Genomic DNA, 72,089 nt, shown 5'->3' on the forward strand with positions numbered 1-72,089 from the left:
CCAGCAGGCGACCCAACATCAGACAGAGCGGTCTTCTGGTCAGGCTCCGTAGACAGAGGAGATCCAGCAACTCTTAGAGGACAGTGGATCGGATCCCAGCAGGCGACCCAACATCAGACAGAGCGGTCTTCTGGTCAGGCTCCGTAGACAGAGGAGATCCAGCAACTCTGAGAGGACAGTGGATCGGATCCCAGCAGGCGACCCAACATCAGACAGAGCGGTCTTCTGGTCAGGCTCCGTAGACAGAGGAGATCCAGCAACTCTTAGAGGACAGTGGATCGGATCCCAGCAGGCGACCCAACATCAGACAGAGCGGTCTTCTGGTCAGGCTCCGTAGACAGAGGAGATCCAGCAACTCTTAGAGGACAGTGGATCGGATCCCAGCAGGCGACCCAACATCAGACAGAGCGGTCTTCTGGTCAGGCTCCGTAGACAGAGGAGATCCAGCAACTCTTAGAGGACAGTGGATCGGATCCCAGCAGGCGACCCAACATCAGACAGAGCGGTCTTCTGGTCAGGCTCCGTAGACAGAGGAGATCCAGCAACTCTTAGAGGACAGTGGATCGGATCCCAGCAGGCGACCCAACATCAGACAGAGCGGTCTTCTGGTCAGGCTCCGTAGACGGAGGAGATCCAGCAACTCTTAGAGGACAGTGGATCGGATCCCAGCAGGCGACCCAACATCAGACAGAGCGGTCTTCTGGTCAGGCTCCGTAGACAGAGGAGATCCAGCAACTCTTAGAGGACAGTGGATCGGATCCCAGCAGGCGACCCAACATCAGACAGAGCGGTCTTCTGGTCAGGCTCCGTAGACAGAGGAGATCCAGCAACTCTTAGAGGACAGTGGATCGGATCCCAGCAGGCGACCCAACATCAGACAGAGCGGTCTTCTGGTCAGGCTCCGTGAGACAGAGGAGATCCAGCAACTCTTAGAGGACAGTGGATCGGATCCCAGCAGGTGACCCAACATCAGACAGAGCGGTCTTCTGGTCAGGCTCCGTAGACAGAGGAGATCCAGCAACTCTTAGAGGACAATGGATCGGATCCCAGCAGGCGACCCAACATCAGACGGAGCAGATGGAGCGGTCTTCTGGTCCGTAGACAGAGGAGATCCAGCAACTCTTAGAGGACAATGGATCGGATCCCAGCAGGCGACCCAACATCAGACAGAGCGGTCTTCTGGTCAGGCTCCGTAGACAGAGGAGATCCAGCAACTCTTAGAGGACAGTGGATCGGATCCCAGCAGGCGACCCAACATCAGACAGAGCGGTCTTCTGGTCAGGCTCCGTAGACAGAGGAGATCCAGCAACTCTTAGAGGGCAGTGGATCGGATCCCAGCAGGCGACCCAACATCAGACAGAGCGGTCTTCTGGTCAGGCTCCGTAGACAGAGGAGATCCAGCAACTCTTAGAGGACAGTGGATCGGATCCCAGCAGGCGACCCAACATCAGACAGAGCGGTCTTCTGGTCAGGCTCCGTAGACAGAGGAGATCCAGCAACTCTTAGAGGACAGTGGATCGGATCCCAGCAGGCGACCCAACATCAGACAGAGCGGTCTTCTGGTCAGGCTCCGTAGACAGAGGAGATCCAGCAACTCTTAGAGGACAATGGATCGGATCCCAGCAGGCGACCCAACATCAGACAGAGCGGTCTTCTGGTCAGGCTCCGTAGACAGAGGAGATCCAGCAACTCTTAGAGGACAGTGGATCGGATCCCAGCAGGCGACCCAACATCAGACAGAGCGGTCTTCTGGTCAGGCTCCGTAGACAGAGGAGATCCAGCAACTCTTAGAGGACAGTGGATCGGATCCCAGCAGGCGACCCAACATCAGACAGAGCGGTCTTCTGGTCAGGCTCCGTAGACAGAGGAGATCCAGCAACTCTTAGAGGACAGTGGATCGGATCCCAGCAGGCGACCCAACATCAGACAGAGCGGTCTTCTGGTCAGGCTCCGTAGACAGAGGAGATCCAGCAACTCTTAGAGGACAGTGGATCGGATCCCAGCAGGCGACCCAACATCAGACAGAGCGGTCTTCTGGTCAGGCTCCGTAGACAGAGGAGATCCAGCAACTCTTAGAGGACAGTGGATCGGATCCCAGCAGGCGACCCAACATCAGACAGAGCGGTCTTCTGGTCAGGCTCCGTAGACAGAGGAGATCCAGCAACTCTTAGAGGACAGTGGATCGGATCCCAGCAGGCGACCCAACATCAGACAGAGCGGTCTTCTGGTCAGGCTCCGTAGACAGAGGAGATCCAGCAACTCTTAGAGGACAGTGGATCGGATCCCAGCAGGCGACCCAACATCAGACAGAGCGGTCTTCTGGTCAGGCTCCGTAGACGGAGGAGATCCAGCAACTCTTAGAGGACAGTGGATCGGATCCCAGCAGGCGACCCAACATCAGACAGAGCGGTCTTCTGGTCAGGCTCCGTAGACAGAGGAGATCCAGCAACTCTTAGAGGACAGTGGATCGGATCCCAGCAGGCGACCCAACATCAGACAGAGCGGTCTTCTGGTCAGGCTCCGTAGACAGAGGAGATCCAGCAACTCTTAGAGGACAGTGGATCGGATCCCAGCAGGCGACCCAACATCAGACAGAGCGGTCAGCGCCAGTTTGCGCTGTTCTGTGAAGGGAGTAGTATACAGTGTAGTACGAAATCTTCAGTTTCTTGGCAACTTCTCACATGGAATAGTCTTCATTTCTCAGAACAAGAATAGACTGACGAGTTTCAGAAGAAAGTTATTTGTTTCTGGCCATTTTGAGCCTGTAATCAAACCCACACATGCTGGTGCTCCAGATACTCATCTAGTCTAAAGAAGGCCAGTTTTATTGCTTCTTTAATCAGGACAACAGTTTTCAGCTGTGCTAACATAATTGCAAAAGGGTTTTCTAATGATCAATTAGCATTTTAAAATTATAATGGGTTAGGTAACACAACGTGCCATTGGAACACAGGAGTGATGGTTGCTGATAATGGGCCTCTTTACACCTATGTAGATATTCCATTAAAAATCAGCCGTTTCCAGCAACAATAGTCATTTGTAACATTAACAATGTCTACACTGTATTTCTGATCAATTTGATGATATTTTAACGGACACTTTAAAAAATATATATATTTCATAAACAAGGACATTTCTAAGTGACCACAAACTTTTGAATGGTAGTGTGTATATATATATATATATATATATATATATATATATATATATATATATATACACACACACACACACATTTTTTTTCACTGGTGGCCACAATGCAACTTTAGCTGATACTAAATGCACATGGGGAAACACTGGTGCTAGTACTAACGCTGTCACCCTGAGATGACTTCGTAGATAGACTGGATTCCTCTGGCCAATGGCAACCTTATCCCATTAGCTAGTACCCTGGGACAGACCAGGAAGGGCCTGCAGTGGTCCAGACCAGAGGGGCCTAGAAAGGACTTATGAGGGATGAGGTAGGTTGGGGGAGCAGATAGGCAGGCAGACGGACAGGCCCTCCCAGCCGACAGTATCCCATTAGGCTGTGTGACTGAAAAGCCTGGAGGGGCCAAGCCTCCCCTTGCTTTCACCTCTCATCCCCCGGGGTCATCTAAAGGTCAGGCAGGGAGCCAGCCAGTCCAGGGGAGCTCAACTGAAGCTGTTAAATATCAAAGCAAAACCTTTTAGACAGGCAAAGCTAGGAGAAACATTTTAGACAGGCAAAGCTAGGCAAGGAGAAACCTTTTAGACAGGGAAAGCTAGGCAAGGAGAAACATTTTAGACAGGCAAAGCAAGGAGAACCCTTTTAGACAGGCAAAGCAAGGAGAAACATTTTAGACAGGCAAAGCAAGGAGAACCCTTTTAGACAGGCAAAGCAAGGAGAAACATTTTAGACAGGCAAAGCAAGGAGAACCCTTTTAGACAGGCAAAGCTAGGAGAAACCTTTTAGACAGGCAAAGCTAGGAGAAACCTTTTAGACAGGCAAAGCAAGGAGAAACCTTTTAGACAGGCTAAGCCAGGCAAAACCTTTGAGACAGGCAAAACCTTTGAGACAGGCAAAACCATTTAGACAGGCAAAACCTTTGAGACAGGCAAAACCATTTAGACAGGCAAAACCTTTGAGACAGGCAAAACCATTTAGACAGGCAAAACCTTTGAGACAGGCAAAACCATTTAGACAGGCAAAACCTTTGAGACAGGCAAAACCATTTAGACAGGCAAAACCTTTGAGACAGGCAAAACCAGGCAAAACCTTTAAAACAGGCAAACGCCAGGCAAAGCAAGCTCATACACATCACCCACACCAGGTTCCTTTCCTTAGGGCACACCAGGTTCCTTTCCTTAGGGCACACCAGGTTCCTTTCCTTAGGGCACACCAGGTTCCTTTCCTTAGGGCACACCAGGTTCCTTTCCTTAGGGCACACCAGGTTCCTTTCCTTAGGGCACACCAGGTTCCTTTCCTTAGGGCACACCAGGTTCCTTTCCTTAGGGCACACCGGGTTCCTTTCCTTAGGGCACACCAGGTTCCTTTCCTTAGGGCACACCAGGTTCCTTTCCTTAGGGCACACCAGGTTCCTTTCCTTAGGGCACACCAGGTTCCTTTCCTTAGGGCACACCGGGTTCCTTTCCTTAGGGCACACCAGGTTCCTTTCCTTAGGGCACACCAGGTTCCTTTCCTTAGGGCACACCAGGTTCCTTTCCTTAGGGCACACCAGGTTCCTTTCCTTAGGGCACACCAGGTACCTTTCCTTAGGGCACACCAGGTTCCTTTCCTTAGCGCACACCAGGTTCCTTTCCTTAGGGCACACCAGGTTCCTTTCCTTAGGGCACACCAGGTTCCTTTCCTTAGGGAATACCAGGTTCCTTTCCTTAGGGCACACCAGGTTCCTTTCCTTAGGGCACACCAGGTTCCTTTCCTTAGGGCACACCAGGTTCCTTTCCTTAGGGCACACCGGGTTCCTTTCCTTAGGGCACACCAGGTTCCTTTCCTTAGGGCACACCAGGTTCCTTTCCTTAGGGCACACCAGGTTCCTTTCCTTAGGGCACACCAGGTTCCTTTCCTTAGGGCACACCAGGTTCCTTTCCTTAGGGCACACCAGGTTCCTTTCCTTAGGGCACACCAGGTTCCTTTCCTTAGGGCACACCAGGTTCCTTTCCTTAGGGCACACCAGGTTCCTTTCCTTAGGGCACACCAGGTTCCTTTCCTTAGGGCACACCAGGTTCCTTTCCTTAGGGCACACCAGGTTCCTTTCCTTTGGGCACACCAGGTTCCTTTCCTTAGGGCACACCGGGTTCCTTTCCTTAGGGCACACCAGGTTCCTTTCCTTTGGGCACACCAGGTTCCTTTCCTTAGGGCACACCGGGTTCCTTTCCTTAGGGCACACCAGGTTCCTTTCCTTTGGGCACACCAGGTTCCTTTCCTTAGGGCACACCAGGTTCCTTTCCTTAGGGCACACCAGGTTCCTTTCCTTTGGGCACACCAGGTTCCTTTCCTTAGGGCACACCAGGTTCCTTTCCTTAGGGCACACCAGGTTCCTTTCCTTTGGGCACACCAGGTTCCTTTCCTTAGGGCACACCGGGTTCCTTTCCTTAGGGCACACCGGGTTCCTTTCCTTAGGGCACACCAGGTTCCTTTCCTTAGGGCACACCGGGTTCCTTTCCTTAGGGCACACCAGGTTCCTTTCCTTAGGGCACACCAGGTTCCTTTCCTTAGGGCACACCAGGTTCCTTTCCTTAGGGCACACTGTAGCAAAATGTTTCGCAACGGAATAGGAAACATTGAGTTTCCACATGTTCCACATTCCACATGTTCAGTTCCTTTTTTCAGTCCGTTTTGTTCCATTTGGTGCCTGATTAAAATACAAGCCGTCTCTCCACTGACTTACACAGCCAGGTACTCTGTCCTAGAGGTATATTGACCAGGCCCAGCATGACAGGCCAGCCATACAAACTGGCTAGATGGAAAAGGAAAAATATTGAATCATATACATTTCATGTCAAAGGTCATTGACAATGTATAATCACAGTGTTTGTTTGGTCTGAAGGTTTATTTCTGAATGGTAAACAGCAGATTGTAGTCCTCAGTAAAAGCTGAGTTTAGTTTAGAGACGGGGAGAGACTGCCCCTTTAGGGGGACTAAAATGGAACTGAGGGGTTTTAAAAGGGGCAATCTGGGATTCAACAATAAAGCAGTAACCCTGCCACTTTTTTTTTCTATAAAGGGCTGATGGAATGTAACCATAGATGGAGCTTTGGATGCAAGGACTTGTACCAATCCCAGATTGTCTCTTTAAAAGAGTCAGATACACCGAGAATGGAGCATAATAAATTAATCGGTTTAAGCTTAGAGAGATCTGTTTCCTTGTTCGGGCTGCGTCTCAATCCACCACATCCTACTATGTCTCCTTTCCATCTCTTGCGGGGGAAAGTGGCCGAGCTACAGCGTCGTTTTGTCAGACCAGGAGACATCCTTGAAAATCAAGTCTTCTCATGAAAACGTCTGTAGCAATACGAACGGTTTTGGCCTAAACACTAGTTTGAAAAGGTGAGACTCACGAACACGATGGTGTTCTTCGTTTTGCCCCACAAGCCCCACCGGACTAAAAGTTACTATAAAAATAACCCATATAAATGAATGGAAGTAATGAGGTCGTTTGGTGCCAACAAAAACAAGGTGTTAAATATGCGTAAAAGATATAGATATATATTTCCTGAGCTTTCTTATATATAGCATTGATATAGGACTGACTCTTCACGTCAACCCGAACTCTAATCCTTATGATTAATTTTTTTGTCTGGCTTTTTTTTGTTGCCATTTATGAATGTGTTATATTTTATCAAATGATACCTGAAGGGGTCCTAAAATTCACAATCAAATAGCTAAATGATCCATAGTATGACCTTCTTAAAACAATTCCAGATGTCAGCTTAGACTTTTAAGAATGACATCACAATGGATTGGTTTTTAATAAAGATGAAGACTATGAAAATATGTGAAGACTAGGAAAAAATATATTATGCAGTTTTATTGTTTTAGTTAAAACAATTGTGATGAAAAGGGGGTGATTACACCAGGAGAAGAGGGTGATTAAACCAGGAGAAGAGGGTGATTATACCAGGAGAAGAGGGTGATTACACCAGGAGAAGAGGGTGATTACACCAGGAGAAGAGGGTGATTACACCAGGAGAAGAGGGTGATTACACCAGGAGAAGAGGGTGATTACACCAGGAGAAGAGGGTGATTACACCAGGAGAAGAGGGTGATTACACCAGGAGAAGAGGGTGATTACACCAGGAGAAGAGGGTGATTACACCAGGAGAAGAGGGTGATTACACCAGGAGAAGAGGGTGATTACACCAGGAGAAGAGGGTGATTACACCAGGAGAAGAGGGTGATTACACCAGGAGAAGAGGGTGATTACACCAGGAGAAGAGGGTGATTACACCAGGAGAAGAGGGTGATTACACCAGGAGAAGAGGGTGATTACACCAGGAGAAGAGGGTGATTACACCAGGAGAAGGGGGTGATTACACCAGGAGAAGAGGGTGATTACACCAGGAGAAGGGGGTGATTACACCAGGAGAAGGGGGTGATTACACCAGGAGAAGAGGGTGATTACACCAGGAGAAGGGGGTGATTACACCAGGAGAAGAGGGTGATTACACCAGGAGAAGAGGGTGATTATACCAGGAGAAGGGGGTGATTACACCAGGAGAAGGGGGTGATTACACCAGGAGAAGAGGGTGATTCCACCAGGAGAAGAGGGTGATTTCACCAGGAGAAGAGGGTGATTAGACCAGGAGAAGGGGGTGATTACACCAGGAGAAGAGGGTGATTACACCAGGAGAAGAGGGTATTTACACCAGGAGAAGAGGGTGATTACACCAGGAGAAGAGGGTGATTACACCAGGAGAAGAGAGTGATTACACCAGGAGAAGAGGGTGATTATACCAGGAGAAGGGGTGATTACACCAGGAGAAGGGGGTGATTACACCAGGAGAAGAGGGTGATTACACCAGGAGAAGGGGGTGATTTCACCAGGAGAAGAGGGTGATTAGACCAGGAGAAGGGGGTGATTACACCAGGAGAAGGGGGTGATTACACCAGGAGAAGAGGGTGATTACACCAGGAGAAGAGGGTGATTATGCCAGGAGAAGGGGTGATTACACCAGGAGAAGGGGTGATTACACCAGGAGAAGGGGGTGATTACACCAGGAGAAGAGAGGGTGATTACACCAGCAGGAGGGGGTGATTACACCAGGAGAAGAGGGTGATTATACCAGGTGAAGAGGGTGATTACACCAGGAGAAGAGGGTGATTATACCAGGAGAAGGGGTGATTACACCAGGAGAAGAGAGGGTGATTACACCAGGAGAAGAGGGTGATTACACCAGGAGAAGAGGGTGATTACACCAGGAGAAGAGGGTGATTATACCAGGTGAAGAGGGTGATTATACCAGGAGAAGGGGGTGATTACACCAGGAGAAGAGGGTGATTACATCAGGAGAAGGTCCCTCTTTTTCCCTTTTCCTCATCACTCCTGTTGTCTCCCACATGTGGAGGTTTGTGCAGTCAGAGTGCCATGCTAAAACCATGGTTAATTACCAAGGCCGCAGGTTGTCGGAGACTTGATATGTGTATTAATGACAGATTGGCACTGTTTTATACTGCCCATGTGGTCAATGTGGGTGGCAGCGCCAGCGTGTTAAAACCTGTTACTTGCTTTACGTGTGTGCCAACGGCCTGTCATTGCAGTGAACGGCAACTGCTGCCTATAACGGGTTCAGCCGCTGTCTCGGCCTCATGGACGCAAGCAATGATTTTCCCAATCACAACTTTTCATCATTTGTTTCCCCCCCCCTCCTCTCATAACTTGGTGCTCTGCTAATGTCAAATGATGACTCCGGCAGTTTAAATGCAGCGTGATGATTCTCTCTCTAGAAGTCAGAGCTCAGTAGAAAACTGCTGAGTGTGAAAATAAAAATTTTAAAAAAGGTTAGAGGTGGTCTTCCTGGTCACCTTTGACCTATTTCATTCCTCTCTCACACACACACACACACACACACACACACACACACACACACACACACACACACACACACACACACACACACACACACACACACACACACACACACACACACACACACACACACACACACACACACACACAGATGCACGCACGCACACGCACGCACGCGAGCCAGTGGGCTCTCAGTTTAGATAGCCAGTAGTATGGACGTCGTTAGAGTTGTTTACTCAGTTGTCAGGAGACGCCGGGGCTGAGGGATGTTTTGACCCAGCCAACAGCGTTATCCTTTGGACATCAAAAAACACCTCGGGCTCCAGCTGCCTGATGTGTCTGGATCTGAGCGCCTGTCTAGGTTTTGGTCTGGGAAATGGCTCCAGCTGCCTGATGTGTCTGGATCTGAGTGCCTGTCTAGGTTTTGGTCTGGGAAATGGCTCCAGCTGCCTGATGGATCTGAGCGCCTGTCTAGGTTTTGGTCTGGGAAATGGCTCCAGCTGCCTGATGGATCTGAGCGCCTGTCTAGGTTTTGGTCTGGGAAATGGCTCCAGCTGCCTGATGTGTCTGGATCTGAGCGCCTGTCTAGGTTTTGGTCTGGGAAATGGCTCCAGCTGCCTGATGGATCTGAGCGCCTGTCTAGGTTTTGGTCTGGGAAATGGCTCCAGCTGCCTGATGTGTCTGGATCTGAGCGCCTGTCTAGGTTTTGGTCTGGGAAATGGCTCCAGCTGCCTGATGTGTCTGGATCTGAGCGCCTGTCTAGGTTTTGGTCTGGGAAATGGCTCCAGCTGCCTGATGTGTCTGGATCTGAGCGCCTGTCTAGGTTTTGGTCTGGGAAATGGCTCCAGCTGCCTGATGTGTCTGGATCTGAGCGCCTGTCTAGGTTTTGGTCTGGGAAATGGCTCCAGCTGCCTGATGTGTCTGGATCTGAGCGCCTGTCTAGGTTTTGGTCTGGGAAATGGCTCCAGCTGCCTGATGTGTCTGGATCTGAGCGCCTGTCTAGGTTTTGGTCTGGGAAATGGCTCCAGCTGCCTGATGTGTCTGGATCTGAGCGCCTGTCTAGGTTTTGGTCTGGGAAATGGCTCCAGCTGCCTGATGTGTCTGGATCTGAGCGCCTGTCTAGGTTTTGGTCTGGGAGCAGTGAGAGAATGAGCCACAAAAAAAAAATGGAATCTATACCCATGGACATACATCGTGTTCGTTCATTTGCCTCGGTCTGACGAGCTGTTTTTCCATTTTAGTAATTATATTTCTAGGGTTTAACAGCATAAATACCTGACTCAACTACCCAGTACTGTGAAGCCAGTGTCCGACCTGGCTGGTGATACACTACCCAGTACTGTGAAGCCAGTGTCCGACCTGGCTGGTGATACACTACCCAGTACTGTGAAGCCAGTGTCCGACCTGGCTGGTGATACACTACCCAGTACTGTGAAGCCAGTGTCCGACCTGGCTGGTGATACACTACCCAGTACTGTGAAGCCAGTGTCCGACCTGGCTGGTGATACACTACCCAGTACTGTGAAGCCAGTGTCCGACCTGGCTGGTGATACACTACCCAGTACTGTGAAGCCAGTGTCCGACCTGGCTGGTGATACACTACCCAGTACTGTGAAGCCAGTGTCCGACCTGGCTGGTGATACACTACCCAGTGCTGGGTAGTGTATCATCTGGCTGGTGATACACTACCGTAGAGATAATCATCAAGTTGGACATGCTCCCAGCTCTGCTCTCCACCTCCACTGTAAATAAACAAAAAATTAAAGTTTCTTAAAAATGGTTCTTCACCTTTAGAACTCTGGCCCGCTAAAGAACCTTTGAGTGAAGTGTGGGGTTCTTGTCGCGGCATCTACGGTTCTGTAGAATTCTCTAAGGTTCCTGACGTGTATGGAAGCCGACAGATGTGTCCATTCCTTAGCACACTGACCAGTGTTGTTGTTGCCCCCCCCCCCCAGTGTAATATTTCTACTGTTGATTCAAGAGTTAAATTCACACTGTGAAAAGAAAACCCAGCCAATAAGATGTAGAAGCATGGGTAGCTAGGGGGGAAAAAATGTCCCTAGGTAGAATCCTACAGGCCAGTCCTCTTCTGGCTGTGCTGGGTGGAGATTAAAGAGTAGGTGAACATTAAGGCCAGATCCTTCTTCAAGGTGTTCATAGTTCGTAGATGTCAGTTGGCTTTTCGTCACCAAGTATACAGAGGTTTAGACAGCAGGTGCGGTTGAGAGAGAGAGAGAGGCAGAGAGAGAGAGCGAGAGAGAGGAGGAGAGAGAGAGAGAGAGAGAGAGGAGGGAGAGAGAGAGAGAGAGAGAGAGAGAGAGAGAGAGGAGGAGAGAGAGAGAGAGAGAGTAGGGGAGGAGAGAGAGAGAGAGAGAGAGAGAGAGAGAGAGAGAGAGAGAGAGAGAGAGAGAGAGAGAGGGAGGAGAGAGAAAGAGAGAGAGAGAGAAAGAGAGAGGAGGAGAGAGAGAGAGAGAGAGGAGGAGAAAGAGAGACAGAGAGAGAGAGAGAAAGAGAGAGAGGAGAGAGAGAGAGGGGAGAAAGAGAGACAGAGAGAGAGAGGAGGAGAAAGAGAGAGGGATAAGATTTTTTTTTTGTAAATGTACTATTCCAATCTGTCGCCCGCCACTGAAATGGTTGTTCCAATGTAGATGTTTAAGGTAATCTCTTACCTTAGTCTTCCCAACCCTGGCAGTCATTCTGAATGGAGTTTGAAAGGAAATAGAAATTCCAAATGTTGGATATCCTCTCTCTGGCTGGACTCCAATAGGAATAACACAGCACTTTGCAAGCCAGCATAATGTGATTTCAGGCCTGACGCGACCTGTAAACAACGAGTTTCAGGCCAGTCTATTACCAGTCTATTAGGGTAAAACTAGGCCCCCAAAGAAGGCTTACATGTATAGTATTATCTTAAATAATTACATTTTAATGATGACATATTTAATTAGGATCTCACTTGGTGGAAGGACACAGGACTGAAAATGAAGAATGCATAAACCATGTCTCTTATCACTATCAAACACAGTCATGGGTGGTACTGGTAACTCTACAATTCACTCGAGAAAGGCACCCTGGGAAATATGCAAATCAAGTTTAAAACCTTATTTAAAACCTTATCATGGATTTTTGTATGGTTCTTCAGAGACCATAACATGGCATCGCTCTCAAGAGCCTTATTTGGTTCCAACTTGCACTTTGATGTTTAAGAGTGTATTCGGACAAGCTCGTCTGTAGCTGGCCTTTCCACCTACTATAGCTGGCCAAGTTAAAAGGTGCAATATGCAATATGTACTCATTTTCGTTGGTAGTTTCAGTGAATAACCCTTTGGCTGAGAAGTGAAGGATTGTGTCTTACATTGCCAGCTGGCTGCAGTGATTATGGTCTGACTGTGTGTGGAATACCAAGCTATGAAGGATGACAGTACACATAAACAGCTGCACTGGCGTGTAGGATGAACACACACACACACACCAACACACACACGCATACACACACACACCAACACACACACACATACACACACAAGCATACACACACACCAGCACACACACACACCAACACACACACGCACATATACACACACACACACACCAACACACACACACACGCATACAAACCCACACACACACCAGCACACACACGCGCATACACACACACACACACACACACACACACCAATGCACACACACACACACACACACACACACACACACACACACACACACACACACACACACACACACACACACACACACACACACACAGTGCCTGGCGTTTATTTATTTAGTTACTGTGTAATGTTTTGGGAACTGCTACTCAGCCCCGGTTACCATTGGTAATATATATATTGCTGCGCTGTATGGAAAGGAACTATATTTAAGGCTTACCATATGTTATATTAATTGGTAGGAAGGATTGGTGACGACGGCTGCGTTTTTAGGGAACAGGTAGCAGAGTGACTGGTTGGGGAACACGTAGCAGAGTGACTGGTTAGGGAACAGGTAGCAGAGTGACTGGTTGGGGAACACGTAGCAGAGTGACTGGTTAGGGAACACGTAGCAGAGTGACTGGTTAGGGAACAGGTAGCAGAGTGACTGGTTAGGGAACACGTAGCAGAGTGACTGGTTAGGGAACACGTAGCAGAGTGACTGGTTAGGGAACACGTAGCAGAGTGACTGGTTAGGGAACACATAGCAGAGTGACTGGTTAGGGAACACGTAGCAGAGTGACTGGTTAGGGAACACGTAGCAGAGTGACTGGTTAGGGAACAGGTAGCAGAGTGACTGGTTAGGGAACACGTAGCAGAGTGACTGGTTGGGGAACACGTAGCAGAGTGACTGGTTAGGGAACACGTAGCAGAGTGACTGGTTAGGGAACACGTAGCAGAGTGACTGGTTAGGGAACACGTAGCAGAGTGACTGGTTAGGGAACACGTAGCAGAGTGACTGGTTAGGGAACACGTAGCAGAGTGACTGGTTGGGGAACACGTAGCAGAGTGACTGGTTAGGGAACACGTAGCAGAGTGACTGGTTAGGGAACACGTAGCAGAGTGACTGGTTAGGGAACACGTAGCAGAGTGACTGGTTAGGGAACACGTAGCAGAGTGACTGGTTAGGGAACACGTAGCAGAGTGACTGGTTAGGGAACAGGTAGCAGAGTGACTGGTTAGGGAACACGTAGCAGAGTGACTGGTTAGGGAACACGTAGCAGAGTGACTGGTTAGGGAACACATAGCAGAGTGACTGGTTGGGGAACACGTAGCAGAGTGACTGGTTAGGGAACACGTAGCAGAGTGACTGGTTGGGGAACACGTAGCAGAGTGACTGGTTAGGGAACACGTAGCAGAGTGACTGGTTGGGGAACACGTAGCAGAGTGACTGGTTGGGGAACACGTAGCAGAGTGACTGGTTAGGGAACACGTAGCAGAGTGACTGGTTAGGGAACACGTAGCAGAGTGACTGGTTAGGGAACACGTAGCAGAGTGACTGGTTAGGGAACACGTAGCAGAGTGACTGGTTAGGGAACACGTAGCAGAGTGACTGGTTAGGGAACACGTAGCAGAGTGACTGGTTAGGGAACACGTAGCAGAGTGACTGGTTAGGGAACACGTAGCAGAGTGACTGGTTAGGGAACACATAGCAGAGTGACTGGTTGGGGAACACGTAGCAGAGTGACTGGTTAGGGAACACGTAGCAGAGTGACTGGTTGGGGAACACGTAGCAGAGTGACTGGTTAGGGAACACGTAGCAGAGTGACTGGTTGGGGAACACGTAGCAGAGTGACTGGTTAGGGAACACGTAGCAGAGTGACTGGTTAGGGAACACGTAGCAGAGTGACTGGTTGGGGAACACGTAGCAGAGTGACTGGTTAGGGAACACGTAGCAGAGTGACTGGTTAGGGAACACGTAGCAGAGTGACTGGTTAGGGAACACGTAGCAGAGTGACTGGTTGGGGAACACGTAGCAGAGTGACTGGTTAGGGAACACGTAGCAGAGTGACTGGTTGGGGAACACGTAGCAGAGTGACTGGTTAGGGAACACGTAGCAGAGTGACTGGTTGGGGAACACGTAGCAGAGTGACTGGTTGGGGAACACGTAGCAGAGTGACTGGTTGGGGAACACGTAGCAGAGTGACTGGTTGGGGAACACGTAGCAGAGTGACTGGTTGGGGAACACGTAGCAGAGTGACTGGTTAGGGAACACGTAGCAGAGTGACTGGTTAGGGAACACATAGCAGAGTGACTGGTTAGGGAACACATAGCAGAGTGACTGGTTAGGGAACACATAGCAGAGTGACTGGTTGGGGAACACGTAGCAGAGTGACTGGTTAGGGAACACATAGCAGAGTGACTTAACTGTGTTGATTCAGGGGACTATAGGGGGATGTTGGAACTTAACTGTGTTGATTCAGGGGACTATAGGGGGATGTTGGAACTTAACTGTGTTGTTTCAGGGGACTATAGGGGGATGTTGGAACTTAACTGTGTTGATTCAGGGGACTATAGGGGGATGTTGGAACTTAACTGTGTTGATTCAGGGGACTATAGGGGGATGTTGGAACTTAACTGTGTTGATTCAGGGGACTATAGGGGGATGTCGGAACTTAACTGTGTTGATTCAGGGGACTATAGGGGGATGTTGGAACTTAACTGTGTTGTTTCAGGGGACTATAGGGGGATGTTGGAACTTAACTGTGTTGTTTCAGGGGACTATAGGGGGATGTTGGAACTTAACTGTGTTGTCTCAGGGGACTATAGGGGGATGTTGGAACTTAACTGTGTTGTTTCAGGGGACTATAGGGGGATGTTGGAACTTAACTGTGTTGTTTCAGGGGACTATAGGGGGATGTTGGAACTTAACTGTGTTGATTCAGGGGACTATAGGGGGATGTTGGAACTTAACTGTGTTGATTCAGGGGACTATAGGGGGATGTCGGAACTTAACTGTGTTGTTTCAGGGGACTATAGGGGGATGTTGGAACTTAACTGTGTTGATTCAGGGGACTATAGCAGGATGTTGGAACTTAACTGTGTTGATTCAGGGGACTATAGGGGGATGTTGGAACTTAACTGTGTTGTTTCAGGGGACTATAGGGGGATGTTGGAACTTAACTGTGTTGTTTCAGGGGACTATAGGGGGATGTTGGAACTTAACTGTGTTGATTCAGGGGACTATAGCAGGATGTTGGAACTTAACTGTGTTGATTCAGGGGACTATAGCAGGATGTTGGAACTTAACTGTGTTGTTTCAGGGGACTATAGGGGGATGTTGGAACTTAACTGTGTTGATTCAGGGGACTATAGGGGGATGTTGGAACTTAACTGTGTTGTTTCAGGGGACTATAGGGGGATGTTGGAACTTAACTGTGTTGTTTCAGGGGACTATAGGGGGATGTTGGAACTTAACTGTGTTGATTCAGGGGACTATAGGGGGATGTTGGAACTTAACTGTGATGTTTCTGGGGACTATAGGGGGATGTTGTAACTTAACTGTGTTGTTTCAGGGGACTATAGCGGGATGTTGTAACTTAACTGTGTTGTTTCAGGGGACTATAGGGGGATGTTGGAACTTAACTGTGTTGTTTCTGGGGACTATAGGGGGATGTTGGAACTTAACTGTGTTGATTCAGGGGACTATAGGGGGATGTTGTAACTTAACTGTGTTGTTTCAGGGGACTATAGGGGGATGTTGGAACTTAACTGTGTTGTTTCAGGGGACTATAGGGGGATGTTGGAACTTAACTGTGTTGTTTCAGGGGACTATAGGGGGATGTTGGAACTTAACTGTGTTGATTCAGGGGACTATAGCAGGATGTTGGAACTTAACTGTGTTGTTTCAGGGGACTATAGGGGGATGTTGGAACTTAACTGTGTTGATTCAGGGGACTATAGGGGGATGTTGGAACTTAACTGTGTTGATTCAGGGGACTATAGGGGGATGTTGGAACTTAACTGTGTTGTTTCAGGGGACTATAGGGGGATGTTGGAACTTAACTGTGTTGTTCTTCACTTGTCACATATTACTTAGGCTGTGGTAGTTAGGGCCTACAGCCCTGTGGTAGTTAGGGCCTACAGCCCTGTGGTAGTTAGGGCCTACAGCCCTGTGGTAGTTAGGGCCTTACAGCACTGTGGTAGTTAGGGCCTACAGCCCTGTGTTAGTTAGGCTGTGGTATTTTTGACCTACAGGCCTGTGGTAGTTAGGGCCTACAGCCCTGTGGTAGTTAGGCTGTGGTATTTTTGACCTACAGGCCTGTGGTAGTTAGGCTCCATGAAAGGCTCTGACTTTGTTGACACACTGCCACGCTACATGGCTTAGTTTGTGAGGACAAGGAGAGACTCCTTCCTTTTGTGACGTGCCGCAACCTGAACCAACAATGCTTCACTTCACCTAGAGAGTGGGGGGAGAAGAAGAAGGAAGGAGAGGGGTGGGGAAGGAGAGAGGAAGAGGAGGGGTGGGAGGAGAGAAGGGGGAGAAGAGGAGAGAAGAAGAGGAGAGGAGAGGAAAGGAGAGCTGGAGAGAGTTGGATCCACTCTGTTTCCTTCTCTTCCTACTTCACTGAAGCTGATCCACTTGTTTCCTTCTCTTCCTACTTCACTGAAACTGATCCACTTGTTTCCTTCTCTTCCTACTTCACTGAAGCTGATCCACTTGTTTCCTTCTCTTCCTACTTCACTGAAACTGATCCACTTGTTTCCTTCTCTTCCTACTTCACTGAAGCTGAGATACTCTCTGTTTCTATAATTTACCAGTGGCCATAGTCCGTTAGTTATTAAAACCCTAAAAAGTGCACATTAAGCTAAAAGCTCCCAGGCAGCGACTGACTCGATGAATCTTTATGTGTTTTTTTTTACTTAATGAGAATCAATATAACCAGAGTAATGGTGAAATAACCTGAGTAATGGTGGAATAACCAGAGTAATGGTGAAATAACCTGAGTAATGGTGAAATAACCAGATTAGTGGTGCAATAACACGAGTAATTGTGAAATAACCAAATTAATGGTGGAATAACCAGAGTAACGGTGAAATAACCAGAGTAATGGTGAAATAACCAGAGTAATTGTGAAATAACCAGATTAATGGTGGAATAACCAGAGTAACGGTGAAATAACCAGAGTAATGGTGAAATAACCAGAGTAATGGTGAAATAACCAGATTAATGGTGAAATAACCAGATTAATGGTGAAATAAACAGATTAACAGTGAAATAACCAGAGTAATTGTGAAATAACCAGATTAATTGTGAAATAACCAGATGTATGGTGAAATATCCAGATTAACGGTGAAATACCCAGAGTAATTGTGAAATAACCAGATTAATTGTGAAATAACCAGATGTATGGTGGAATAACCAGAGTAACGGTGAAATAACCAGAGTAATGGTGAAATAACCAGATTAATTGTGAAATAACCAGATGTATGGTGGAATAACCAGAGTAACGGTGAAATAACCAGAGTAATGGTGAAATAACCAGATTAATGGTGAAATAACCAGATTAATGGTGAAATAACCAGATTACCGGTGAAATAACCAGAGTAATGGTGAAATAACCAGATGTATGGTGGAATAACCAGAGTAACGGTGAAATAACCAGATTAATAGTGAAATAACCAGATTAACGGTGAAATAACCATAGTAATGGTGAAATAACCAGAGTAACGGTGAAATAACCAGATGTATGGTGGAATAACCAGAGTAACGGTGAAATAACCAGAGTAATGGTGAAATAACCAGATTAACGGTGAAATAACCAGATGTATGGTGGAATAACCAGAGTAACGGTGAAATAACCAGATTAATAGTGAAATAACCAGATTAACGGTGAAATAACCATAGTAATGGTGAAATAACCAGAGTAACAGTGAAATAACCAGAGTAATGGTGAAATAACCAGAGTAACGGTGAAATAACCAGAGTAATGGTGAAATAACCAGAGTAACGGTGAAATAACCAGAGTAATGGTGAAATAACCAGAGTAACGGTGAAATAACCAGAGTAATGGTGAAATATCTCTCCTGGTTTGTTGTATTTCACTTGGACTACTCTGTGGGAGCTGAGCTAGATATAGTGTTACAGTGAGTTAGCCGGCGCTGCCATTCCCACGGCTCTGAGAGGGCTGGCTGGCAAGTGTTACCAGGCCTAGTTTGCTTTAGCCTGATCCTGGAGTACCAGGTGGGCAGGGGTTGAACATTCGGGTCTTTACTTTTGTTTCAAGCTCAATCAAGCACAGTTTTAAGGATTTGAAAAGATATAGTATTCGAACCCAGGTCTGGTTGGCTAAGTGGCACGGCCTTGGTCCTGTTGACTCTCTGAAACAGAGAGACTTAAACAGAGACACCTGACCCTAACACGAGAACTGTGGTTTTATTGCAGGTCACTTCCTGGGCAACAACACAGTGATTGATGTGCTGAGGAGTCAAGGCTATGAAGTGGAGCACACTCCTGCAGGGCAGCCCATTAACAGGTAATAATACACCTCTCGCTGTCCTCACCAACACATAACCAATACCCACCCTCCCTCTCTCTCTATCTGACTACCCACAATCCCACCTCCACTCTAAACCTCCCACCACACCCTCTCTGTCTGACTACCCACAATCCCACCTCCACTCTAACCCCCACCCTCTCTATCTGACTACCCACAATCCCACCTCCACTCTAAACCTCCCACCACACCCTCTCTGTCTGACTACCCACAATCCCACCTCCACTCTAACCCCCTACCCCACCCTCTCTATCTGACTACCCACAATCCCACCTCCACTCTAACACCCCCCGCCCTCTCTATCTGACTACCCACAATCCCACCTCCACTCTAACCCCCCACCCTCTCTATCTGACTACCCACAATCCCACCTCCACTCTAACTCCCCGCCCCCACCGCACGCTCTCTATCTGACTACCCACAATCCCACCTCCACTCTAACGCCCTCCCCCACCCTCTCTATCTGACTACCCACAATCCCACCTCCACTCTAACCCCTCCCCCACCCTCTCTATCTGACTACCCACAATCCCACCTCCACTCTAACCCCTCCCCCACCCTCTCTATCTGACTACCCACAATCCCACCTCCACTCTAACCCCTCCCCCCCACCCTCTCTATCTGACTACCCACAATCCCACCTCCACTCTAACCCCCACCGTACCTCTCTATCTGACTACCCACAATCCCACCTCCACTCTAAACCTCCACCGTACCTCTCTATCTGACTACCCACAATCCCACCTCCACTCTAACCCCCCACCGTACCTCTCTATCTGACTACCCACAATCCCACCTCCACTCTAACCCTCCACCACATCCTCTCTATCTGACTACCCACAATCCCACCTCCACTCTAACCCCCCTCCCACCCTCTCTATCTGACTACCCACAATCCCACCTCCACTCTAACCCTCCCACCGTACCCTCTCTATTTGACTACCCACAAACCCACCTCCACTCTAACCCCCCCACCGTACCCCCTCTATTTGACTACCCACAATCCCACCTCCACTCTAACCCCCCCACTGTACCCTCTCTATCTGACTACCCACAATCCCACCTCCACTCTAACCCCCCACCGTACCTCTCTATCTGACTACCCACAATCCCACCTCCACTCTAACCCCCCCACCGTACCCTCTCTATCTGACTACCCACAATCCCACCTCCACTCTAACCCCCCCACCGTACCCTCTCTATCTGACTACCCACAATCCCACCTCCACTCTAACCCCCCCACCGTACCCTCTCTATCTGACTACCCAGAAACCCACCTCCACTCTAACCCCCCCACCGTACCCCCTCTATTTGACTACCCACAATCCCACCTCCACTCTAACCCCCCCACTGTACCCTCTCTATCTGACTACCCACAATCCCACCTCCACTCTAACCCCCCCACCGTACCCTCTCTATCTGACTACCCACAATCCCACCTCCACTCTAACCCCCCCACCGTACCTCTCTATCTGACTACCCACAATCCCACCTCCACTCTAACCCCCCCACCGTACCCTCTCTATCTGACTACCCACAATCCCACCTCCACTCTACCCCCCCCACCGTACCTCTCTATCTGACTACCCACAATCCCACCTCCACTCTAACCCCCCCACCGTACCTCTCTATCTGACTACCCACAATCCCACCTCCACTCTAACCCCCCCACCGTACCCCCTCTATTTGTCTACCCTCCAATGTCTTCTGAAGACTCAATCTCTCCTCAAAGATGAATGTCTACAGATTGTTAATACCATTAATATGCCCTGAAGTAGACTTGTATAGGCATGAGGGGCATTTTGATGTTTGGCGAATTGAAAAATAAACAAACTAGCCCAGTGTGTCAGAGTTAGTGTAGTGTAGGTGGTGTTACTGCGAGGTCAGTGATATTAGCGATGCTCGTAGTATAAATATTAATTTTAATATATATTAATATTAACTATTAATTTTAGTAGTATAAATTGAATGATGTTTTGACCAGCGGCACTTGTCGCGTTCTAAATGTCTACAGACAAATGATAAATCAGCCTTCAGACCTGACTGCTACTATACATTATACACATTATAGATGATAGTATACACATTATACATGTTAGTATACAGCATGGTAGTATACACATTATAGATGATAGTATACACATTATAGATGATAGTATACACATTATAGATGATAGTATACACATTATAGATGATAGTATACACATTATACATGTTAGTATACAGCATGGTAGTATACACATTATAGATGATAGTATACACATTATAGATGATAGTATACACATTATACATGTTAGTATACAGCATGGTAGTATACACATAGATGATAGTATACACATTATACATGGTAGTATACACATTATACATGGTAGTATACACATTATACATGGTAGTATACATTATACATGGCAGTATACACATTATACATGGTAGTATACATTATACATGGCAGTATACACATTATACATGTTAGTATATAGCATGGTAGTATACACATTATACATGGTAGTATACACATTATACATGTTAGTATATAGCATGGTAGTATACACATTATAGATGATAGTATACACATTATACATGTTAGTATACAGCATGGTAGTATACAAATTATACATGATAGTATACACATTATACATGGTAGTATACACATTATACATGGTAGTATACACATTATACATGGTAGTATACACATTGTCATGTTGGTATACACATTATACAAATAGTATAAACATTGTACATGGTAGTATACGCATTATACATGGTAGTAAACATGTTATACATGTTAGAATACACATTATACAAATAGTATAAACATTGTACATGGTAGTATACACATTAAACAAATAGTATACACATTATACATGTTAGTATACACATTGTACATGCTAGTATACACATTATACAAATAGCATACACATAGTACGTGTTATTATTATACACAAGACATAATTGCAGAAACTAAATAGTTACTGCAAATTATACACACTGGAAATATATTATACATATTCAACACATTATAACAAAGGTTTACACTGGTCATTGTAAAATATTTGACCATTTGGACGTTCTGTTGTTTTAGGGCATAAGAATGTCTTCCTGTGGGCGAAGTGACCATAAAGCCCCAATGCCACACAGCCTGAATACAATCTGAGTACATAGAATGAACAGGCCCTATCCCACTATCCACATGATCAGCGACAGAACATCCCAAGGGTTCTTGTAAATTCAAACGTTCACAAGCCGAATGGACTCTTTGTGTTTTCAGAGCAGTAGTCTACTAGGCTACACACAGTTCCTCCACTCCACACATGGAGTTTGAATGTTGATTTGTGCCGCTCTTACTGTAATCGACCACATGTTTTTAGTGGTCTAGGTCCCATGTCAGACTGGTGGTACAGCAGGATACCAGTGTCTGGGGGTACAGCAGGATACCAGTGTCTGGGGGTACAGCAGGATACCAGTGTCTGGGGGTACAGCGGGATACCAGTGTCTGGGGGTACAGCGGGATACCAGTGTCTGGTGATACAGCAGGATACCAGTGTCTGGTGGTACATCAGGATACCAGTGTCTGGTGGTACAGTGTGATACCAGTGTCTGGTGGTACAGTGGGATACCAGTGTCTGGTGGTACAGCATGATACCAGTGTCTGGTGGTACATCAGGATACCAGTGTCTGGTGGTACAGCATGATACCAGTGTCTGGTGGTACATCAGGATACCAGTGTCTGGTGGTACAGTGTGATAACAGTGTCTGGTGGTACAGTGTGATAACAGTGTCTGGTGGTACAGCAGGATAACAGTGTCTGGTGGTACAGTGGGATACCAGTGTCTGGTGGTACAGCAGGATAACAGTGTCTGGTGGTACAGCGGGATACCAGTGTCTGGTGGTACAGCAGGATACCAGTGTCTGGTGGTACAGTGTGATAACAGTGTCTGGTGGTACAGCGGGATACCAGTGTCTGGTGGTACAGCAGGATACCAGTGTCTGGTGGTACAGCATGATACCAGTGTCTGGTGATACAGCAGGATAACAGTGTCTGGTGGTACAGCAGGATACCAGTGTCTGGTGGTACAGCGGGATACCAGTGTCTGGTGGTACAGCAGGATACCAGTGTCTGGTGGTACAGCAGGATACCAGTGTCTGGTGATACCAGTGTCTGGTGGTACAGTGTGATACCAGTGTCTAGTGGTACAGTGCGATACCAGTGTCTGGTGGTACAGCAGGATACCAGTTTCTGGTGATACCAGTGTTTGGTGGTACAGTGTGATACCAGTTTCTGGTGATACCAGTGTTTGGTGGTACAGCAGGATATCAGTGTCTGGTGGTACAGCAGGATACCAGTGTCTGGTGGTACAGTGTAATACCAGTCTCTAGTGGTACCGTGCGATACCAGTGTCTGGTGGTACAGCAGGATACCAGTTTCTGGTGATACCAGTGTTTGGTGGTACAGTGTGATACCAGTGTCTGGTGGTACAGCAGGATACCAGTTTCTGGTGATACCAGTGTTTGGTGGTACCAGTGGGATACCAGTGTCTGGTGATACCAGTGTCTGGTGGTACAGCGGAATAACTGTGTCTGGTGGTACAGCAGGATACCAGTGTCTGGTGGTACAGCAGGATACCAGTGTCTGGTGGTACAGCAGGATACCAGTGTCTGGTGATACCAGTGTCTGGTGGTACAGTGTGATACCAGTGTCTGGTGGTACAGCGGAATAACTGTGTCTGGTGGTACAGCAGGATACCAGTGTCTGGTGGTACAGCAGGATACCAGTGTCTGCTGGTACAGCAGGATACCAGTGTCTGGTGATACCAGTGTCTGGTGGTACAGCGGGATACCAGCGTTCTATGTAACTTAACATAAACACATAATGGAACAATCATGGGTTCCCGAGTGGCACTGCGGTCTGAGGCACTACATCTCAGTGCTAGAGGCGTCACCACAGCCCCTGGTTCGATTCCAGGCTGTTTCACAACCGGCCGTGATTAGGAGTCTTATAGGGCAGCGCACAATTGGCCCGGGGTAGGCTGTGATCGCTATTGGTCTAGGGGTGTGATCGCTATTGGTCTAGGGGTGTGATCGCTTTTGGTCTAGAGGTGTGATCGCTATTGGTCTATGGGTGTGATCGCTATTGGTCTGGGGGTGTGATCGCTATTGGTCTATGGGTGTGATCGCTATTGGTCTGGGGGTGTGATCGCTATTGGTCTATGGGTGTGATCGCTATTGGTCTGGGGGTGTGATCGCTATTGGTCTAGGGGTGTGATCGCTATTGGTCTAGAGGTGTGATCGCTATTGGTCTATGGGTGTGATCGCTATTGGTCTAGGGGTGTGATCGCTATTGGTCTGGGGGTGTGATCACTATTGGTCTAATGGTGTTATCGCTATTGGTCTAGGGGTGTGCTCGCTATTGGTCTAGAGGTGTGATCGCTATTGGTCTATGGGTGTGATCGCTATTGGTCTAGGGGTGTGATCGCTATTGGTCTAGAGGTGTGATCGCTATTGGTCTATGGGTGTGATCGCTATTGGTCTGGGGGTGTGATCGCTATTGGTCTAGGGGTGTGATCGCTATTGGTCTAGGGGTGTGATTGCTATTGGTCTAGGGGTGTGATCGCTATTGGTCTAGGGGTGTGATCGCTATTGGTCTAGGGGTGTGATCGCTATTGGTCTAGGGGTGTGATCGCTATTGGTCTAGGGGTGTGATCGCTATTGGTCTAGGGGTGTGATCGCTCTTGTTCTAATGGTGTTATCGCTATTGGTCTAGGGGTATGATGGCTATTGGTCTAGGGGTGTGATCGCTATTGGTCTAGGGGTGTGATCGTTATTGGTCTAGGGGTGTGATCGCTATTGGTCTAGGGGTGTGATCGCTCTTGGTCTAATGGTGTTATCGCTATTGGTCTAGGGGTGTGATCGCTATTGGTCTAGGGGTGTGATCGCTATTGGTCTAGGGGTGTGATCGCTCTTGGTCTAGAGGTGTGATCGCTATTGGTCTATGGGTGTGATCGCTATTGGTCTGGGGGTGTGATCGCTATTGGTCTGGGGGTGTGATCGCTATTGGTCTAATGGTGTTATCGCTATTGGTCTAGGGGTGTGATCGCTATTGGTCTAGGGGTGTGATCGCTATTGGTCTAGGGGTGTGATCGCTATTGGTCTAGGGGTGTGATCGCTATTGGTCTAGAGGTGTGATCGCTATTGGTCTAGGGGTGTGATCGCTATTGGTCTAGGGGTGTGATCGCTATTGGTCTAGGGGTGTGATCGCTATTGGTCTAGAGGTGTGATCGCTATTGGTCTATGGGTGTGATCGCTATTGGTCTGGGGGTGTGATCGCTATTGGTCTAGGGGTGTGATCGCTATTGGTCTAGGGGTGTGATCGCTATTGGTCTAGGGGTGTGATCGCTATTGGTCTAGGGGTGTGATCGCTATTGGTCTAGAGGTGTGATCGCTATTGGTCTATGGGTGTGATCGCTATTGGTCTGGGGGTGTGATCGCTATTGGTCTAGGGGTGTGATCGCTATTGGTCTAGGGGTGTGATCGCTATTGGTCTAGGGGTGTGATCGCTATTGGTCTAGGGGTGTGATCGCTATTGGTCTAGGGGTGTGATCGCTATTGGTCTAGGGGTGTGATCGCTATTGGTCTAGGGGTGTGATCGCTCTTGGTCTAATGGTGTGATCGCTATTGGTCTATGGGTGTGATCGCTATTGGTCTGGGGGTGTGATCGCTATTGGTCTGGGGGTGTGATCGCTATTGGTCTAATGGTGTTATCGCTATTGGTCTAGGGGTGTGATTGCTATTGGTCTAGGGGTGTGATCGCTATTGGTCTAGAGGTGTGATCGCTATTGGTCTGGGGTGTGATCGCTATTGGTCTAGGGGTGTGATCGCTATTGGTCTAGAGGTGTGATCGCTATTGGTCTGGGGGTGTGATCGCTATTGGTCTAGGGTGTGATCGCTATTGGTCTAGAGGTGTGATCGCTATTGGTCTGGGGGTGTGATCGCTATTGGTCTAGGGGTGTGATTGCTATTGGTCTAGGGGTGTGATCGCTATTGGTCTAGAGGTGTGATCGCTATTGGTCTATGGGTGTGATCGCTATTGGTCTGGGGTGTGATCGATATTGGTCTAGGGGTGTGATCGCTATTGGTCTAGGGGTGTGATTGCTATTGGTCTAGGGGTGTGATCGCTATTGGTCTAGGGGTGTGATCGCTATTGGTCTAGAGGTGTGATCGCTATTGGTCTAGGGGTGTGATCGCTATTGGTCTAGGGGTGTGATCGCTATTGGTCTAGGGGTGTGATCGCTATTGGTCTAGGGGTGTGATCGCTATTGGTCTAGGGGTGTGATCGCTCTTGGTCTAATGGTGTGATCGCTATTGGTCTAGGGGTATGATGGCTATTGGTCTAGGGGTGTGATCGCTATTGGTCTAGGGGTGTGATCGCTATTGGTCTAGGGGTGTGATCGCTATTGGTCTAGGGGTGTGATCGCTATTGGTCTAGGGGTGTGATCGCTATTGGTCTGGGGGTGTGATCGCTATTGGTCTAGGGTGTGATCGCTATTGGTCTAGGGGTGTGATCGCTATTGGTCTGGGGTGTGATCGATATTGGTCTAGGGGTGTGATCGCTATTGGTCTAGGGGTGTGATCGCTCTTGGTCTAATGGTGTTATCGCTATTGGTCTAGGGGTGTGATCGCTATTGGTCTAGGGGTGTGATCGCTATTGGTCTAGGGGTGTGATCGCTATTGGTCTAGGGGTGTGATCGCTATTGGTCTGGGGGTGTGATCGCTATTGGTCTAGGGGTGTGATCGCTATTGGTCTAGGGGTGTGATCGCTATTGGTCTAGGGGTGTGATCGCTATTGGTCTGGGGGTGTGATCGCTATTGGTCTAGGGGTGTGATCGCTATTGGTCTAGGGGTGTGATCGCTATTGGTCTAGGGGTGTGATCGCTATTGGTCTAGGGGTGTGATCGCTATTGGTCTAGGGGTGTGATCGCTATTGGTCTAGGGGTGTGATCGCTATTGGTCTAGGGGTGTGATCGCTATTGGTCTGGGGGTGTGATCGCTATTGGTCTGGGGGTGTGATCGCTATTGGTCTGGGGGTGTGATCGCTATTGGTCTGGGGGTGTGATCGCTATTGGTCTAGGGGTGTGATCGCTATTGGTCTAGGGGTGTGATCGCTATTGGTCTAGGGGTGTGATCGCTATTGGTCTAGGGGTGTGATCGCTATTGGTCTAGGGGTGTGATCGCTATTGGTCTAGAGGTGTGATCGCTATTGGTCTGGGGGTGTGATCGCTATTGGTCTGGGGGTGTGATCGCTATTGGTCTGGGGGTGTGATCGCTATTGGTCTAGGGGTGTGATCGCTATTGGTCTAGGGGTGTGATCGCTATTGGTCTAGAGGTGTGATCGCTATTGGTCTGGGGGTGTGATCGCTATTGGTCTAGGGGTGTGATCGCTATTGGTCTAGGGGTGTGATCGCTATTGGTCTATGGGTGTGATCGCTATTGGTCTAGAGGTGTGATCGCTATTGGTCTGGGGGTGTGATCGCTATTGGTCTGGGGGTGTGATCGCTATTGGTCTGGGGGTGTGATCGCTATTGGTCTGGGGGTGTGATCGCTATTGGTCTGGGGGTGTGATAGAAATAGTTTTGCCATTTTTTACAGCCGGAATTATGAGCGCAAGAGTTGGCGGTGAGGTGAAATGGCTGGGTTCAAAAGAATAAACAACTTGTAGGTATGACGAGAGCGTGGCCACTCACTGACCAATGAACGCATTCTATGGCTAAATACGGCACACGTTTATTCTCAAGACGGTGTTTACGTTGTCATCAACTCCAAGACGGTGTTTACGTTGTCATCAACTCCAAGACGGTGTTTACGTTGTCATCAACTCCAAGACGGTGTTTACGTTGTCATCAACTCCAAGACGGTGTTTACGTTGTCATCAACTCCAAGATGGTGCAGCAGTACGATGTGTTTGTTTTTGTTCCGTGTAAAAAAAATTGTATACATTTCATTATATTTCATTCTCTTTTTTGCCATTTTCAAATTAAATATACCTTCCTGCAACCCGCCTCACCCAATGTGGTACGGATCTAGACCTTATACCTGGAACCGCCATCAGAAGTTAGCCATCAGAAGCTAGCCAGCTAATTAGCTACCAGCTATTTAGTCATTGTTAGCCACTGCTAGCGGCTTTTACTTTTAGCTCAGACTCCAGCCGCTTTATCCCTGATAGCCCGGATAATACCTGCCAGTCTGCACAGCGCGATATCAGCCCTGAGCATATCGGACTGCTTTTTTCCCCCACTTCATCACCGGATTCCTGCCGCAAGCTCTGCACCATTACACCAGATCCTCGCAGCTAGCTAGCTGCTACCGAGCGGCTATTGTCCAGATGCATGCACCAGTTAGCCTCGAGCTAGCCTCGACCTAGGCCCATCTCCCAGCTAGCAAACAAAGTACACCAACTACAATACCTCTCTTGCCAATTGGCCTGGACCCTTTGTCGACGCGGAGCCCCGCCATCACGACTTGTCTGCTGGTCTGCTGTCATAATTTGGCCAATGTGCTCACAACCGGCCTCTGCCGGCGTCGTGGAAGTTGGTGATGATCCGTCTGCAGTAAAAGCCCCATTCGTGGTCTTCTTAAAACAAACTGTTGTTTTTTTGACCGCTTGGAGCACAAAACCACGGAGGAGTTCAGAAGGGTTTAGAACTCTCTCAAACGGTTATTCCATACTGGATTTGTACTATACAGATGTTGCAAGAGAGCATTTTTCACGACTGTCCACTGGTCGCAAAAACAATGATTGATTATGCGGCTAAAAACCGTCTTCAATTCGACCATTACTGGGTTCAAATACACATACTGTATACAAAAACATACGGAATACAACTAATATTGAGTTGCACCCACGTTTGCCCTCAGAACCGCCTCAATTCTACAGGGATTCTGGCCCATGTTGACTCCAATACTTTCCACAGTTGTGTCAAGTTGTCTGGAGGACCATTCATGATTCACACAGGAAACTGTTGAGCGTGAAAAACCCAGCAGCGTTGCAGATCTTGACACTCAAACCGGTGCGCCTGGTATCTACTACCATACCCCGTTCAAAGGCACTTAAATATTTTGTCTTGCCCATTCACCCTCTGAATGACACACATACACAATCCATGTCTCAATTGTCTCAAGGCTTAAAAACCCGTCTTTAACCCCGTCTCCTCCCCTTCATCTACATGTCTCCTCCCCTTCATCTACATGTCTCCTCCCCTTCATCTACACTGATTGAAGTGGATTTAACAAGTGACATCAATAAGGGATCATATCTTTCACCTGGATTCACCTGGTCAGTCTATGTCATGGAAAGAGCAGGTGTTCTTAATGTTTTGTCCACTCAGTGTACAACAGCCATCCACAAAGAACACAATCCGTGAGGCACAAATAGCTAAATGAGAGAACAGCAGATTCACATCAATGCGCTATGTATGTATCAATAATAAATTATATACAGTGGGGAGAACAAGTATTTGATACACAGCCCATTTTGCAGGTTTTCCTACTTAGAAAGCATGTAGAGGTCTGTAATTATTTATCATAGGTACACTTCAACTGTGAGAGACGGAATCTAAAACAAAAATCCAGAAAATCACATTGTATGATTTTTAAGTAATTAATTTGCACGTATCGCCCGTAGACTACACCACTGCTGTCATCCTTACCTCCAAGAGTTGGATCATCTTTGGATGCCGACAGCAGTCGCACCATTGGAAGACAGTAGCCTTCAATTCCTGCTCTTTTCCAGCAATTCATCAAACACATTTGGTCTGTCATCATAGTGGTTGGCCAATGATTGGTGGTCATGTGTTGTGTCATCATAGTGGTTGGTCTCTGATTGGTGGTCATCATTTGTTGTGTCATCATAGTGGTTGGTCTCTGATTGGTGGTCATCATTTGTTGTGTCATCATAGTGGTTGGTCTCTGATTGGTGGTCATCATTTGTTGTGTCATCATAGTGGTTGGTCTCTGATTGGTGGTCATCATTTGTTGTGTCATCATAGTGGTTGGTCTCTGATTGGTGGTCATCATTTGTTGTGTCATCATAATGGTTGGTCTCTGATTGGTGGTCATCATTTGTTGTGTCATCATAGTGGTTGGTCTCTGATTGGTGGTCATCATTTGTTGTGTCATCATAGTGGTTGGTCTCTGATTGGTGGTCATCATTTGTTGTGTCATCATAGTGGTTGGTCTCTGATTGGTGGTCATCATTTGTTGTGTCATCATAGTGGTTGGTCTCTGATTGGTGGTCATCATTTGTTGTGTCATCATAGTGGTTGGTCTCTGATTGGTGGTCATCATTTGTTGTGTCATCATAGTGGTTGGTCTCTGATTGGTGGTCATCATTTGTTGTGTCATCATAATGGTTGGTCAATGATTGGTGGTCATCATTTGTTGTGTCATCATAGTGGTTGGTCTCTGATTGGTGGTCATCATTTGTTGTGTCATAGTGGTTGGTCTCTGATTTGTGGTCATCATTTGTTGTGTCATCATAGTGGTTGGTCTCTGATTGGTGGTCATCATTTGTTGTGTCATCATAGTGGTTGGTCTCTGATTGGTGGTCATCAGTTGGTGTGTCATCATAGTGGTTGGTCTCTGATTGGTGGTCATCAGTTGGTGTGTCATCATAGTGGTCACTTGTGGGCAGGTGTTACCAACCAAATTGAATTTGCTTCTTTTTTTAAATGCTGATTTTGATTATCATTGACAAAACAGAAAGGTGTCCCAAAAATGTTTTTTGCAAACATCCTTACGGAATTTAAAAGTAATTCTAGAAGTAATAATCTACTTTTTCAAAAGTATCTGTAGTCTGATTACAATATCCTTGCTGGTAATTTAACAGTTACAGTTAGTTATAGTTACAGTTTTTTGGGATCTGTTACATCTCATCAGTTTAAATCCAAGGTCTTTTAATAACTGTTCTCTATTTCCAACATTACTCTCTCCATCACCACAGTCGATCGATATCGGCCCCCGACCAGACGGGTCATTCTCTGGGTCAGAACCTGGATGAGTCCCCTGACCTGGAGCCGTTCCTCCACGAACTTCATGATGAGGAGCAACAGCACCCTCTGCAGGACAACCCACTACCCAGCATACCTCGTCACTCCCCCAGTCTGGAGCTGATGGACACGACGGACCGCAAGCTGAAGAAGAAACGACGTAACAAACAGAGGAAACATCAGAGAAACGGACAGTTTAATGACCTCTGGGTTCGCATCGAAGAGAGGTGAGATGGTTGTGTTACTGATCTAGTGAGAAAAGCACTAAAGATTTTAGTACTACAATGATAGAAGTGTACTTCAGTTGGGTCGTAGGTTCAATTCCCACAGAGATCGCTTTGGATAAAAGCATCTGCTAAATGGTATATATTAAATAGCTATGGGTGGTGATTAGCATACCGGCATCTTACTGGGTCGGCAGGTAGCCTAGTGGTTAGAGCATTGGGTCGGTAACCGAAAGGTTGCTAGATCGAATCCCTGAGCTGACAAGGTAAAAATCTGTTGTTCTGCCCCTGGACAAGAAAGTTAACCCACTGTTCCCTGGCTGGTAGGCTGTCATTGTAAATAAGAATTTGTTCTTAACTGACTTGCCTGGTTAAATAAAGGTAAAATAAATAAAAAATATGATGTTACGTGCCTTAGAACGTGACATCACAGGTATTACACTCACCTCATCTAGATGTCATGACAGTTGAGAAGCAGATCTTGTCCCAGGTAGCTATCACTTTACGGCTTAAAGTCTGGCCAGTGTACTTGTCAGTACTGGGTGTTACTGCTCTGTCTAGGGGGATCTAACCTTTAACTGACACTTCCTGTTAGAGACGCAGGCACAACCACCAATCCAATCATATCACATCACACCCACCCCGTGATATAAGTTTCCCCCACAACATACATGTTATTTATACATACATTTATATGTATTTGTCAAGACTGGGTTCTCTACTGGTTCAGTGTTATGGAAAGGAAATACGTCCAGGAAGATTGTAGCTGCAGGCAAGATAACTTTGTGACAAAAACATGATCCTATTTTCAGAAATTTGACTAAGATCACAAAGAGAGCATTGTTAAATTTGCTATGAAGAATAACCACACAATTGTTAACATGGTTGATTCTCTGACTGGTTATATATAAATATAGGGTCAGTTTCCTAAACCCAGGACTGAAAAGCTCAATGGAAAATGTCAATTGAAAGGGAAACCAGCCTTTAGTTTAATATAAAATATCCATGAATTATCATAGACATAAGTCGTGTTATAGCTTAACCGATTTAGCTTTTTAACTGTCAAGGCTGACAAAGGGATGAATGCTCAATTCAAAATAATCCTTTTAGTCATTTTAATTGAACAAGTACATCCAGTTGTCTTCCTCCACGCGGCCAATAGTAGTTGTCAAATCTATCCTGAGGCAATAGGCGAATGAGTGGAAACTGTCTCCAGATTCGAACCGGCCAGCCGTTTGTTGAGCCAGCCGTCTGCTGAGCCAGCCGTTTGTTGAGCCAGCCGTCTGCTGAGCCAGCCGTTTGTTGAGCCAGCCGTTTGTTGAGCCAGCCGTTTGTTGAGCCAGCCGTTTGCTGAGCCAGCCGTTTGCTGAGCCAGCCGTTTGCTGAGCCAGCCGTTTGCTGAGCCAGCCGTTTGCTGAGCCAGCCGTTTGTTCAGCCAACCGTTTGCTGAGCCAGCCGTTTGTTCAGCCAGCCGTTTATCCTCCAGCATGTTGACACAGATGGAGGATATGAATGTTATTTACCATTTCAAACACTGAAACAATTTATCCCAACTTCCATGTCTGTGTTTCTGCCTGCTGAATGTCCAGGATCTGTCAGACGGACGGCTCGCTCCAGTCCTCGAAGGTCTCCTGGCAGCCAGAAACCGCCTGTTTCCAGACTTTATTTATTTATTCTCCTTGGCAAATAAAGCTGAACATTTAGAATGCATTCCAAATGGCACCCTATTCCCTATGGGTGCTGGTCAACAGTAGTGCACCCTATTCCCTATGGGTGATGGTCAACAGTAGTGCACCCTATTCCCTATGGATGCTGGTCAACAGTAGTGCACCCTATTCCCTATGGGTGCTGGTCAACAGTAGTGCACCCTATTCCCTATGGGTGCTGGTCAACAGTAGTGCACCCTATTCCCTATGGGTGCTGGTCAACAGTAGTGCACCCTATTCCCTATGGGTGCTGGTCAACAGTAGTGCACCCTATTCCCTATGGGTGCTGGTCAACAGTAGTGCACCCTATTCCCTATGGGTGCTGGTCAACAGTAGTGCACCCTATTCCCTATGGGTGCTGGTCAACAGTAGTGCACCCTATTCCCTATGGGTGCTGGTCAACAGTAGTGCACCCTATTCCCTATGGGTGCTGGTCAACAGTAGTGCACCCTATTCCCTATGGGTGCTGGTCAACAGTAGTGCACCCTATTCCCTATGGGTGCTGGTCAACAGTAGTGCAGCCTATTCCCTATGGGTGCTGGTCAACAGTAGTGCACCCTATTCCCTATGGGTGCTGGTCAACAGTAGTGCACCCTATTCCCTATGGGTGCTGGTCAACAGTAGTGCACCCTATTCCCTATGGGCGCTGGTCAACAGTAGTGCACCCTATTCCCTATGGGTGCTGGTCAACAGTAGTGCACCCTATTCCCTATGGGTGCTGGTCAACAGTAGTGCACCCTATTCCCTATGGGTGCTGGTCAACAGTAGTGCACCCTATTCCCTATGGGTGCTGGTCAACAATAGTGCACCCTATTCCCTATGGGTGCTGGTCAACAGTAGTGCAGCCTATTCCCTATGGGTGCTGGTCAACAGTAGTGCACCCTATTCCCTATGGGTGCTGGTCAACAGTAGTGCACTATATAGGGAATGGGATTCCATAGGGCTCTGGTCTAAAGTAGTGCACTATATATAGGGAATAGGGTTCCATAGGTCTCTGGTCTAAAGTAGTGCACTATATAGGGAATGGGATTCCATAGGGCTCTGGTCTAAAGTAGTGCACTATATATAGGGAATAGGGTTCCATAGGTCTCTGGTCTAAAGTAGTGTACTATATAGGGAATGGGATTCCATAGGGCTCTGGTCTAAAGTAGTGCACTATATAGGGAATGGGATTCCATAGGGCTCTGGTCTAAAGTAGTGCACTATATAGGGAATAGGGTGCCGTTTGGGATGCACACACCTGCTTAAAGGCTCAGCCAGAACTTCAGGTAATAAAACAGAATAAAATGGATACCTATTGTGAATGTACCTTTCTAAAAGGAACAGGCGTCAGCTATATCCAAGAAAGCTGCTGCCTGCCTGCTGTTGCCAAGGCCCTGTTGCCAAGGCCCTGTTGCCAAGACCAATCAATGAGAAGGAAATAATATTAAGTACAAGCATATGCCAGTGATGAAAAGAGTTCCAGACTGATTTAATATGCTGGGTAATTTGGACCTCTGGTCAGTCCAATGTGAGTCTGAAAAGGCACCCTATTCCCTATTAGACCAGAGCCCTATGGAACCCTATTCCCTATATAGTGCACTACTTTAGACCAGAGCCCTATAGAACCCTATTCCCCATATAGTGCACTACTTTAGACCAGAGCCATATGGAACCCTATTCCCTATATAGTGCACTACTTTAGACCAGAGCCCAATGGAACCCTATTCCCCATATAGTGCACTACTTTAGACCAGAGCCCTATAGAACCCTATTCCCCATATAGTGCACTACTTTAGACCAGAGCCCTATGGAACCCTATTCCCTATATAGTGCACTACTTTAGACCAGAGCCCTATAGAACCCTATTCCCTATATAGTGCACTACTTTAGACCAGAGCCCTATGGAACCCTATTCCCTATATAGTGCACTACTTTAGACCAGAGCCCTATGGAACCCTATTCCCCATATAGTGCACTACTTTAGACCAGAGCCCTATGGAACCCTATTCCCTATATAGTGCACTACTTTAGACCGGAGCCCTATGGAACCCTATTCCCCATATAGTGCACTACTTTAGACCAGAGCCCTATGGAACCCTATTCCCTATATAGTGCACTACTTTAGACCAGAGCCCTATGGAACCCTATTCCCTATATAGTGCACTACTTTAGACCAGAGCCTTATGGGCCCTGATGCACTATTTAGGGAATATGTTTCCGTTTTGAATGCTCCCTAGTCAACACAGGTCTGCTGACCTCTGACCTCCATTATACATTCACCATTTTACCAAGGTTCAGTCCTTTCCTTTCAAGTCGAAATATGTGGCAATTACAACTTCAATTGAACATTGTATAATGAATTTAATTAGATTTTTAGAATTTCTGTATATTTGTATTTTCTTTACTAATGGGAGTTAGTTACTGGGTTGGCTTTTCTCTCAACCAATGACAGCAGGCAGGGAAACCGGTCTGTTTGTTGTGATTGGCTGAGACCCAGTCAGCCCATCCCCAGATCCTGGTTCGAACAGGCTACATTAAACAGGACACAGTCTTTTCAAGCCTTTTCGCCTGGTGGGCGGGTGCTATGGTGGGCGGTGCTATGGTGGGCGGGTGCTATGGTGGGCGGTGCTATGGTGGGCGGGTGCAATGGTGGACGAGTGCTATGGTGGGCGGGTGCTATGGTGGGCGGGTGCTATGGTGGGCGGGTGCTATGGTGGGCGGGTGCTATGGTGGGCGGTGCTATGGTGGGCGGTGCTATGGATTGGCCGTAGATTGTAGCACACATACTGGTGAGTCAGTCAGTGTCGATAACTAGCTGAGTACTCGCTCGTGTCCGGATTGTGTAATCTATTCAACACATCGCTAAACCGTAGAGTACAGACTGGCTAAACCTACGATACTGATTCGTCAGGGAGCCACAAAGATGAAGCGAACCAATGGAATCGCTGAATTCATGTTGTGTTTGCTATTTCATGCGGCCACAGAATAGAAGGAAGGTAAACAAATCAATTTGGGTTCCAATTTCGCATTGTTTAAAGTTGGGGTAGCCTAGTGGTTAGAGTGTAGAGGTGGCAGGGTAGCCTAGTGGTTAGAGTGTAGAGGTGGCAGGGTAGCCTAGTGGTTAGAGTGTAGAGGTGGCAGGTAGCCTAGTGGTTAGAGTGTAGAGGTGGCAGGGTAGCCTAGTGGTTAGAGTGTAGAGGTGGCAGGGTAGCCTAGTGGTTAGAGTGTAGAGGTGGCAGGGTAGCCTAGTGGTTAGAGTGTAGAGGTGGCAGGGTAGCCTAGTGGTTAGAGTGTAGAGGTGGCAGGGTAGCCTAGTGGTTAGAGTGTAGAGGTGGCAGGGTAGCCTAGTGGTTAGAGTGTAGAGGTGGCAGGGTAGCCTAGTGGTTAGAGTGTAGAGGTGGCAGGGTAGCCTAGTGGTTAGAGTGTAGAGGTGGCAGGGTAGCCTAGTGGTTAGAGTGTAGAGATGGCAGGGTAGCCTAGTGGTTAGAGTGTAGAGGTGGCAGGGTAGCCTAGTGGTTAGAGTGTAGAGGTGGCAGGGTAGCCTAGTGGTTAGAGTGTAGAGGTGGCAGGTAGCCTAGTGGTTAGAGTGTAGAGATGGCAGGGTAGCCTAGTGGTTAGAGTGTAGAGGTGGCAGGGTAGCCTAGTGGTTAGAGTGTAGAGGTGGCAGGTAGCCTAGTGGTTAGAGTGTAGAGGTGGCAGGGTAGCCTAGTGGTTAGAGTGTAGAGGTGGCAGGGTAGCCTAGTGGTTAGAGTGTAGAGGTGGCAGGGTAGCCTAGTGGTTAGAGTGTAGAGGTGGCAGGGTAGCCTAGTGGTTAGAGCGGCAGGGTAGCCTAGTGGTTAGAGTGTAGAGGTGGCAGGGTAGCCTATTGGTTAGAGCGTAGAGATGGCAGGGTAGCCTAGTGGTTAGAGTGTAGAGGTGGCAGGGTAGCCTAGTGGTTAGAGTGTAGAGGTGGCAGGTAGCCTAGTGGTTAGAGTGTAGAGGTGGCACGGTAGCCTAGTGGTTAGAGTGTAGAGGTGGCAGGGTAGCCTAGTGGTTAGAGTGTAGAGGTGGCAGGGTAGCCTAGTGGTTAGAGTGTAGAGGTGGCAGGGTAGCCTAGTGGTTAGAGCGGCAGGGTAGCCTAATGGTTAGAGTGTAGAGGTGGCAGGGTAGCCGAGTGGTTAGAGTGTAGAGGTGGCAGGTAGCCTAGTGGTTAGAGTGTAGAGGTGGCAGGTAGCCTAGTGGTTAGAGTGTAGAGGTGGCACGGTAGCCTAGTGGTTAGAGTGTAGAGGTGGCAGGGTAGCCTAGTGGTTAGAGTGTAGAGGTGGCAGGGTAGCCTAGTGGTTAGAGTGTAGAGGTGGTAGGGTAGCCTCGTGGTTAGAGTGTAGAGGTGGCAGGGTAGCATAGTGGTTAGAGTGTAGAGGTGGCAGGTAGCCTAGTGGTTAGAGTGAAGAGGTGGCAGGGTAGCCTAGTGGTTAGAGCGGCAGGGTAGCCTAGTGGTTAGAGTGGTCCTTATGTAGCTCAGTTGGTAGAGCATGGCGCTTGTAACGCCAGGGTAGTGGGTTCGATTCCCGGGACCACCCATACGTAGAATGTATGCACACATGACTGTAAGTCGCTTTGGATAAAAGCGTCTGCTAAATGGCATATATAGAGTGTAGAGGTGGCAGGGTAGCCCAGTGGTTAGAGTGTAGAGGCAGCAGGGTAGCCTAGTGGTTAGAGTGTAGAGGTGGCAGGGTAGCCTAGTGGTTAGAGCGGCAGGGTAGCCTAGTGGTTAGAGTGTAGAGGCGGCAGGTAGCCTAGTGGTTAGAGTGTAGAGGCGGCAGGGTAGCCTAGTGGTTAGAGTGTAGAGGAGGCAGGTAGCCTAGTGGTTAGAGTGTAGAGGAGGCAGGTAGCCTAGTGGTTAGAGTGTAGAGGTGGCAGGGTAGCCTAGTGGTTAGAGTGTAGAGGTGGCAGGGTAGCCTAGTGGTTAGAGTGTAGAGGTGGCAGGGTAGCCTAGTGGTTAGAGTGTAGAGGTGGCAGGTAGCCTAGTGGTTAGAGTGTAGAGGTGGCAGGGTAGCCTAGTGGTTAGAGCGGCAGGGTAGCCTAGTGGTTAGAGTGTAGAGGTGGCAGGGTAGCCTAGTGGTTAGAGCGGCAGGGTAGCCTAGTGGTTAGATTGTAGAGGTGGCAGGGTAGCCTAGTGGTTAGAGTGTAGAGGTGGCAGGGTAGCCTAGTGGTTAGGGTAGCCTAACGGAAACCCATTTCATGAAGCTCCAGACTAACAGTTCTTGTGCTGATGTTGCTTCCAGAGGCAGTTTGGAACTCGGGAGTTATTGTTGCAACCGAGGACAGACGATTTTCACAAGCTACATGGTGATCTTAGGCTTGTGTGCGGCTTCTCCGCCACGGAAACCCATTTCATGAACAGTTCTTGTTCTGATGATGTTGCTTCCAGAGGCAGTTTGGAACTTGGTAGTGAGTGTTGCAACCGAGGACATATGATCTTTACACACTATACGCTTCAACACTCTGCAGTCCTGTTCTGTGAGCTTGTGTGGCCTACCACTTCGTGGCTGAGCCGTTGTTGCTCCTAGACGTTTCCACTTCACAATAACAGCACTTACAGTTGGCCGGGGGGGGCGGCTCTAGCAGGGCAGAAATTTGACCAACTGACTTGTTGGAAAGGTGGAATCCTATGACGGTGCCAAGTTGAAAGTCATTGAGCTCTTCAGTAAGGCCATTCTACCGCCAATGTTTTCCTATGGAGATTGCATGGCTGTGTGCTCGATATTATACACCTGTCAGCAGCGGGTGTGGCTGAAAAAGCTGAATCCATTAATTTGAAGGGGTGTCCACATACTTTTGTATACAGGGTATATCTTATACATTGTTCACTTTGGGGAAAGCTACCAAGTGGCTGGACCAGTTATCTATTGTTCATTTGAACACAGCTAAATTATGTTCTTATAAGAACGATTGTCAACTATAAAGTATAAACCCACGAGAGTTTAATTGACCAATGAGGTCCCAGGCGGAGGGTTCGCAGTTGAACGTGGACGCGCATTGAATCCCACACCGACAGTCCACTACCTGACAACAGTCCACTACCTGACAACAGTCCACTACCTGACAACAGTCCACTACCTGACAACAGTCCACTACCTGACAACAGTCCACTACCTGACAACAGTCCACTACCTGACAGCAGTCCACTACCTGACAACAGTCCACTACCTGACAACAGTCCACTACCTGACAACAGTCCACTACCTGACAACAGTCCACTACCTGACAACAGTCCACTACCTGACAGCAGTCCACTACCTGACAACAGTCCACTACATGACAACAGTCCACCACATGACAACGGTCCACTATCTGACAACAGTCCACCACATGACAACAGTCCACTACCTGACAACAGTCCACTACCTGACAACAGTCCACTACCTGACAACAGTCCACCACATGACAACAGTCCACCACATGACAACGGTCCACCACATGACAACAGTCCACGACCTGACAACAGTCCACTACCTGACAACAGTCCACTACATGACAACAGTCCACTACATGACAACAGTCCACTACATGACAACAGTCCACTACCTGACAACAGTCCACTACATGACAACAGTCCACTACCTGACAACAGTCCACTACATGACAACAGTCCACCACATGACAACGGTCCACTATCTGACAACAGTCCACTACCTGACAACAGTCCACTACCTGACAACAGTCCACTACATGACAACAGTCCACTACCTGACAACAGTCCACCACATGACAACAGTCCACTACATGACAGCAGTCCACTACCTGACAACAGTCCACTACCTGACAACAGTCCACTACCTGACAACAGTCCACTACCTGACAACAGTCCACTACCTGACAACAGTCCACTACCTGACAACAGTCCACTACCTGACAGCAGTCCACTACCTGACAACAGTCCACCACATGACAACGGTCCACTATCTGACAACAGTCCACCACATGACAACGGTCCACTATCTGACAACAGTCCACCACATGACAGCAGTCCACTACCTGACAACAGTCCACTACCTGACAGCAGTCCACTACCTGACAACAGTCCACTACATGACAACAGTCCACTACATGACAACGGTCCACTATCTGACAACAGTCCACCACATGACAACAGTCCACCACATGACAACGGTCCACTACCTGACAACAGTCCACTACCTGACAACAGTCCACCACATGACAACGGTCCACTACCTGACAACAGTCCACTACATGACAACAGTCCACTACATGACAACGGTCCACTATCTGACAACAGTCCACCACATGACAACAGTCCACCACCTGACAACAGTCCACTACATGACAACAGTCCACTACCTGACAACAGTCCACTACATGACAACAGTCCACTACCTGACAACAGTCCACTACATGACAACAGTCCACCACATGACAACGGTCCACTATCTGACAACAGTCCACTACCTGACAACAGTCCACTACATGACAACAGTCCACTACCTGACAACAGTCCACTACATGACAACAGTCCACCACATGACAACGGTCCACTACCTGACAACAGTCCACCACATGACAACAGTCCACCACATGACAACAGTCCACCACATGACAACGGTCCACTACCTGACAACGGTCCACTACCTGACAACAGTCCACCACATGACAACGGTCCACTACCTGACAACAGTCCACCACATGACAACAGTCCACCACATGACAACGGTCCACTACCTGACAACAGTCCACTACATGACAGCAGTCCTGTACCTGACAACAGTCCACTACAGGACAACAGTCCACTACCTGACAACAGTCCACTACCTGACAACAGTCCACTACATGACAACAGTCCACCACATGACAACAGTCCACCACATGACAACGGTCCACTACCTGACAACAGTCCACTACATGACAGCAGTCCTCTACCTGACAACAGTCCACTACAGGACAACAGTCCACTACCTGACAGCAGTCCAAGGTTCTCGGGTTCTGGAGTTCTCTGTTTGGCATCTTCACGTGGTATTACCAGTGAAAGGTAGACTCAGTGAGCAGCACCACAGATATTGAGATGAAACACTTGGCTCTCACACAGTCACACACAGTATCTGTTCATGTGTTCAGGTTCACTTCACACTGTTACAGCGAGGTAGCCAGGACACCAAAACAGCGAAGAAGATTGAGCCTCACGCATCAACGCTATTAGTTGTGGCGGAAATGTACACACTATGATGTTTACTTTTTGCATCTACATCATATTGCTGAGTCTACCTTTCAACTAGGAACAGTATCACTGTTAGGGATCATGTAGAAACAGTTCAACTCGGAACAGTATCAATGTTAGGGATCATGTAGAAACAGTTCAACTAGGAACAGTATCAATGTTAGGGATCATGTAGAAACATTTCTACTAGGAACAGTATCAATGTTAGGGATCATGTAGAAACAGTTCAACTAGGATCAGTATCAATGTTAGGGATCATGTAGAAACAGTTCAACTAGGAACAGTATCAATGTTAGGGATCATGTCGAAACAGTTCAACTAGGAACAGTATCAATGTTAGGGATCATGTAGAAACAGTTCAACTAGGAACAGTATCAATGTTAGGGATCATGTAGAAACATTTCTACTAGGAACAGTATCAATGTTAGGGATCATGTAGAAACATTTCTACTAGGAACAGTATCAATGTTAGGGATCATGTAGAAACAGTTCAACTAGGAACAGTATCAATGTTAGGGATCATGTAGAAACATTTCTACTAGGAACAGTATCAATGTTAGGGATCATGTAGAAACATTTCTACTAGGAACAGTATCAATGTTAGGGATCATGTAGAAACAGTTCAACTAGGAACAGTATCAATGTTAGGGATCATGTAGAAACAGTTCAACTAGGAACAGTATCAATGTTAGGGATCATGTAGAAACAGTTCAACTAGGAACAGTATCAATGTTAGGGATCATGTAGAAACAGTTCAACTAGGAACAGTATCAATGTTAGGGATCATGTAGAAACATTTCAACTAGGAACCGTATCAATGTTAGGGATCATGTAGAAACAGTTAAACTAGGAACAGTATCAATGTTAGGGATCATGTAGAAACATTTCAACTAGGAACCGTATCAATGTTAGGGATCATGTTGAAACAGTTCAACTAGGAACAGTATCAATGTTAGGGATCATGTAGAAACAGTTCAACTAGGAACAGTATCAATGTTAGGGATCATGTAGAAACATTTCAACTAGGAACCGTATCAATGTTAGGGATCATGTTGAAACAGTTCAACTAGGAACAGTATCAATGTTAGGGATCATGTAGAAACAGTTCAACTAGGAACAGTATCAATGTTAGGGATCATGTAGAAACAGTTCAACTAGGAACAGTATCAATGTTAGGGATCATGTAGAAACAGTTAAACTAGGAACAACGTAGAACAGATCCTCTGTGAGTGACAGGTTCTGTTGATAGAACATACAACAGTGTTGCTGTTTTGTTTAGGAAAGTCATATTGAGATTACATAATATTTATTTCAAGGGAGAGTCTGAGACCATGTGTTGGCAGGGAATGTGTGCCCTCATCATCTCTCAACCCACAGACGGACATACCGACCCACTGATTTACTATCCAAGATGAATCTAACATGCAATCCTCTTGTCTCTCTCGTCTCTCAGCACCACCGTCGAGTCCCCTCCTCCGCTGGTCCGTCTTATTCATGGTTACATCACCGTACGGCCTCATCACCACGACCACCAGAGAGGCCACGCCCACGCCAGAGCCAATTACAACAGGTTGTTTTCAGGCTCCTCCGCCTCTACGCCCTTGTGTGTCTCCTGGTTACTTTTTACAGTGTTGGGTCACATCTGGACTCTCTAGTAGCAGGTCTGTACAGGAGGCTACTGGTTCAAAACCCTCCTGCTAATATCTGGACTCTCTAGTAGCAGGTCTGTACAGGAGGCTACTGGTTCAAAACCCTCCTGCTAATATCTGGACTCTCTAGTAGCAGGTCTGTACAGGAGGCTACTGGTTCAAAACCCTCCTGCTAATATCTGGACTCTCTAATAGCAGGTCTGTACAGGAGGCTACTGGTTCAAAACCCTCCTGCTAATATCTGGACTCTCTAATAGCAGGTCTGTACAGGAGGCTACTGGTTCAAAACCCTCCTGCTAATATCTGGACTCTCTAATAGCAGGTCTGTACAGGAGGCTACTGGTTCAAAACCCTCCTGCTAATATCTGGACTCTCTAATAGCAGGTCTGTACAGGAGGCTACTGGTTCAAAACCCTCCTGCTCACATCTGGACTAGTAGCAGCTCTGGTCTAAAGCACGAGTTTATTGGTTCAAATCCCTCCTGCTCACAATGAATCATCTATTTCAACACACATTGGGGGCGAATCCAAACTTTCCCTTACGTCAAAGTTTCAGTTAGTCTTGCATTGATGTCGAGTGACAATGTGACTTAAAGGAATACATCAGGATTTTGGCAATTAAGCCATTTATGTACTTTCCCAGAGTCAGATAAACTCATGGATACAATTTGTATGTCTCTGCATCTAGTATGAAGAAATGTACAGGTAGTTTCGCGAGCCAATGCTAACTAGCGTTAGCGCAATGGCTGGAAGTCTATGTTATCTACTAGCGTGAAATTGCGCTGACGCTAATTAGCGACTTCCTTCAAACTTCCCTCAGGGGCATGAAAATGGTGTCCACAAGTTCATCTGCCTCTGGAGAAGTAGATAAAGGGCTTCATTGCCAAAATCCGGCAGCATCCCTTTAATGGAAGTTAGGATTTGTCCAAATCCATCTCGACTGGATCTTTTACGTGTTTATTATTTCAAATGTTTTTTTGGTTTGTTTTTTTGTTTTACAGCAGCAATGTATTATAATAACCCAAGCGGCTCTTACTCTGACAAGGTTGTTTTCTTCCAAACCCCTTCATTCATTCATTCTTCACTTTTTGAAGAATGTGTTTTGTATCGCATAATACTGTGGGAATTGTATATATCTACATATTATAGATTGTATTTTTAGAAATATGACATTTTGATTGGTTGAATGTGTTTTGTTTATTGTTGTTGTTTATAAATAGATACAGTATATTTTCTAGACTAAAGCTGGTACTAACCACCACAACCCGTATTTGACAGCCTGGTTCCTGATCTGTTTGTGCTGTCTTGGCATTGACCATCGGGCAAGGGTATTGAAATCCGAGCCTGGAGGTCCATAATACTGCTGGTTTTATGTTCCACCTGAAAATGTATTTCATCCACCTGGTGCCCCAGGTCTAAATCGGTCCTTGATTTAGAGGCAATCAGCAGTGAAACTGGCTTCAAGGTCAATGTTTTGAATTGGCTATGTTATAGGAGTTGGCAAGACAGCACAAATATACCTGGATCCAGGCTACATATCTCCTCTAGGTTGTAATGTGACGTCTGGGAGAAACGATCCAAACCAGTGTTATCTATGGCTTGTTGTCTGGGAGAAACGATCCAAACCAGTGTTATCTATGGCTTGTTGTCTGAGAGAAACGATCCAAACCAGTGTTATCTATGGCTTGTTGTCTGAGAGAAACGATCCAAACCAGTGTTATCTATGGCTTGTTGTCTGGGAGAAACGATCCAAACCAGTGTTATCTATGGCTTGTTGTCTGGGAGAAACGATCCAAACCAGTGTTATCTATGGCTTGTTGTCTGGGAGAAACGATCCAAACCAGTGTTATCTACGGCTTGTTGTCTGGGAGAAACGATCCAAACCAGTGTTATCTACGGCTTGTTGTCGAGGAGAAACGATCCAAACCAGTGTTATCTATGGCTTGTTGTCTGGGAGAAACGATCCAAACCAGTGTTATCTATGGCTTGTTGTCTGAGAGAAACGATCCAAACCAGTGTTATCTACGGCTTGTTGTCGAGGAGACGATCCAAACCAGTGTTATCTATGGCTTGTTGACTGAGAGAAACGATCCAAACCAGTGTTATCTACGGCTGGTTGTCTGAGAGAAACGATCCAAACCAGTGTTATCTATGGCTTGTTGTCTGGGAGAAACGATCCAAACCAGTGTTATCTATGGCTTGTTGTCTGAGAGAGACGATCCAAACCAGTGTTATCTATGGCTTGTTGACTGGGAGAAACGATCCAAACCAGTGTTATCTACGGCTGGTTGTCGAGGAGAAACGATCCAAACCAGTGTTATCTATGGCTTGTTGTCTGAGAGAAACGATCCAAACCAGTGTTATCTATGGCTTGTTGTCGAGGAGAAACGATCCAAACCAGTGTTATCTATGGCTGGTTGTCTGAGAGAAACGATCCAAACCAGTGTTATCTACGGCTTGTTGTCGAGGAGAAACGATCCAAACCAGTGTTATCTACGGCTTGTTGTCTGGGAGACAATCCAAACCAGTGTTATCTACGGCTTGTTGTCGAGGAGACGATCCAAACCAGTGTTATCTATGGCTTGTTGTCTGAGAGACGATCCAAACCAGTGTTATCTATGGCTTGTTGTCTGGGAGACGATCCAAACCAGTGTTATCTATGGCTTGTTGTCTGCGAGAAACGATCCAAACCAGTGTTATCTATGGCTTGTTGTCTGAGAGACGATCCAAACCAGTGTTATCTACGGCTTGTTGACTGGGAGAAACTATCCAAACCAGTGTTATCTATGGCTTGTTGACTGGGAGAAACTATCAAAACCAGTGTTATCTATGGCTTGTTGTCTGGGAGACGATCCAAACCAGTGTTATCTATGGCTTGTTGTCTGGGAGATGATCCAAACCAGTGTTATCTATGGCTTGTTGTCTGGGAGAAACTATCCAAACCAGTGTTATCTATGGCTTGTTGTCTGGGAGACGATCCAAACCAGTGTTATCTATGGCTTGTTGTCTGGGAGAAACGATCAAATCCAGTGTTATCTATGGCTTGTTGTCTGAGAGAAACGATCCAAACCAGTGTTATCTATGGCTTGTTGTCTGAGAGAAACGATCCAAACCAGTGTTATCTATGGCTTGTTGTCTGGGAGAAACGATCCAAACCAGTGTTATCTATGGCTTGTTGTCTGGGAGAAACGATCCAAACCAGTGTTATCTATGGCTTGTTGTCGAGGAGACGATCCAAACCAGTGTTATCTACGGCTTGTTGACTGGGAGAAACGATCCAAACCAGTGTTATCTACGGCTGGTTGTCGAGGAGACGATCCAAACCAGTGTTATCTACGGCTTGTTGTCTGAGAGAAACGATCCAAACCAGTGTTATCTATGGCTTGTTGTCTGAGAGAAACGATCCAAACCAGTGTTATCTACGGCTTGTTGTCAAGGAGACGATCCAAACCAGTGTTATCTATGGCTTGTTGACTGAGAGAAACGATCCAAACCAGTGTTATCTACGGCTGGTTGTCGAGGAGAAACGATCCAAACCAGTGTTATCTATGGCTTGTTGTCAAGGAGACGATCCAAACCAGTGTTATCTATGGCTTGTTGTCAAGGAGACGATCCAAACCAGTGTTATGTATGGCTTGTTGACTGGGAGAAACGATCCAAACCAGTGTTATCTACGGCTGGTTGTCGAGGAGACACGATCCAAACCAGTGTTATCTATGGCTTGTTGTCTGAGAGAAACGATCCAAACCAGTGTTATCTATGGCTTGTTGTCGAGGAGAAACGATCCAAACCAGTGTTATCTATGGCTGGTTGTCTGAGAGAAACGATCCAAACCAGTGTTATCTACGGCTTGTTGTCGAGGAGACGATCCAAACCAGTGTTATCTACGGCTTGTTGTCTGGGAGACAATCCAAACCAGTGTTATCTACGGCTTGTTGTCGAGGAGACGATCCAAACCAGTGTTATCTATGGCTTGTTGTCTGAGAGACTATCCAAACCAGTGTTATCTATGGCTTGTTGTCTGGGAGACGATCCAAACCAGTGTTATCTATGGCTTGTTGTCTGCGAGAAACGATCCAAACCAGTGTTATCTATGGCTTGTTGTCTGAGAGACGATCCAAACCAGTGTTATCTACGGCTTGTTGACTGGGAGAAACTATCCAAACCAGTGTTATCTATGGCTTGTTGACTGGGAGAAACTATCAAAACCAGTGTTATCTATGGCTTGTTGTCTGGGAGACGATCCAAACCAGTGTTATCTATGGCTTGTTGTCTGGGAGACGATCCAAACCAGTGTTATCTATGGCTTGTTGTCTGGGAGAAACTATCCAAACCAGTGTTATCTATGGCTTGTTGTCTGGGAGAAACGATCAAATCCAGTGTTATCTATGGCTTGTTGTCTGAAAGAGAAACGATCCAAACCAGTGTTATCTATGGCTTGTTGTCAGTGTTATCTAGAGAGAAACGATCCAAACCAGTGTTATCTCGAGGAGAAACGATCCAAACCAGTGTTATCTATGGCTTGTTGTCGAGGAGACGATCCAAACCAGTGTTATCTATGGCTTGTTGTCTGGGAGAAACGATCAAATCCAGTGTTATCTATGGGTTGTTGTCTGGGAGACGATCCAAACCAGTGTTATCTATGGCTGGTTGTCTGAGAGAAACGATCCAAACCAGTGTTATCTACGGCTTGTTGTCTGAGAGAAACGATCCAAACCAGTGTTATCTATGGCTTGTTGACTGGGAGAAACGATCCAAACCAGTGTTATCTATGGCTTGTTGTCTGGGAGAAACGATCCAAACCAGTGTTATCTATGGCTTGTTGTCTGGGAGAAACGATCCAAACCAGTGTTATCTATGGCTTGTTGTCTGAGAGAAACGATCCAAACCAGTGTTATCTATGGCTTGTTGTCTGGGAGACGATCCAAACCAGTGTTATCTATGGCTTGTTGTCTGGGAGAAACGATCCAAACCAGTGTTATCTATGGCTTGTTGTCTGGGAGAAACGATCCAAACCAGTGTTATCTACGGCTTGTTGTCGAGGAGAAACGATCCAAACCAGTGTTATCTATGGCTGGTTGTCTGAGAGAAACGATCCAAACCAGTGTTATCTACGGCTTGTTGTCTGGGAGAAACGATCCAAACCAGTGTTATCTATGGCTGGTTGTCTGAGAGAAACGATCCAAACCAGTGTTATCTACGGCTTGTTGTCTGGGAGAAACGATCCAAACCAGTGTTATCTATGGCTTGTTGTCTGGGAGACGATCCAAACCAGTGTTATCTATGGCTTGTTGTCTGAGAGAAACGATCCAAACCAGTGTTATCTATGGCTTGTTGTCTGAGAGAAACGATCCAAACCAGTGTTATCTATGGCTTGTTGTCTGGGAGACGATCCAAACCAGTGTTATCTATGGCTTGTTGTCTGAGAGAAACGATCCAAACCAGTGTTATCTATGGCTTGTTGTCTGAGAGAAACGATCCAAACCAGTGTTATCTATGGCTTGTTGTCTGAGAGAAACGATCCAAACCAGTGTTATCTATGGCTTGTTGTCTGGGAGACGATCCAAACCAGTGTTATCTATGGCTTGTTGTCTGGGAGAAACGATCCAAACCAGTGTTATCTATGGCTTGTTGTCTGGGAGACGATCCAAACCAGTGTTATCTACGGCTGGTTGTCTGAGAGAGACGATCCAAACCAGTGTTATCTATGGCTTGTTGTCTGGGAGAAACGATCCAAACCAGTGTTATCTATGGCTGGTTGTCTGAGAGAAACGATCCAAACCAGTGTTATCTACGGCTTGTTGTCTGGGAGACGATCCAAACCAGTGTTATCTATGGCTTGTTGTCTGGGAGACGATCCAAACCAGTGTTATCTATGGCTTGTTGACTAGGAGAAACTATCAAAACCAGTGTTATCTATGGCTTGTTGTCTGGGAGACGATCCAAACCAGTGTTATCTATGGCTTGTTGTCTGGGAGAAACGATCCAAACCAGTGTTATCTATGGCTTGTTGTCTGGGAGACGATCCAAACCAGTGTTATCTATGGCTTGTTGTCTGGGAGATGATCCAAACCAGTGTTATCTATGGCTTGTTGTCTGGGAGAAACGATCCAAACCAGTGTTATCTATGGCTTGTTGTCTGGGAGACGATCCAAACCAGTGTTATCTATGGCTTGTTGTCTGGGAGACGATCCAAACCAGTGTTATCTATGGCTTGTTGTCTGGGAGACGATCCAAACCAGTGTTATCTATGGCTTGTTGACTAGGAGAAACTATCAAAACCAGTGTTATCTATGGCTTGTTGTCTGGGAGACGATCCAAACCAGTGTTATCTATGGCTTGTTGTCTGGGAGACGATCCAAACCAGTGCTATCTATGGCTTGTTGTCTGAGAGAAACGATCCAAACCAGTGTTATCTATGGCTTGTTGTCTGGGAGACGATCCAAACCAGTGTTATCTATGGCTTGTTGTCTGGGAGACGATCCAAACCAGTGTTATCTACGGCTTGTTGTCTGAGAGAAACGATCCAAACCAGTGTTATCTATGGCTTGTTGTCTGGGAGACGATCCAAACCAGTGTTATCTATGGCTTGTTGTCTGGGAGAAACGATCCAAACCTGTGGTATCTATGGCTTGTTGACTGGGAGAAACGATCCAAACCAGTGTTATCTATGGCTTGTTTATTGTCTATCGTATGCTGAGAGAATTATGTTTTAATATTTTTACATAATGTGTTTCATTTATTTAACTTTATAGTTGTAGGTAATCTAAACATGTCTTGTGATTGTTGTTGTTTCAACCCCAATGTGATTTTGTTCATTCTCTCTCCAGCCTCCCAGTTTATATTTGATCAAACAACGTGTCTGTAGACTACTAGAATGTGACGTGTCCACAGACCGTCTTCAGACCGACAGTAAATCAACCTTAAGTTTGGATCACGTACTACTGTATAGCAGCAGATTGATGGAAATGAGTTGTTTCCTGTTGTAGCTCACTGAAATAAGTTGTTTCCTGTTGTAGCTCACTGAAATGAGTTGTATCCTGTTGTAGCTCACTGAAATGAGCTCTATAAGGTTGTAGCTCACTGAAATGAGTTGTTTCCTGTTGTAGCTCACTGAAATGAGTTGTTTCCTGTTGTAGCTCACTGAAATGAGTTGTTTCCTGTTGTAGCTCACTGAAATGAGTTGTTTCCTGTTGTAGCTCACTGAAATGAGTTGTTTCCTGTTGTAGCTCACTGAAATGAGCTCTATAAGGTTGTAGCTCACTGAAATGAGTTGTTTCCTGTTGTAGCTCACTGAAATGAGTTGTTTCCTGTTGTAGCTCACTGAAATGAGTTGTTTCCTGTTGTAGCTCACTGAAATGAGTTGTTTCATGTTGTAGCTCACTGAAATGAGTTGTTTCCTGTTGTAGCTCACTGAAATGAGTTGTTTCCTGTTGTAGCTCACTGAAATGAGTTGTTTCCTGTTGTAGCTCACTGAAATGAGCTCTATAAGGTTGTAGCTCACTGAAATGAGTTGTTTCCTGTTGTAGCTCACTGAAATGAGCTGTATAAGGTTGTAGCTCACTGAAATGAGTTGTTTCCTGTTGTAGCTCACTGAAATGAGCTCTATAAGGTTGTAGCTCACTGAAATGAGTTGTATCCTGTTGTAGCTCACTGAAATGAGCTGTATAAGGTTGTAGCTCACTGAAATGAGTTGTTTCCTGTTGTAGCTCACTGAAATGAGCTGTATAAGGTTGTAGCTCACTGAAATGAGTTGTATCCTGTTGTAGCTCACTGAAATGAGCTCTATAAGGTTGTAGCTCACTGAAATGAGTTGTTTCCTGTTGTAGCTCACTGAAATGAGTTGTTTCCTGTTGTAGCTCACTGAAATGAGCTGTATAAGGTTGTAGCTCACTGAAATGAGTTGTATCCTGTTGTAGCTCACTGGAATGAGTTGTTTCCTGTTGTAGCTCACTGAAATGAGTTGTTTCCTGTTGTAGCTCACTGAAATGAGTTGTTTCCTGTTGTAGCTCACTGAAATGAGCTCTATAAGGTTGTAGCTCACTGAAATGAGTTGTTTCCTGTTGTAGCTCACTGAAATGAGTTGTTTCCTGTTGTAGCTCACTAAAATTAGTTGTTTCCTGTTGTAGCTCACTGAAATGAGTTGTTTCCTGTTGTAGCTCACTGAAATGAGTTGTATCCTGTTGTAGCTCACTGAAATGAGCTCTATAAGGTTGTAGCTCACTGAAATGAGTTGTTTCCTGTTGTAGCTCACTGAAATGAGTTGTTTCCTGTTGTAGCTCACTGAAATGAGCTGTATAAGGTTGTAGCTCACTGAAATGAGTTGTTTCCTGTTGTAGCTCACTGAAATGAGCTCTATAAGGTTGTAGCTCACTGAAATGAGTTGTATCCTGTTGTAGCTCACTGAAATGAGCTCTATAAGGTTGTAGCTCACTGAAATGAGTTGTATCCTGTTGTAGCTCACTGAAATGAGTTGTATCCTGTTGTAGCTCACTGAAATGAGTTGTTTCCTGTTGTAGCTCACTGAAATGAGTTGTTTCCTGTTGTAGCTCACTGAAATGAGTTGTTTCCTGTTGTAGCTCACTGAAATGAGTTGTTTCCTGTTGTAGCTCACTGAAATGAGTTGTTTCCTGTTGTAGCTCACTGAAATGAATTGTTTCCTGTTGTAGCTCACTGAAATGAGTTGTTTCCTGTTGTAGCTCACTGAAATGAATTGTTTCCTGTTGTAGCTCACTGGAATGAGTTGTTTCCTGTTGTAGCTCACTGAAATGAGTTGTTTCCTGTTGTAGCTCACTGAAATGAGTTGTTTCCTGTTGTAGCTCACTGAAATGAGTTGTTTCCTGGTGTAGCTCACTGAAATGAGTTGTTTCCTGTTGTAGCTCACTGAAATGAGTTGTTTCCTGTTGTAGCTCACTGAAATGAGTTGTTTCCTGTTGTAGCTCACTGAAATGAGCTGTATAAGGTTGTAGCTCACTGAAATGAGTTGTATCCTGTTGTAGCTCACTGAAATGAGCTCTATAAGGTTGTAGCTCACTGAAATGAGTTGTATCCTGTTGTAGCTCACTGAAATGAGCTCTATAAGGTTGTAGCTCACTGAAATGAGTTGTATCCTGTTGTAGCTCACTGAAATGAGTTGTTTCCTGTTGTAGCTCACTGAAATGAGTTGTTTCCTGTTGTAGCTCACTGAAATGAGCTGTATAAGGTTGTAGCTCACTGAAATGAGTTGTATCCTGTTGTAGCTCACTGAAATGAGCTCTATAAGGTTGTAGCTCACTGAAATGAGTTGTTTCCTGTTGTAGCTCACTGAAATGAGCTCTATAAGGTTGTAGCTCACTGAAATGAGTTGTTTCCTGTTGTAGCTCACTGAAATGAGTTGTTTCCTGTTGTAGCTCACTGAAATGAGTTGTTTCATGTTGTAGCTCACTGAAATGAGTTGTTTCCTGTTGTAGCTCACTGAAATGAGTTGTATAAGGTTGTAGCTCACTGAAATAAGTTGTATCCTGTTGTAGCTCACTGAAATGAGTTGTTTCCTGTTGTAGCTCACTGAAATAAGTTGTATCCTGTTGTAGCTCACTGAAATGAGTTGTTTCCTGTTGTAGCTCACTGAAATGAGTTGTTTCCTGTTGTAGCTCACTGAAATGAGTTGTTTCCTGTTGTAGCTCACTGAAATGAGTTGTTTCCTGTTGTAGCTCACTGAAATGAGTTGTTTCCTGTTGTAGCTCACTGAAATGAGTTGTATCCTGTTGTAGCTCACTGACATTTCAATTGTGAGGCATGAGATGATTGAAATATTTTTGCAAAAATGTTGAGAACAATAAAATATATATCCAGTTAAACGTTTGAGTCAGATGACTTTGTTAGACCGTTCCCCCACCATTGATTAGCCGAATCACTCAGAGGAGAATGTCAGAAGAGTCATTGATGTCTAATAAGATGAATCGGTAACGTTAGTAATCACATGTTCTGGTTTCTGGTATATTACTGTAATATACAACACTGGCATCTCTGCAGATTATTTCACTTTTATCTAAGCAGGTCAAAAGGCCTCTATCACAAGGGGGCGTCTTCTGTTGTAGCACATTTAACGTCTGTGAGCTCCGCACAACATGAGTGACGCGGTATTTAACCCCCGGGCCGTTAAGAGTACGATGCAGGCACAAATGTTCCAGAATAACCCTTTCCCAACCTCAAATGATCCAGAGACATGATACCCGGCAGATTTGCTTCTTAATATTTCATTACTTATTGCCCCTTTAAAAGATCGGGGAGGTTTTCATCTTTGGACAGCAGAATGGTGATTAAAAAAAGAGAGGCGTTAAATGATGTTTTGTGACTGTTTTCAGTCTGTTGCTGCCCTACAAGCTATTGACCTTAACTATGGCTGGCATTGGTAACTGTTGGAAAATATTCCACTTGTACAGCACTAAAGAAGGAGGGTGCTTTATGGTAGAGCCTTTTTTTTAGGACCCTTTTTAACCGTACAGTGTAAGCTATACACTACGACCTCTATACCAGGCCGTGTCAGAGGAAGGCCCTAAAAATGGTCAAAGACTCCAACCGCCCTAGTCATATAGACTGTTCTCTCTGCTACCACACGGCAAGCGGTACCGGAGCGCCAAGTCCAGGTCCGAAAGGCTTCTAAACAGCTTCTACCCCCAAGCCATAAGACTCCTGAACATCTAGTCAAATGGCTACCCAGAATATTTGCATTGCCCCCCCCCCACACCACTGCCACACTCTGTTATCATCTATGCATAGTCACTTTAATTAACTCTACCTACATGTACATACTACCTCAACTAACCGGTGCCCCCGCACATTGACTCTGTACCGGCACCCCCCCACATTGACTCTGTACCGGCACACCCCCACATTGACCCTGTACCGACACCCCCCCACATTGACTCTGTACCGACACCCCCCACATTGACTCTGTACCGGCACACCCCCACATTGACCCTGTACCGACACTCCCCCACATTGACCCTGTACCGACACTCCCCCACATTGACTCTGTACCGACACCCCCACATTGACTCTGTACCGACACCCCCACATTGACTCTGTACCGGCACCCCCACATTGGACTCTGTACCGACACCCCCACATTGACTCTGTACCGACACCCTCCCACATTGACTCTGTACCGACACCCCCACATTGACCCTGTACCGACACCCCCCCACATTGACTCTGTACCGGCACCTCCCCACATTGACTCTGTACCGGCACCCCCTCACATTGACTCTGTACCGGCACCCCCACATTGACTCTGTGCCGGTACCCCCCACATTGACCCTGTACCGACACCCCCCACATTGACTCTGTACCGGCACCCCCACATTGACTCTGTACCGGCACCCCCTCACATTGACTCTGTACCGGCACCCCCACATTGACTCTGTGCCGGCACCCCCCACATTGACTCTGTACCGACACCCCCACATTGACTCTGTACCGACACCCCCCACATTGACTCTGTACCGACACCCCCCACATTGACTCTGTACCGACACCCCCACATTGACTCTGTACCGACACCCCCCCACATTGACTCTGTACCGACACCCCCCACATTGACTCTGTACCGACCCCCCCCACATTGACTCTGTACCGGCACCCCCCCACATTGACTCTGTACCGGCACCCCCCCACATTGACTCTGTACCGGCACCCCCCCACATTGACTCTGTACCGACACCCCCCCACATTGACTCTGTACCGACACCCCCCCACATTGACTCTGTACCGACACCCCCCCACATTGACTCTGTACCGACACCCCCCCACATTGACTCTGTACCGACACCCCCCCACATTGACTCTGTACCGACACCCCCCACATTGACTCTGTACCGACACCCCCCCACATTGACTCTGTACCGACACCCCCCCACATTGACTCTGTACCGACACCCCCCTGTATATATTGTTATTTTATTGCTGCTCTTTAGTTACTTGTTACTTTTATCTCTTATTCTTATCTGTATTTTTTGAAACTGCACTGTCAGTTAAGGGCTCATAAGTCAGCATTTCAGTGCATGTGACTAGTGAAATTTGATTTGATTTTAATATGCTACGGTATCAGCAATGATAGGTAGACAGCAATGGAGGTTCCTCAGAGGAGGAATGGAAAGACCGTCCTCAGTTAATCTTATTAAAATTAAAAATAGTGAAACATTAAAAAAGTTATCCTTTTTAGATTAACTAAATATATACATATAAAATATACTAAATATATTCACGTCACCAAATAACTGATTAAAACACACTGTTTGGCAGTGAAGGACTACAATATACTCAACAGCACCCTCTAGGGACAATGATTTTCCATCCTCCTCTGGGTTCATTGACTTAAATACAAAATCTAGAAGGCTAGTGGTTCTCACCCCATTCCATAGACTTACACAGTAATTACGATGACTTCCGGAGGACGTCCTCCAACCTATCAGAGCTCTTGCAGCATGAACTGACATGTTGTCCGTCCAATCAAAGGATCGGATAATGAATCTAGTGCTGAAAGCATAAGCTACAGTTAGCTAGCACTGCAGAGCATAACATGATGAATCTAGTACTGAAAGCATAAGCTACAGTTAGCTAGCACTGCAGAGCATAACATGATGAATCTAGTACTGAAAGCATAAGCTACAGCTAGCTAGCACTGCAGAGCATAACATGATGAATCTAGTACCGAAAGCATATGCTACAGCTAGCTAGCACTGCAGAGCATAACATGATGAATCTAGTACCGAAAGCATAAGCTACAGCTAGCTAGCACTGCAGAGCATAACATGTGGTGAGTAGTTGACTCAAAGAGAAAGACAATAGTTGAACAGTTTTTAACAAATTATTTTCTTCAAAAATTCCGGAGAAGTAGCAGAGAGAGATATATATTTCATTGAATTTTTTTCTTCTTCTTAGTTTTCCGATTCACTTAGCTAATTTAAGTCAACAACTTGACTCAGACGCTTATGCTGCTTTTTGTCTAGCGAAATGTTGCAGAGCCCTCAGCCCACTTGTTTAACATCATTTTTGAATGACTACCTCATCTCTGTTCCCCACGCATTCAATTATGTGTAAAGTCCCTCAGTCAAGCAGTGGCGTTTCAAACACAACGATACAGGTGTCCTTCCTAACTCAGTTGCCGGAGAGGAAAGAAACCGCTCAGGGATTTCACCATGACACCAATGGTGACTTTAAAATAGTTATCGAGTTGAATGGCTGTGATAGGAGAAAACTAAGAACGGATCAACAACATTGTAGTTATTACTTCACAATTACTAACCTAATGGACAGAGTGAAAAGAAGGAAGTCTGTACAGATTTTTTTTTATTCCAAAACACTCATCCTGTTTGCAACAAGGCACTAAAGTAATACACAAAAAATGAGGCAAAGCTATTCATTTTTTGTCCTGGATACAAAAAGTTATGTTTGGGGCAAATCCAATACAACACATTACTGAGTACCACTCTCCATATCTTCAAGCATAGTGGTGGCTGCATCATGTTATGGGTATGCTTGGGTATGGACTGGGGAGTTTTTCAGGATAAAAACTAAACTGAATGGAGCTAAGCACATGCAAAATCCTATAGGAATAACTGGTTCAGTCTGCTTTCCACCAGACACTGGGAGATGAATTCACCCCAATAACCTAAAACACAAGGCCAATTCTACACTGGAGTTGATTACCAAGAAGACAGTGAATGTTCCTGAGTGGCCGAGTTACAGTTTTGACTTCAATCTACTTGAAAATCTATCACAAGACCTGAAAATGGTTGTCTAGTAATGATCAACAATTTTACAATGCGTGAAGAATTTAGAAAATAATAGCAGGCTAGATTTCACAATCCAGCTGGAGAAAGCTCTTAGAGATTTGCCCAGAAAGACTCACAGCTGTAATCGCTGCCAAAGGTGCTTCTACAAAGTATTGACTCAGGGGTGTGACTACTTATGTAAATTAAATAATTCTGTATTTCATTGTCAATAAATTCGGAGACATTTAAAAAAAAAAAACTTTTTTCACTTTGTCAATTTTTTTTTATTTAATCCATTGTGAATTCAGGCTGTAACACAATAAAATGTGGAATAAGTCAAGGGGTATGAATACTTTCTGAAGGTACTGTACTATCTACCTCAATTACCTCATACCCCTCCACATCGGTTCGGTACTAGTACCCTGTGTATATAGCCAAGTTATCATTACTCATTGTGTATTTATTCCTCGTATTATGTTTTCTATCTTTTTCTCTCTGCATTGTGGGTAAGGACCTGTAAGTAAGCATTTCACTGTTAGTCCACACCTGTTGTTTACCAACCATGTGACAAATAACATTTGATTTTCTTCATGCCATTTTAATCCATGTTTATCAACTTAGTTCTCAGTGTGTTTCCCCAAAATCCGAACTCTTTCCCAGTAAGCAAAATTAAGTTTAAAATACTTTTGTTTTAAGATGTTGAAGTTCTGTTGAGGATAGGGCTGTCTACTGCCCCCGCTGGAGTAATTGCGTGCCCCTAGTAAACATAATTTTAAATAAAAATATTATTGAATAGAAAACACTCTAAAGCTTCTAAAACCGTTTAAATTATGTCTGTATGTAAAGCAGAACTCTCAGGGCAGTCATTCTCCCAAACTCTCTCTTGTCATCAGAAAAGTTGGCCCAACTTTGACATCATCGCTCCCACCCTTCCCAAGCACTTACAGGTCTGGGAACAGTCTCTCTGTCTTCAGTGCGATCTCAGCTTTCAATGGGGCTTCTCATTGTGAGAATCGTGCGCTCACGAGAGTTTTGGCGAAAAAACAGGTCACTTTTATGCGCGCTCTGCTCCGGTCCTGTCTTTTTTCCAAGATCGATTATACAATGCATGCGTTTCTGTTCGTCCTCACGATTGCTGTACACCTTTATAACATGTTAAAGCTTGATTATGAACTTAGTTAGACAAGTTTAATCAACATATAATATGTAAGTTCGACGTTTTGGTGCGCATCCACTTGACTTTTGGTTGCATTTCAACCGAAATGTGTAGTGTTTGAGAACCGAAAGACACAGACTGCAAAACTAAACGCTGTTTTTGGTAAGTATAATTCCTTCCAGGTCTTCTGATGGAAGAACAGCAAAGGTAAGGGAATATTTATGTGGTAGATTTGGGTTTTTGTGGACTCCAAGATAGAGGAGCCATAATGCTACTTTTTGAGCGCCGACTCATAGTATAGCCTAGTGAACGAAACCTGTAACGTTAAAAATAAATGTAACACAGCGATTGCATTCAGAAGAAGTGTATCTAACTATATATATGTAGAACATGCATATTTAGTCAAAGTTTATGATGTGTATTCCTTGTTAGCTGACGTTATCTGCCGGAGCTATCGTCATTTCTCAGGACATTTGAGTAGCATTTTTTGAACGATGCATCATTGTAAACAGAGATTTATGGATATATATAGCATATTATTGAAAAAACATAAATGTACTGTGTAACATGTTATATTACTGTCATCTGATGAAGATTTCAAAAGGTTAGTGCATTATTTTTCTTTTAATCCTGCGTTTGTTGATTGCATATTTTTTTCAACTTGGCTATGCAAATTAGCTGTGTCTTCGGTGGTGGTTTGACATAAATATGTGCTATGTTTTCGCCGTAAAACATTTTAGAAATCTGACTTGCTGGGTAGATAAACAAGGTGTTTATCTTTCATTTGAGCCATTGGACTTGTTAATGTGTGGAGGTTAAATATTTTTAGGAATATTTTTGCGTTCCATGCGCCACCTTCCAGCTGAACGTGGGGGGGGGAGGGTGTTCCAAAATTGGAACCCTAGTCCCCTTCTGGTTAAGATCATTTTAGGTTCTGAATGAAAGATGAAAATACGTATTTTAATGACATTTTAAATATGTATTTTCCAGACATTGAAAAACACATTTTATTCTGGATGTTTGAAAATACGTATTTTACGGACGTTGAAATCAGGATTTTTTTTTTCGGGTTCTGAAAGAATGTGGAAAAGTCTTTAACTACTATATTTTTTACTGTATTGTAATGTACTGCAACCTGCGGTGCTTCACTGCAGTGGTTCTCAAAACCTCTCCTCGGGGACCAATCAAAATGTAGCTGTAGCTCTGAACTTCAACCCTATTCAACTTTGGATTTCATAGCTAGCTAAAACCGTTGCCTAGCAACAAACATCTTCAGAAGATTTGTAAGAAGATATTTGAGAAATTCGAAAAAGAAAATCATTAAATCTTAAGATATTGTTGAGGAATTGCACTTGTCAACGTCTTTTTTCTTAAGAAGCTTATTATTTTATTTTTTGTGTGTGACTCTGGGCCCTTGAGAATTAATTGACAAGATGAATCAGGTGTGATAGCTCTGGAATAGATTACATGGAACTACCTAAGGTCCCCATAGAGAGGTTTGAGAACCACTACTCTAATGTATTGTGCTTGTCCAAAACTTGTGAAGACAATAGATGTCTATGATTGGTTCAGATTTTCGTCCGAACCAGACCTACAGTCTGTGGATGAGATTCCATAAAAAGCCACTTCGATACAGCTACTATTGAAGTGTTAAATCAGTGTAGATGAAGCAGAGGAGGCTGGTTAAAGATGAAGGGGAGGAGACTGGTTAAAGAAGGATGTTTAAGCCCTGAGACAATTGAGACATGGATTGTGTGTGTGTGCTATTCAGAGGGTGAATGGGCAAGACGAAATATTTAAACGTCTTTGAACGGGGTTTGGTAGTAGGTGCCAGGCACACCGGTTTGAATGTGTCAAGAACTGCAATGCTGCTGGGTTTTTCACGCTCAACAGTTTCCCGATGTGTATCAAGAACGGTTCACCACCCAAAAAGGACATCCAGCCAACTTGACACGACTTGTTGGAGGCATTGGAGTCAACAAGGGCCAACATCCCTGTGGAACGCTTTCGACACCTTGTAGTGTCCATGTAAGTCAAATCAAATTCAAATTAAATATATTTATAAAGCCCTTCTTACATCAGCTGCTATCTCAAAGTGCTGTACAGAAACCCAGCCTAAAACCCCAGAACAACAAGCAATGCAGGTGTAGAAGTAAGTAAGTAAGAAGTAATGTGATCGATCCAGTAGCGTGAAAATGATTATTATTACATTGTTTATGTAACCTTTATTTAATTAGGCAAGTCAGTTATGAATACATTTTTTTTGACAATGGCGACCTACCCCGGGCCAAACCCGGACGACGCTTAGCCAATCGTGTGCCGCCCTATGGGACTCCCAATCACGGCCGGATGTGATACAACCTGGATTCGAACCAGGGACTGTAGTGACAACCTCTTGCACGGAGATGCAGTGCCTTAGACCTCTGTGCCACACGGGAGTAATTTACCCCCTTCTTGATACAGAATGTTGTTAAATCTTCAACCAAAACCAAATATTAGATAAAGGGAACCTGAGTTTACAAATAACACAAACATATGAATACTCATTTAATTCATTTAATAAGCAAAGTTATGCAATTCCCCTGTGTGAAAAAGTAATTTCCCACTGACCCTCAATAACCGGTTGTGCTACCTTTAGCTGCAATGACTTCCCGTAGTTGTTGATCAGTGTCTCACATCGCTGTGGAGGAATTTTGGCCCACTATTCCATGCAGAACCTCTTTAACTCAGCTATATGTCAAGCATGAACTGCTCGTTTCAAGTCCTGCCACAACATCTCAATTGGGATTAGGTCTGGACTTTGACAAGGCCGTTCCAAAACGTCAAATGTGTTGCTTTATAGCCATTTTCATGTAGACTTGATTGTGTGTTTTGGATCATTGTCTTGCTGAATGACCCAGCTGTGCTTCAGCTCACAGACTGTTGGCCTGACGTTCTCCTGTAGAAGTCTCTGATACAGAGCAGAATTCATGGTTCCTTCTATTAAGGCAAGTCGTCCAGGTCCTGAGGCAGCAAAGCATCCTCCAAACCATCACAGTACCACCACCATGCTGGACCCCAAACCATCACATTGCCACCACCATGCTGGACCCCAAACCATCACCATGCTGACCCCAAACCATCACACTACCACCCTCATGCTGACCCCAAACCATCTCAACCACCACCATGCTGACCCCAAACCATCACACGACCACCACCACGCTGGACCCCAAACCATCACACTACCACCACCATGCTGGACCCCAAACCATCACACTACCACCACCATGCTGACCCCAAACCATCACACTACCACCACCATGCTGGACCCCAAACCATCACACTACCACCACCATGCTGGACCCCAAACCATCACACTACCACCACCATGCTGGACCCCAAACCATCACACTACCACCACACTACCACTACCATGCTGACCCAAACCATCACACTACCACCACACTACCACTACCATGCTGACCCAAACCATCACACTACCACCACACTACCACTACCATGCTGACCCAAACCATCACACTACCACTACCATGCTGACCCAAACCACCACCATGCTGACCCAAACCACCACACTACCACCACACTACCACCACCATGCTGACCCAAACCATCACACTACCACCACACTACCACCACCATGCTGACCCAAACCATCACACTACCACCACCATGCTGACCCAAACCACCACACTACCACACTACCACCACCATGCTGACCCAAACCACCACACTACCACCACACTACCACTACCATGCTGACCCAAACCACCACACTACCACCACCACACTACCACCACCATGCTGACCCAAACCATCACACTACCACCACCATGCTGGACCCCAAACCATCACACTACCACCACCATGCTGGACCCCAAACCACCACACTACCACTACCATGCTGACCCCAAACCATCACACTACCACCACCACGCTGGACACCAAACCACCACACTACCACCACCATGCTGACCCAAACCATCACACTACCACCACCATGCTGGACCCCAAACCATCACACTACCACCACCATGCTGGACCCCAAACCATCACACTACCACCACCATGCTGGACCCCAAACCATCACACTACCACCACCATGCTGGACCCCAAACCATCACACTACCACCACCATGCTGGACCCCAAACCATCACACTACCACCACCATGCTGACCCAAACCATCACACTACCACCACACTACCACCACCATGCTGACCCAAACCATCACACTACCACCACCATGCTGACCCAAACCATCACACTACCACCACACTACCACCACCATGCTGGATCGTTGGTAGGAGGTTCTTACTGTAGAATGCTGTGTTTTCTTTTCCTTTTTCGCCAGACATCTCATCCAAAAAGTTGATTTCAAGTTTGCCAAATAAAAAAACACCTGGATGCACCTGGTTGATCCTCGAGACTCTTTGAAGAATGTTCTCTGGACAGATGATTCAAAGGTTAACATTCTGGCCAAAACATGGGTCCCATTCCGCCTGGTCCCATTAACACGGTGTTAGTGACTGTGCAGCTGTTAGGCTACATCAACACAATCTCCATAGAAAATGCCAAACCTGTAACTGTAGCATTGTGCCGATAGTGGTACTATATACAGTAGCATTCGGGAAAGTATTCAGACCCCTTGACTTTTTCGACATTTTGTTACATTTACATGCTTGTTATGGTACAGCCTTATAGAAATTTTAGCAAATTTATTTCAAATAAAAAACAGAAATACATTATTTACACAAGTATTCAGACCCTTATGCTATGAGACTCGAAATTGAGCTCAGGTGCATCCTGTTTCCATTGATCATCCTTGAGATGTTTCGACAAGTTGATTGGAGTCCACTTGTGGTAGATTCAATTGATTAAACATGATTTGGAAAGGCCCACTCCTGTCAATATAAGATCCCACGGTTGACAGTGCATGTCAGTGCAAAAACCAAGCCGTGAGGTTGAAGCAATTGTCCGTAGAACTCCGAGACAGGATGGAAGGTCCCCAAGAACACAATGGCCTACATCATTTTTAAAAGGCTTGTTTTGGGGCTACTTCGAAGCTACACCGCGGCCGCTATGGCCTTTCTCTTTTCATAAAAAAAATATATATGTTTCACCGTGACCTGCTGCTGACTATCAGGCAGTGAGGCAGGCTGTTACTGAGTGAGTGGATGAGAGGGCCGGAGGGGTGGGGGTGGTGTGTGGAGAGGGCCGGAAGGGTGGGGGTGGTGTGTGGAGAGGGGTGGGGGTGGTGTGTGGAGAGGGCCGGAGGGGTGGGGGTGGTGGATGAGAGGGCCAGGGGGGGTGGAGATGGTTGGAGGGTGTGTGTGTGAGTGGTGGAGAGGGCCGGGGGGGTGGAGATGGTTGGAGGGTGTGTGTGTGAGTGGTGGAGAGGGCTGGAGGGGTGTGTGTGAGTGGTGGAGAGGGCTGAAGGGGTGTGTGTGAGTGGTGGAGAGGGCTGGAGGGGTGTGTGTGAGTGGTGGAGAGGGCTGGAGGGGTGTGTGTGAGTGGTGGAGAGGGCTGGAGGGGTGTGTGTGAGTGGTGGAGAGGGCTGGAGGGGTGTGTGTGCTGAGAGAGCACTGCTTATGCTAATCGGAACTACGAAACTCTGACATTTCCGACTTGCTAACTGGTCGTAGTTATACACGTTCCACAAATCAGCGAGTCAGAAATGTCAGGTTTCCTAGTTCCGACGAGCATCTACAGTTGAAGTCGAAAGTTTACATACACTTGGGTTGGAATCATTAAAACTTGTTTTTCAACAAATCCACAAATTTCTGGATAACAAACTATAGTTTTGGCAAATTGGTTAGGACATCTACTTTGTGCATGACATAAGTAATTTTGTCAACAATTGTTTACAGACAGATTATTTCACTGTATCACAATTCCAGTGGGTCAGAAGTTTAGACACACTAAGTTGACTGTGCCAATAAACAGCTTGGAAAATTCCAGAAAATGATGACATGACTTTAGAAGCTTCTGATAGGCTAATTTACATCATTTGAGTCAATTGGTGTCACGCCCTGACCTTAGTTATCTTAGTTTTCTTTGTTTATTTGGTTAGGTCAGGGTGTGACAAGGGTGGTTTGTTTAGTTTTGAATTGTCTAGGGGGTTTTGTATGTCTACGGTTTTCTAGTCTAAGTGTTTATATGTCTATGGTGGCCTAGATTGGTTCTCAATCAGAGGCAGCTGTTTATCGTTGTCTCTGATTGGGGAACCATATTTAGGTAGCCATATTCCTTGGATAGTTTGTGGGTTCTTATTCAATGTTTAGTTGCCTGTTCTGCACTAGTCATATTAGCTTCGCGGTTCTTTTAGTTCAGTGTTCTCGCTTTCATTATAAAGAGTTATGTACGCTTACCACCTTGGCCTCCTGTTTATGACGACCGTGACAATTGGAGGTGTACCTGTGGATGTATTTCAAGGCCTACCTTCAAACACAGTGCGTCTTTGCTTGACATCATGGGAAAATCAAAAGAAATCAGCCATGACATCAGAAAAAAAATTGTACCTCCACAAGTCTGGTTCATCCTTGGGAACAATTTCCAAACGCATGAAGGCACCACATTCATCTGTACAAACAATAGTACGCCAGTATAAACACCATGGAGCCACGCAGCCGTCATACCGCTCAGGAAGGAGACGTGTTCTGTCTCCTAGAGATGAAAGTACTTTGGTGCGAGAAGTGCAAATCAATCCCAGAACATCAAAGGACCTTGTGAAGATGCTGGAGGAAACAGGTACAAAATTATCTATATCCACAGTAAAACGAGTCCTATATCGACACAACCTGAAAGGCCACTCAGCAAGGAAGAAGCCACTGCTCCAAAACCGCCATTAAAAAGACAGACTACGGTTTGCAACTGCACATGGGGACAAAGATCGTACTTTTTGGAGAAATGTCCTCTGGTCTGATGAAACAAAAATAGAACTGTTTGGCCATAATGACCCTTGTTATATTTGGAGGGAAAAGGGGGAGGCTTGCAAGCCGAAGAACACCATCCCAACTGTGAAGCACGGGGGTGGCAGCATCATGTTGTGGGGGTGCTTCGCTGCAGGAGGGACTGGTGCATTTCACAAAATAGATGACATCATGAGAAAGGAAAATTACGTGGATATATTGAAGCAACATCTCAAGACATCAGTCAGGACGTTAAAGCTTGGTCGCAAATGGGTCTTCCAAATGGACAATGACCCCAAACATACTTCCAAAGTTGTGGCAAAATAGCTTAAGGACAACAAAGTCAAGGTATTGGAGTGGCCATCACAAAGCCCTGACCTCAATCCCATTGCAACCTTGTGAGCAGAACTGAAAAAGCATGTGCGAGCAAGGAGGCCTTCAAACCTGACTCAGTTTCACCAGCTCTGTCAGGAGGAATGGACCAAAATTCACCCAACTTATTGTGGGAAGCTTGTGGAAGGCTACCTGAAACATTTGACCCAAGTTAAACAATTTAAAGGCAATGCTACCAAATACTAATTGAGTGTATGTAAACTTCTGACCCACTGGGAATGTGATGAAAGAAATTAAAGCTGAAATATATCATTCTCTCTACTATTACTCTGACGTTTCACATTCTTAAAATAAAGTGGTGATCCTAACTGACCTAAAACAGGGAATTGTTACTTGGATTAAATGTCAGGAATTGTGAAAAAAAGTGTCTTTAAATGTATTTGGCTGAGGTGTATGTAAACTTCCGACTCCAACGGTATATCTGCAATAGTCCACTATGTGGTCAGGTGAGTGAGGAGACAGAGCAGAACGCAGAACGCAATAACGTAATAACGTCGTAATAATGTGGACTATTTAGATTGTCATTATTACGCATATTTTTTCGTTCTCTTTTTCCATGAAACATATTAATTAGAACCGATGCACATCAATAAGTAATATGGACAAAGCGACTAGGCGCATTCACACCGAGGTGGTAAATATATGTATTTATTTAACTTGGCAAGTCAGTTAAGAACAAATTCTTATTTACAATGATGGCCTACTGGGGAACAGTGGATTAACTGCCTTGTTCAGGGGCTTATAGACAGATTTATACCTTGTCAGCTTGGGGATTCGAGCCAAAAACCTTTCGGGTTACCAATCCAACGCTCTAACCACTAGGCTTCCTGCCGCCCCTTCTGAACTCCATGCCAATGTCAACTTTGATGAATGAAAACGATATCGAGTCTTATTGGCTGTGAGAGTGGAAATTTAAAATGGAAGGTATGGAACTCCCTCGTGTGCTTCTGTTATGGAGAAAAGTCCTCAATGAAACTGACATTAAAGGTGGAGAATGATATATTTGCATCTGTTGGCCGTCAAGTAGCCTATACAACGGGTGGGTCTAATCCTGATTGCTGATTGGTTAAAAGCGCATTCCAGCCGGTGTCTATTCCACAAGTTACCACAGGCTAAATCTATGACATTAAAATGCTTATTTACTCTGTTCCATCTGACTGCTGCAATTCACTGTCTCATCAGCCCAGCCAAGCAATTTATAAACTTGATCTCCACTATAAAAAGCATCTAGACATTATCTCACATGTCTTTTAGACTAACATTTAGTTTTCAACAGCAGATATAAACCTTGCTGTCTGTCTCTTGTAGCATTGTTTCAATATTGAAAAAAGGATCTCCAGCTGTCCCATAGTAATGAACGTGTAGAGGTCTGGTGTCGGGACAAGAGAGAGACGCAGGCAGGCAGCGTATTTCAGCCAGTCGAAATCATGAATCAACTGGCATCATTTTTCATGGAAATATACAATGAAATAGCTATTGAAAAAAGGTGAAATGAAATAAAGGGCAGCTAGTTTGAAGTGATTGTGTTAGCTCCACAATGAAATAGGGTGCAGGCCAGGCAGCAGGCTATTAGCCAGCCTGCCAGCATAGTGGAGTCTGCCACTAGCATAGTCAGTGTAGTCAGCTCAGCTATCACCATTGAGACCGTGTCTGTGCCTCGACCTAGGTTGGGCAAAACTAAACATGGCGGTGTTCGCCTTAGCAATCTCACTAGGATAAAGACCACCTCCATTCCTGTCCTTACTGAAAGAGATCATGATACCTCACATCTCAAAATAGGGCTACTTAATGTTAGATCCCTCACTTCAAAGGCAGTTATAGTCAATGAACTAATCACTGATCATAATCTTGATGTGATTGGCCTGACTGAAACATGGCTTAAGCCTGATGAATTTACTGTGTTAAATGAGGCCTCACCTCCTGGCTACACTAGTGACCATATCCCTCGTGCATCCCGCAAAGGCGGAGGTGTTGCTAACATTTACGATAGCAAATTTCAATTTACAAAAAAAAAATTACGTTTTCGTCTTTTGAGCTTCTAGTCATGAAATCTATGCAGCCTACTCAATCACTTTTTATAGCTACTGTTTACAGGCCTCCTGGGCCATATACAGCGTTTCTCACTGAGTTCCCTGAATTCCTATCAGACCTTGTAGTCATTGCAGATAATATTCTAATCTTTGGTGACTTTAATATTCACGTGGAAAAGTCCACAGACCCACTCCAAAAGGCTTTTGGAGCCATCATCGACTCAGTGGGTTTTGTCCAACATGTCTCTGGACCCACTCACTGTCACAGTCATACGCTGGACCTAGTTTTGTCCCATGGAATAAATGTTGTGGATCTTAATGTTTTCCTCATAATCCTGGACTATCGGACCACCATTTTATTACGTTTGCAATTGCAACAAATAATCTGCTCAGACCCCAACCAAGGAACATCAAAAGTCGTGCTATAAATTCACAGACAACACAAAGATTCCTTGATGCCCTTCCAGACTCCCTCTGCCTACCCAAGGACGCCAGAGGACAAAAATCCGTTAACCACCTAACTGAGGATCTCAATTTAACCTTGCGCAATACCCTAGATGCAGTTGCACCCCTAAAAACTAAAAAAATGTCTCATAAGAAACTAGCTCCCTGGTACACAGAAAATACCCGAGCTCTGAAGCAAGCTTCCAGAAAATTGGAACGGAAATGGCGCCACACCAAACTGGAAGTCTTCCGACTAGCTTGGAAGGACGGTACCGTGCAGTACCGAAGAGCCCTTACTGCTGCTCGATCGTCCTATTTCTCTAACTTAATTGAGGAAAATAAGAACAATCCGAAATTCCTTTTTGATACTGTGGCAAAGCTAACTAAAAAGCAGCATTCCCCAAGAGAGGATGACTTTCACTTTAGCAGTGATAAATTCATGAACTTCTTTGAGGAAAAGATTATGATTATTAGAAAGCAAATTACAGACTCCTCTTTAAACCTGCGTATTCCTCCAAACCTCAGTTGTCCTGAGTCTGCACAACTCTGCCAGGACCTAGGATCAAGAGAGACGCTCAAGTGTTTTAGTACTATATCTCTTGACACAATGATGAAAATAATCATGGCCTCTAAACCTTCAAGCTGTATACTGGACCCTATTCCAACTAAACTACTGAAAGAGCTGCTTCCTGTGCTTGGCCCTCCTATGTTGAACATAATAAACGGCTCTCTATCCACTGGATGTGTACCAAACTCACTAAAAGTGGCAGTAATAAAGCCTCTCTTGAAAAAGCCAAACCTTGACCCAGAAAATATAAAAAACTATCGGCCTATATCGAATCTTCCATTCCTCTCAAAGATTTTAGAGAAGGCTGTTGCGCAGCAACTCACTGCCTTCCTGAAGACAAACAATGTATACGAAATGTTTCAGTCTGGTTTTAGACCCCATCATAGCACTGAGACGGCACTTGTGAAGGTGGTAAATGACATTTTAATGGCATCGGACCGAGGCTCTGCATCTGTCCTCGTGCTCCTAGACCTTAGTGCTGCTTTTGATACCATCGATCACCACATTCTTTTGGAGAGATTGGAAACCCAAATTGGTCTACACGGACATGTTCTGGCCTGGTTTAGGTCTTATCTGTCGGAAAGATATCAGTTTGTCTCTGTGAATGGTTTGTCCTCTGACAAATCAACTATACATTTCGGTGTTCCTCAAGGTTCTGTTTTAGGACCACTATTGTTTTCACTATATATTTTACCTCTTGGGGATGTTATTCGAAAACATAATGTAAACTTTCACTGCTATGCGGATGACACACAGCTGTACATTTCAATGAAACATGGTGAAGCCCCAAAATTGCCCTCGCTAGAAGCATGTGTTTCAGACATAAGGAAGTGGATGGCTGCAAACTTTCTACTATTAAACTCGGACAAAACAGAGATGCTTGTTCTAGGTCCCAAGAAACAAAGAGATCTTCTGTTGAATCTGACAATTAATCTTAATGGTTGTACAGTCGTCTCAAATAAAACTGTGAAGGACCTCGGCGTTACTCTGGACCCTGATCTCTCTTTTGAAGAACATATCAAGACCATTTCGAGGACAGCTTTTTTCCATCTACGTAACATTGCAAAAATCAGAAACTTTCTGTCCAAAAATGATGCAGAAAAATTAATCCATGCTTTTGTCACTTCTAGGTTAGACTACTGCAATGCTCTATTTTCCGGCTACCCGGATAAAGCACTAAATAAACTTCAGTTAGTGCTAAATACGGCTGCTAGAATCCTGACTAGAACCAAAAAATGTGATCATATTACTCCAGTGCTAGCCTCTCTACACTGGCTTCCTGTCAAAGCAAGGGCTGATTTCAAGGTTTTACTGCTAACCTACAAAGCATTACATGGGCTTGCTCCTACCTACCTCTCTGATTTGGTCCTGCCGTACATACCTACACGTACGCTACGGTCACAAGACGCAGGCCTCCTAATTGTCCCTAGAATTTCTAAGCAAACAGCTGGAGGCAGGGCTTTCTCCTATAGAGCTCCATTTTTATGGAACGGTCTGCCTACCCATGTCAGAGACGCAAACTCGGTCTCAACCTTTAAGTCTTTACTGAAGACTCATCTCTTCAGTGGGTCATATGATTGAGTGTAGTCTGGCCCAGGAGTGGGAAGGTGAACGGAAAGGCTCTGGAGCAACGAACCGCCCTTGCTGTCTCTGCCTGGCCGGTTCCCCTCTTTCCACTGGGATTCTCTGCCTCTAACCCTGTTACGGGGCTGAGTCACTGGCTTGCTGGGGCTCTCTCGTGCCGTCCCTGGGGGTGCGTCACCTGGGTGGGTTGATTCACTGTTGTGGTCGGCCTGTCTGGGTTGCCCCCCTTGGGTTGTACCGTGGCGGAGATCTTTGTGGGCTATACTCGGCCTTGTCTCAGGATGGTAATTTGGTGGTTGAAGATATCCCTCTAGTGGTGTGGGGGCTGTGCTTTGGCAAAGTGGGTGGGGTTATATCCTTCCTGTTTGGCCCTGTCCGGGGGTGTCCTCGGATGGGGCCACAGTGTCTCCTGACCCCTCCTGTCTCAGCCTCCAGTATTTATGCTGCAGTAGTTTATGTGTCGGGGGCTAGGGTCAGTTTGTTATATCTGGAGTACTTCTCCTGTCCTATTCGGTGTCCTGTGTGAATCTAAGTGTGCGTTCTCTAATTCTCTCCTTCTCTCTTTCTTTCTCTCTCTCGGAGGACCTGAGCCCTAGGACCATGCCCCAGGACTACCTGACATGATGACTCCTTGCTGTCCCCAGTCCACCTGGCCATGCTGCTGCTCCAGTTTCAACTGGCCTGGGCCCTAGGACCATGTCCCAGGACTACCTGACATGAGGACTCCTTGCTGTCCCCAGTCCACCTGGCCATGCTCCTGCTCCAGTTTCAACTGTTCTGCCTTACTATTATTCAACCATGCTGGTCATTTATGAACATTTGAACATCTTGGCCACGTTCTGTTATAATCTCCACCCGGCACAGCCAGAAGAGGACTGGCCACCCCACATATGCTCTCTCTAATTCTCTCTTTCTTTCTCTCTCTCGGAGGACCTGAGCCCTAGGACCGTGCCCCAGGACTACCTGACATGATGGCTCCTTGCTGTCCCCAGTCCACCTGACTGTGCTGCTGCTCCAGTTTCAACTGTTCTGCCTTATTATTATTCGACCATGCTGGTCATTTATGAACATTTGAACATCTTGGTCATGTTCTGTTATAATCTCTACCCGGCACAGCCAGAAGAGGACTGGCCACCCCACATAGCCCGGTTCCTCTCTAGGTTTCTTCCTAGGTTTTGGCCTTTCTAGGGAGTTTTTCCTAGCCACCGTGCTTTTACACCTGCATTGTTTGCTGTTTGGGGTTTTAGGCTGGGTTTCTGTACAGCACTTTGAGATATCAGCTGATGTACGAAGGGCTATATAAATAAATTTGATTTGATTTGATTTGATTTGATTTGTTAGCTTTGTTGTTAGCTGTGTTGTTGGCTAGCTCCTCTGAACAACAGTCCTGACGAGAGAGTCCATTTTCTCTACCAGGTAAAACCGCGTTTCATTAGCTCATTGTTATGTATCCAAATAAATGTAGAAATGTAGAAAACAACTTTAAACACATGAGGGTACTGTTGTTATTCTGCACTGTTTGACGCGACTGTGAGTTAGCCGTAGTTGGCTAGCTAGCAAACAAGGGATAAGAATGTTCCCAGCCAATATGGCAATGGAACATTTAGAAAGAAAGACTGGAGGCTATATACAGGGTATTACGGTACAGAGTCAATGTGGAGGCTATATACAGGGTATTACGGTACAGAGTCAATGTGGAGGCTATATACAGGGTATTACGGTACAGAGTCAATGTGGAGGCTATATAGAGGGTATTACGGTACAGAGTCAATGTGGAGGCTATATACAGGGTATTACGGTACAGAGTAAATGTGGAGGCTATATACAGGGTATTACGGTACAGAGTCAATGTGGAGGCTATATACAGGCTATTACGGTACAGAGTAAATGTGGAGGCTATATACAGGGTATTACGGTACAGAGTCAATGTGGAGGCAATATACAGGGGGCACCGGTACAGAGTCAATGTGGAGGCTATATACAGGGTGTTACGGTACAGAGTCAATGTGGAGGCTATATACAGGGTGTTACGGTACAGAGTCAATGTGGAGGCTATATACAGGGTGTTACGGTACAGAGTAAATGTGGAGGCTATATACAGGGTGTTACGGTACAGAGTCAATGTGGAGGCTATATACAGGGGGTACCGGTACAGAGTCAATGTGGAGGCTATATACAGGGTATTACGGTACAGAGTCAATGTGGAGGCTATATACAGGGTGTTACGGTACAGAGTCAATGTGGAGGCTATATACAGGGTATTACGGTACAGAGTCAATGTGGAGGCTATATACAGGGGGTACCGGTACAGAGTCAATGTGGAGGCTATATACAGGGTATTACGGTACAGAGTCAATGTGGAGGCTATATACAGGGGGTACCGGTACAGAGTCAATGTGGAGGCTATATACAGGGTATTACGGTACAGAGTCAATGTGGAGGCTATA

General features: G+C 45.9%; 2 protein-coding genes and 1 long non-coding RNA gene across 3 annotated transcripts in view; all 3 read left to right on the forward strand.

The window, feature by feature from the left end:
- Positions 1-18,976, forward strand: part of trabd2a (TraB domain containing 2A) — a 123,158-nt gene extending 104,182 nt beyond the window's left edge. Inside the window, exon 5 of the mRNA XM_052458626.1 lies at positions 18,882-18,976. Coding sequence (XP_052314586.1) covers positions 18,882-18,976 — 95 coding nt within the window. The remainder of the gene's footprint in view (positions 1-18,881) is intronic.
- A 3,398-nt stretch (positions 18,977-22,374) lies between these two features.
- On the forward strand, positions 22,375-47,165 carry LOC127906525 (metalloprotease TIKI1-like). The gene is made up of 3 exons (XM_052458749.1): positions 22,375-22,544; positions 30,986-31,258; positions 42,609-47,165. The coding sequence occupies exons 1-3, from the start codon at positions 22,375-22,377 to the stop codon at positions 42,808-42,810; spliced, it is 645 nt and encodes a 214-aa protein (XP_052314709.1). The 3' UTR covers positions 42,811-47,165.
- Positions 47,166-48,535: 1,370 nt separating this feature from the next.
- Positions 48,536-51,154, forward strand: LOC127906471 (uncharacterized). Its single transcript, XR_008061467.1, has 3 exons — positions 48,536-50,235; positions 50,476-50,865; positions 51,016-51,154. It is a non-coding gene; the product is annotated as an uncharacterized LOC127906471 (long non-coding RNA).
- The last annotated feature ends 20,935 nt before the right edge of the window (positions 51,155-72,089 follow it).

This window comes from Oncorhynchus keta, chromosome 12, assembly GCF_023373465.1.
Source record: "Oncorhynchus keta strain PuntledgeMale-10-30-2019 chromosome 12, Oket_V2, whole genome shotgun sequence".
NCBI lineage: Eukaryota > Metazoa > Chordata > Actinopteri > Salmoniformes > Salmonidae > Oncorhynchus > Oncorhynchus keta.

Coding starts and splice junctions, on each gene's coding strand:
- LOC127906525 (XM_052458749.1), top strand. CDS start 22,375: ATGTCAGACTGGTGGTACAGCAGGATACCAGTGTCTGGGGGTACAGCA. Junction 22,545..30,985: donor CAGGATACCAGTGTCTGGTG/GTACATCAGGAT, acceptor CCATCACCACAG/TCGATCGATATCGGCCCCCG. Junction 31,259..42,608: donor TGGGTTCGCATCGAAGAGAG/GTGAGATGGTTG, acceptor CTCGTCTCTCAG/CACCACCGTCGAGTCCCCTC.